Source organism: Melozone crissalis, unplaced genomic scaffold (assembly GCF_028551555.1).
Source record: "Melozone crissalis strain CALT ecotype California unplaced genomic scaffold, PUWL_Pcris_2 ptg000056l_1, whole genome shotgun sequence".
Taxonomy (NCBI): domain Eukaryota; kingdom Metazoa; phylum Chordata; class Aves; order Passeriformes; family Passerellidae; genus Melozone; species Melozone crissalis.
In genome coordinates, this window is record NW_026535834.1 from 2,593,189 (window position 1) to 2,664,722 (window position 71,534).

The window sequence follows — 71,534 nt, forward strand, 5'->3', positions numbered from 1 at the left end:
CAACACACAGGCAACATTTTTTCCCCTCTGCCGACACTCCGCTCATAAAAAGCCTCAGCAGAACAACAAAACCCCAAAAAATACAACAAACCAAAGAAAAGGTTTTACAACTGCAAGTTTCCAAGACAGGTGCTGCAGCTTTCAAAAACAAAGAAAAGTTTTATAATTAAAAAAAAAGAAGGAAAAAATAAAAACAAAATCCAAACCAAAAAGCAATGTGCAAGTGTGAAACTCAGAAGACGATAGCAGGGATCGATCTAGCCCTCGGTCCAGGCTGAAACACAGAACCCAAACTGCCTGATGGAAAACCAGATAAAGCCCAGAGCCCCCAGCACTGGGTGGGTCCCCAGGGCTGTCCCAGCACAGGGTGATGTGTTCTCAGTGCTCTCAGCTTGGCTTCTCAAAGGATGCAGAAATGTTGGCTGAGTGAGTATCCTCCAAAGGTGCTAGAGGTTTTAAGTTTGAAGCGTTTCTTCCCACCAATGCCAGGTATAAAAATGTGTATCTCTTTAAATAATATTGCACATAAAAAAATCATCTTAAAATCTGTAGTGAAAGCAGGGTTGAAGGACAGTGTTTTCCAAAAGAGAATAAAAAGCTACCTGTACATAGTAAATTTTAATTTAAAGAACGCCAAGATTATTCAAAATCTAAGCACATAATACTGACAGAAAAATGTTAAATTGCACAATCTACATATAAATTAATTTGTAAATACTTAAAAGTTTTTAAACATTGAATACCCTTGATTTCACAAATCAGCTAGGTCACTGTCAAAGGATCAACTTAATGAGTTAGAAGTACTTTCCCCCAGAAAGAAACAGAAACAAAAAGATCTGCAGTCTCAGATGAAGCACTGGAAAGAGTTAAAGCATTTCAGCTCAGAGGTAGTGCTAAACACATCCAACTAGAAGTCCATTATATTTGAACTATGATGAAATAACGTAGTAAAATGTAGAAAGACTATAAAATTTACAAAAATAAATAGTTCTGAATGCTTTAGAAAATGCAAGAGACTTTGTTGGTAAGTGTCTTGATCTGCTTTTCTGACCAAAAGAAAGCAAAGCGTGTCTCATTTTTAAAATATACCCATCTCTAAGAACGTGTCTGCAATCCACACAATCTAACTCTGCAACTTGACAGATGCCAGCTTGGCATAGACTCTGATATTAAAAATAAAGTGGAGGCTTTGTAAAAGATCACCTCATATGAAATTTGCTTTGCATGTAAATTCTTCTGTCAAATTAAAAATTGCACATAAAAAAGTTTATTGAAAGAGGCATGAGGGGTGATGAGGGTATGTGCCCATTGTTCCACATACACCCTGGAAGGAAAATGATGATTGCACAGTTCTGATAAATAATTTTTTCTTTTTTAAAATCTGCCACTTTTTTGGTTTATGAGTTTTGGAATTATTTAGAAAATTCTACTATGGACAAATTATTATTTAGTTTGCTTTTAAAAGAATTCTTTACAACTATTCCAGTGGCTTTTATCCTGAAACCAAATGCAAGTGGCAGTCTAAAAGTATCTTTGGGTAAAACAAGTATCAGGATCCAACGAGAATTTCCATGATGTGGTCCAACTCACTCAGATCTGTTCTGCATATCTGAATGTTGTTTGCTGAAGAAGAATTACAAGATGGGAAGGTTTTCAATGGTTCTTCTGTAGCAAGAGATGGTGATCTGGGCGGCATCAGGGGAGGGCAGCAAAAGTCTGAGTCATACATTGAAGTGTCAATATCTTCAAAAATGTCATCTATTGCCAAATCCTTCAAGTAACTGGTTGAATTTGAAATCTCAAAGGAACCAAACACACACTCAGCTCCCTTCAAATCCTGCCTGTCATCTTCTAGTTTCAGACCAGTATTTTCTGGAAACTTTGGCTGGTCGTCTCCAGTAGGAACCAGACAAGTAGGTGGGCTGATATCTTCTACAAAGTCCAAATCCTTCAGAATAGATGAAATAGCAGATGACATGTCATCATCTGACACGATGAGCAGGCTGCTCTCAATGGGGTCCTCCACGGAGCGCAGCTCACAGCAGTGGGACTCCTGCTGACCAACACCTGCGGGCAGCTGCAGGGAGATGCCAGGGGCCTCCATCCCTGGGTAGCTGTGAGCAGCAGGAGCAATGCCAGGGCAGATGCTCACTGGCTGCTGGCTGCTCTCCTGCCTCATCTCCTCCTGGATCTGGCGCACGGTGTTGGCGATGAGCACGGAGCGGTGCAGGTTGGGCTCCACCAGCATTTTGTACGTCTGTAGCTTGGTGAGGCACATGTTGAGCACCAGCTGCCTCTTGAGGGGGTAGGACAGACCTCGGCTGGAGTCAAAGGCACTCGAGAGACCAGCCATGCTCTCCTCATAGTCACTCAGCTTGCGCTTTAGGCCTCTCCCCAACATGAACCTGCAAGACAAAAATCCTGAGTTAACCTTGGGCAGGCCCAACAGACAATTCTGAAAACCCTCTAGTGTACAATGTACTGGTTAGCTGAGACTTTTGATGTCACAGAACATCAAGAGGTAGAAGGAAATCCTACACAATAGTACTTCCACTGAAAAGATGCACTTTCCAGCTATATTGTTTCATGGCAACTTTCTTCCTAAACACAAAACGTGGAAGAAATATACTAACCCTTTTTTTATAAAGCTATATACTTCTAAGTATATCTGACTGTCCACATGAAATAAAATAGATGCTTGTATTAAGGATCAAACTAGAGAATATTTCATAATTTCTATGTTAAAGTTCATTCTTGGGTACAGCAGGTAAGATTTCAAGCTAGTTTTCAACACCCATTTTGATCTCATTAAGCCATTCTAATGTCTTGCTCTAACATCTCTGAGAACATACACAGAACATACATACATACAGAACTATGTAGGGCTGATTCTTCTCTTTTTTTCTTTGGTGACCCAAAATTGTTTTCCAGCAAGACCAACATCAGGGCCTCCCATGGGATCCTTATATCCATTCCACATCTTGATTGTTGGGTTAAATGTGGGAGGAAATCTGGCTGGGCCACTGAGCTCACAGAGACACAATGGGCTCACAACTTGCTACTGACTTCACACTAAGAACATCAGGCAGGAAGAACATCAGAACATCAAACAGCATTTTAAAAGTGACCAATTTTGGGAAGGGAAAAAAATAGAACTTAGTTGCTTTCATTCTGCTTTGTGTGCTCTTGCACTGAAATACAGTAAGTCTAGAACAATGTGGTACAAAACCCTGTACACACAGATCTAAAATCCAAACAAATACCTGCTTGGGTACTTTGCAATTACCATCCCAAGTCTAAAGAGTTTTATTAGGGACAACAAGCCCTATGCAATCACTCATATAAACACAGAAAAGGAGTGTACTCTGCACAGAAAACACTGGTAAAATCTTAGTTACACACATCCTGAAGTGTCCATGAATACAGACACCTTGTTCCTAAACTATTAAAAAAAAATAGGCAATCATAAATTAGACACCAGTGGCAGATTAAGGGCAGATCTTTCATGCACAATGATCCAGACCCTGCATGCTGCCGAGGGCCTCCCAACTTCCTTTCCATGTGAGCACTGGGTGCTGCCAGCAACAGCTCAGCTGATGGCTGCAGCTGCCAGCTGCTCCTCTTGCTGGACTTTTGGGGACAAGGAAAAGGCAGCAGGAGAAAGCCTCTTTTACTTTCAGGGTTTCTCCAGATCTGCAGGGCTCCATGGCCACGTCCATCTGCCCAGACAAGGCTTTGGAGAACTCAGCTCCTCTGGAGGAACAGAAAGCAAGCAAGCCGTGCATCCTCCTCAGCAAGACACACAAGAGACAACAGCTGCTACAGGACTTCAGGTGTCACACTTCTCAATAGTAAACACCTTCTGCTCTTTTAAGGACATATCTGGATAAAATTCAACTTGTCCTAGGACTGCATTTTTACTTAGTAGGGAGTAGCCTGGTCGATCTTCAACACAGTCACTCTTGAAACACCAACAAACTTTAATTACTTGCAATCTTACCACCTCTGCAACTTTTTAACTTTGGAACTCTGATTTTCTCCAAAGTTTTCTGCTGAAGCGCCACAGCACGAGCTGAATCTCTCTGAAAACCAGAAGGTGTCTGGAAGTGGTGTACCTGTTCACCTGGGTCATGATCCCACACTGATCATGTAGCCCTCTCCCACTCCAGCACTCCATTAAGAGCAAACAGACTCAGCCAGTACTGAGCGCTCCATTACAACAAAATCAGAACAAATATGGGTACAAAGTTCAGGCAGAAAATATAAAAGCATTCTGGGGAGGCAATGTGTGTGTGTGAAGGATCCTCAAACTACTGACAACACTGTCAGTAACTGCTAATTTTTGACACAATCTATGGAAAATCACATTTATGTGGTACAAGTAGACTACAGCTAAATATACCGACTGTCGTAGTGGAAACAATTTATGCAAATCATAAACTCACAATAAAATTCAGAACTCTCCATTCAAGTAGCATTTAAATGTTGTGTACTACCTCAAGCATTACCTCACAGCATCACTGTAAGAACAAAAGTTATGCAACAAAACAGCTCTTCATTCACTAAGCACCATCATTCCCATACACTGCACACCAGCGGGGTTTGTTTGTTTTTCTCTCAATTAATTAAACAGACCAAAATTTACACCCATAAGGGAATGAAGATATGACCACACAGGAAACAGCAATTCTGACATATCACACATTCAGAATGCTTGGTTTTGATAATTTACTGCTCTTAATATGTTTTTAAAATACACATTTATACTTTGTTAGACACACAGGACATACTATTCTTATCTCTTCGATTTATAAAAATGATGTTAATTCCTAACATCTCAAAAATGTGCTAGTATTTAAATTCTGTAGGCAAGCTTAAAGAGCAAGCAGACTATGATATGCAAGGATGTATAATTTCACAGAAACAACTTAATATCACGTTTTACTTTTCAATTCAAACAGTAGTCTTGTTAGACTAAATACTTCATGCTCGTATAGGCAGACACCCCCTTTTTAATTCCACAAATTTCCTTCATAAAATTTGTCCCAGAGCATTTTACAAACATGAAACAATGCTTGAGTACAACAGCACTTGACTATGAAAATGAAGTGCAAGAAACACTATTTGCTCCAACTTCAAAATGTTTCTACTTAACATACTCCCCACTCCCAAGATGTGCTTTTAAAATAAACAAACATAGTACTACCTTACATTTTAGAAATTCTGCCTAACACTGATTTATTTCCTAACAGGAAGGATCCTCTACTCTCCCATCCAGGAGCAAGATGACTTCAGAGGTTACACAAAAATTTGTAAAAGGCAAATAAAAACCAGAGTACCATTGGTACAGTGGATTTAAAAATTACTAGTGTCATGGTTGCTACAGGAGACATTAAATTTCAGTTCTTGTCAAACACACTCAGCTGCTGACCTACAAAAGACACAAAGCCCCTTTGTTAGCAGCTAATCTACATTTTATCAGGCCTTTTGCTTTACTTTCTAACACAAGAATTTCTGATGGGATCAGATCCTTAACACACTTCTGTGTATTTTCTAAGTACCGTGTTCTGCTGTAGCACTGCCATTGACACCTCATCCCAAACCCAAAATTCACAAGTCAGGCGCTCTCTTTCACAGCATTACTTTGCAGCAGAAGATGCTGATGGCATTGTTTAATTATGCAATGCTTATCCCACTTCAGTTTTGGTGGTGAGGCAAACAAGCAGCCGTGCACACACAAACCCCCAGGTGCCTGATCAGAGAGGAGCAGTGTCAGCCCTTCCATCAGCTCAGAGCAGCACAATCTGGGCACACCAAAGCAAAGTCTTCAAAAACTGCACTCTCCTCACTCCAGCCTAATTCCAGGAACCTACTCACATCTCAAACAATTGGGTCAACTAACAGGATTTTGGGATGTGCCAATCTGATAACTCTGTGATTTGTAAGTAAATAAACGAAATAAAAATGAAAAGTTTATGCCAACTTCAAATGTAAGGTACTCACATAGCTGTTCAATTATAAAAGCAGCAAGCTCTGAATCACCCTCTTCTTGAAAAAGTTCCACAACAATTTTTTTTTCTGTCGCAACAATTTTTTTTCTCTTCAGATGATCTATTTTAAAATCTTTTGTCATGAAAAACACAGAAACAATAAGGAGCAACACATCTCAACTTTCTTCCTGGCATCCTCTCATCCTCTCCCATTATAGCAATGCAAACTGAGCTACAGCCCGTTTATGGCAGAATGCTTTTTTAATGAAAATAATTTTTCAGATACAGAGAAAAGGAAGCAAAGTGAACTCAGTATTTGGGAGTACCAAACTCTCTATTCACATCACTGAACTACAATGGAGTCTACACAGAAATTCAGCATGTTCCTCAGTTCCTTCCAGTCCTCCATGGAGGACATTTCATTGCAACTCCTCCCTGCTAAGATGGGAAGAAGCATCCAAGCACTGTAATCCTACACCAAACCAGGCTTTGAAAAAACCTGGGAGGGAGGAATCACGTCCCTGGTTGGCAAATCCACACAACACCAAACAAACAGGCCTGGTCAGGGTGCAGCTACTCAGGAGAAACATTCCAGGCTACCAAGAAAAACTCACATTGCAACGTGCTGTGGACAATGCAGGGCCCGTGCCACCATTTCAGCTCCATCTGTCACACGGCCTGACAGTGCAGCTGCCACTGACACATGGCTGAAGTACAGCTGGGAACACGCTCAAGGAATAAAGCAACATGTGAAAACCCTCAATTACTTATAGCTGGGCAAACTACTACTTAAAAACTTTTTTGGAATATGAGGGAGAACTAAAAAGTTGAACAATGTTTAGAACTTAGGACCTCACAGAGCTTTAATTTTCAGTAGGGAAGAGCTTAAAAATGAGAGTATGAAACACAAGTGCCACGGTTAGTATTGTCTGAACACAAACTTCTCATGCACTGTATTAAACTACACAACAGTTATTTATTTACCACTAAATATGTTTAAATAGCAAGATCATCAATAAAGTATCTGGCCTTGTACCTGGCCTTTATGATCCAGGTAAAGATAACTGAATTCATAGTGGTACCTTATGGCTTTTCTTTTTAGAGTATTATTAAATTCAAACTTGCTTGATTCTTTCTCTACAGCCACACTGCTGTATTTTTCAGAACAAGACTGCCTCAAATTTTGAAATACTACTTTTTCTTACAGGACAAAACTACCAGCTTTGCAGGTGTGTAAGCACCTCATGAGTGAAAGCTGCCTGTCCAGTTTGCAGTAATGCAACTTAGGTATTAAAATCAAAATTAAGAGACTCCTTGCTATTGTAATTTGGGCAATTCCCTTTCAAACTCTCCTTTGTCTTGTAACTATAGAAACCATGTAAGGGTAAAGACAGACAGACTCTCTGGGCTGTAGATTTGTGTTAGGGACTGACCAAGGCTGGCTGATAACCTGGTGTTCTGCTCTCCCCTCTCTTCATGGACACATCTCACAAGCACACATCCATCTGCAGAAGTGCAAAGGAAGACAAACGCCCCAACAGTTACAGCTGTTCCCCAGAGTTATTTGATGTAAACCATACATTACTTTTAATGATAATCCTTCCCCTACCTGACACACATTTTTAGGCAACACAACTTCACAAGTAGATTTAATTAAGTGCTGGACCGGCTCTTGGTATTTCACATAGTAGAAAGTGCACAAGGAAATGGAAAGGCTGAAGGTGCAGTTAACAGACACAGCACAAATCCCTTCCTCCCATCCAGGCTTAGTGCTGATCACTTGGACATGCCTTACATAACAGTGTAAGCTGTCAGAGCACACAGAACATCTCTGAGCTGGAGATCCCCACACTACATCTTGCCTGTTACCCTGAGCAATGAGGGAAGGACTAAATGCCTTAGGGAACACCAAATGAAAAAAGTTTAGACCTGAAGATAATTCCAAACATACAGAAGTGTGTTTAAGTCCATTGCCTCCCCATCCCCCTCAGCCCTGCCCCAGTTTAGCCAAGATGAGTAACTGCTGGAGAAGGCACAAGTGACTAAAGTGTGCACACAGGGAGGAGTGCAGTCCTACCAGCTCACTCCCATACCTAAACTCCTATGCAACAGCTTCTCCACAGCAGTCAGAAATCACCAGAAAATGGCTGCTCAAGGAAAGAAGACTTAATGTCAACTTTTTGGTCAACAAATCCTGACCTATAACACACCCACAGTCTGGTACAAAGAACTGGAACACAGGACTAAGATATGCTACTGTTCAGACTCAAGAAACCACAGCAAAAACAACAAACAAACCCAAAACAAACACACACACAACAACTCTGCACACAAAACAGAAAAAACCCCCACACATAAGGATTTCCCCATATTTTGAAAGTAACACTAGCCTGAATAGCATTCATTAGGTACAGGAAAGGAATGAGAGGGAGACTGAGTTTAGTACAGAATTATTCTGGAATTAATAATGTTCCCACTGTCATTGACTATGTGTGGAAGTATAAAATAAACCTGTATCATACACAAATATTTTAGGAGCTGAAATGATGTTCAGGAAGCACTTGGAAAGAAGTTTTACTTTGATTTAGAAGTTAGTCTGAAACCCTCCCAAAACAACCTGTTTATGTTATGTCTACTGGGATCTGGAAAATTCCTGTACTTAAGGACATCTTTCTAAGTTCCTTACTCCCATTTCATTTCACAAAGCACTGATAAGAGCTTTGCTTTACAAACTGTGGCAGCTGAGTTTCAGAGCATGCCACTTCACTCTGGAGAAGGAACTCCTCTGTTAGGATCTGTACCTTACACAGCTAAAACAAGTGGGTTCCTGTGCTCAGTAGAGAGAAACTTCCACCCATAAAAAACCCCAAACTAAACTACTATCACTCTAGTCTGTCACTTGTGTACCTTGTTACACACTTATTAATAAATCTCATATGTAGATTTTCAATGGGAATGTGTTTAGGAAGGTTTTTTCAGGGATTCTGGGTGGATTTATTTTTTTTAGTGGAAGAAGGGCCTGGAATAATTTAAACTAAGAATCAATAGTAGTTGGCAAAAGCTAATACATAATCAAGAGTTACTAAACCTAGAAACTCCCATTGTAAAACTAAACTATAATTAAATGAGAACCTAAGACTCATAAAGGAAACAACAAGAACCAAACCACCATGGTTCCACCAAAGCATTTCACTGGAGAAATAAAGGATCATTCGAGCTGTAAATAAAATGCCAGACGTGTTCACAGCTTGTTCTAGTCAACTAACAGTTCTCAATCCCACATTTGCTTCCAACAGAGACACTAGATGCATTCCCCTACATAACACTGACACACCTTTTAGGGCTACAGTGATCTAAAAGATCTGCTAATAAAGGAAGTTACAGCTTATTAAATGTTAAAAATTGGCATGCTCATACTTTTAACAGAAAAAATTGGACCTAACAGTGAAAGCAAACAAGAAAAAAGCTCTTTTCCTGATAGAGATCTGAGCATTTATTCTTTCTGTAACCAAATCAGAAATCATTGAATTTTCTCTTGTAGTACACAACTTTACTTCAGTATCCAAAGTGCCACCTTCTCACAAGACAGAACTGCAACACTCAATTTTAGCAGCTGAACAGTGGATCTTACCATAAGAGTGACATCTTAGTTAAGTAATTTCCAATAAGAGTGTGATCTTAAACTAATATGTTCTATTGCATTGTAATAATTCCCCCCTTATCAAGGAAAAAATAGTAAAGGAAATTCAGAATACTCAAACCAAAGTTTTTACCTCACTTTATATTATAAATCTCATTTTTAAAAGATATATTTCAGTTTACCATTCTAATCCACATATAACATCTGCAGCCCATTATCAGAACATGTCCTAGGCATAAGATACAATTTCATAAAAACATACAAAGTAGTTACCCTTAGAAAACAGAGAGGAGTCCAGGCAGGAAGATTCTGGATTTTGCATAAAGTGTGGTCATCCAAGAGCCTTGAGCTATCCCAGAGGCCAAGCCATCCACCGAGGTAGGATGAGGCAACTTAAGAGGAAAAACAAAACAAAATCAGAGTATTTAATTACTATGTGGTGGTTTTTATTTTTTTAACCAGAAGCATTAAGTACACAATTCAATACAAATTTTAAAATTATTTGTGGTAAATTCTATTAAAGCAGATCAATGTGGGTTAAACCCCCTAAGATTCACAAATACACTGAAATAAGAGGACCTAACAGTTTTACCTGTGAACACATACAATGTGGAAATTATATTTTGTAAATGAGTATTGCAGAATGCTGATCCTCTGAGCATTAGGCTTTAGGATAAGGACTTGCACTGCTACTTCCTAAGGTTATTGAACACCAATTTACAATTGCAATCATCTCCAAAATTACATAATCAGGAGAGAGAATACCATGCATTGTGAAGAACTACATTTCACAATTATCCCCTAACGCTTACAGGCTGCAAAAGCAGTTAGATTTTTATTTAATTCTCCAACTTTCCTCTTTTTTCAGCATACACAAAACCAGTATGAGGAGGCAGGTGACAAGGTGTCCTGTGATTGTGTCTAATGTTGAGTGTGGCACCAGTTCCATCAAACTCCCTGATATAGCAACATCTGCAGTATGGCCAGAGACCACATGGATTAAACCATGGAATAGCTCAAGGCATAACTGGGAAACGTGAAAAGGCTGAAGTGACAGTAAACTACGGGCTAGGCTGGGAAATGTGGAGGGAATCGCACGATCCATGCTCTTGAGGTCTCACCTCCACCTGGAGCACATCTTTCTAAGTTCCTTACTCCCATTTCATTTCACAAAGCACTGATAAGAGCTTTGCTTTACAAACTGTGGCAGCTGAGTTTCAGAGCATGCCACTTCACTCTGGAGAAGGAACTCCTCTGTTAGGATCTGTACCTTCCACAGCTAAAATCAGTGGGTTCTTGTGCTCAGTAGAGAGAAACTTCCACCCATAAAAAACCCCAAACTAAAAATCAAAACAGTGTACAAATTCCAAGGATGGAAGGCCTTGCAGGGGCTAAGAGCCTGCAGGCAGCAGAGGATGTGACATGTTGGTTTGTGCACATCACACACACAGACACCTGACCCAGCTACGGCAAAGCACAAATCACAAATGCACCGCAGGAGCAAGGATCAGCACTGGCTGCACAACACAGCCCCTGGTGAGCAAAAACCCAGAGTTCACACATTATTGCGCAAATCTTAAAATAATACATAGTGAAAGGCAGTCTTACATTCAGACAGACGGGCAAGTAAACGCCTACAGTTCATCTTACATAGCAACTCATAGCCTGATGCTAGCAAAGGGCTCCTCCGCTTACAGAACCTGGGAACTGTAAAAATGCAGTAAAACAGCAGTAAAACGCCCGTGACCTCAGCGAGCCAAACCTAACCCACAGCAACAAACACATCAGCATCTCCCTCCTCCTCCTCCTCGAAGCTGACTTCTTTCCCAGTATAATGATATCCACGCTATCTGTAAATAATTAGAAAATAAAAAAAGCCCCAAATAAAGAGATAAATGAAGATTCATAACCTATTTGCTCTGAAACAGCAGGACTTCAGGTGGTCACTATTGAGGTTCATTTAAATGTACTTGTTAGGTCACAGGGAGATGCGTGCAGTCACTGCATTTTCTATACACTAAATATAAAAACACATGTTTTAGAGTTTTAGGATTCTTTAATGCTAAAACAACTTCACAACGCCAACAAGCAAGATAAAATCTTGAAAAGTTTTAGATTTCAGCACTTTAGGTAAAAAACCCCAAACCCAACAGAATTAGAAGCACTGGATTAAAAAATATAGTACTGTTACTTGTGGTTTAGAAGTCCAATATTTTGCTAGAAGGAGATGAAGTCAAGAAGTTTTCAAATTTAATTTCTTTATTAGATACTTCAAAGGATTCCTGCAGAAGTAACTGTGGAGGTTTTGACTTTTGCCCTGTATGATTTCTAGGCACACTGGGTTAAGTGTCAGGAAGAAGTACAAAATGTAAGGTTATTAGGTGTAATTTTTACAATCTGTTAGGAAAAAAAACAACCATAGAAGACAGAGTAGCTGCAAATCATTATGAATTATATCTCTAGTGGATTACTTTCTGTCTTCCCTTCCTAGAACGTGTTTAGGGGTCACTTTAGAATTTTGAAATTACAGCATCATTTTAAATGCTAATGGAATTTCCCACATTGCAGTTAACTGCCCGAACTATGGAATTTTAGCCACATCAAAAATAAAGTGGAAAACTACTGCATAAGGCTCCCACCTATGCTTTTAGAAACGAGCATTCCAACGCAGTTCGAAAAATTCCAGGCCTAACTAGGGCAGAAATTATTAACTGCACCTATTCGCGAGCTCAATCTGCAATATGCACAGCTCCTCCAGTCCCATCCACCTGCTCGTAGCCCAGACTAACACACGTTTATTAAGCCCGGCAAAACCTGCTATTAAAAATGCAGCTTATCCATGAGTCGCAAGCACCGAGCGGCAGCGATCAGGAGAGCCAGGATGGAGCGGCCGGGATTCAGGGGGAGCCCTTTCCTGCCGCCCTCCCGCGGCTCCTGCCACCATTTGGCCTTTGTGGAAGGAGCGTCGGTGCTTCCTGCGGCCGTCCCGCCCCCGCCGCGGCCGTGGGCAGCGGTAACCAGAGACAACCTTGGGCTTCCCGAGCTGCGAAAAGTTACACTCCTCCCCCTTCCTCCCTCCGCCCGGCTCGCTCGGACCCCGGCCGGGCTAATTATAACTGCGCGAACAACTTCCACCGCCGCCCGCGCTCCGGCCGCTCCCCCCGCGCCCAGCCCGGCTCCCCGGGGCCGCCGCACCCGCACCCGGCGCCGCTGTGCCCCCGCGCCCAGCCCGGCTCCCCGGGGCCGCCGTCTGTCCGCCCCGCACCGCCCCGGGGCCCGCCGTGCGCTCCACCTGTCCCCGCTGTCCCCTCCTCTCCCTCCGCACCGCCGGCTGCCCCTCCGCCCCTCACCGGCAGGGCCCCCCCCCCGCCCCGTCGGGGCTCCCACCGCCCCCGCCTCGGCCTCCCGCCGTGCCCCGCCGTCACCCCGCGACCGCCGCCGCCCTCCCCCTGCCCGCGGCTGCCAGCCCCGCGCCCTCCCGCCGCCTCCCGCCCGGCGCCCCACCTGGGAGCGGAGGAAGCCCCGTTCGTTCGCGGCCGGCCGCGCTCCCTCCCTTCGGCGGGGCTGGGACTCGGGCCGGGAGTAGGCGGAGGCAGCGCCACCCCCGCCGGGCCCCGGCAGCCTCCGCTCCGCCCTTCCCTCCGCCCGCGACTCCCGCGGAGGGGCGCTGCGTGCGCCGCGCGCGCCAGCTGCCCGCCCTCCCATTGGCCGGCGCCCCTTTCAACCTGCCCGGCAACCATTTTCTGACTGGCCGGGCAGCCGGGAGGGCGGGGCTACGACTGGTCCCGCGGCGGCGTCCAATGAGAGAGCCGGGAGGGCGGGGCCTCGCGGCGGGCTCGGCCAATGGGGGCGCGGGCGCCGCCGAGTCCCGCGTTCCCGGCGCGGCGCTCCGGGGCGGCCCCGCCCGCGCTGCCGGGGATGGCGGAGCGGCCGCGCTGGGCTCGGCTCGGCTCGGCTCGGCTCGGCTCGGCTCGGCTCGCACCGCGCTGCTCCGCCCGCCGCTGCCGCCGTGAAACCACCGCGGAGCCAGCGGCCAGCCCGCACCCAAGCCCACAACCACCCCCGCTCCCTCCCACCCTTTTTTTTTTGTATAAACTCGCAGTGCGTCTCTGACCAAAACTACCCAATTTCAGTGAAAGGCACGCCCAGGGCTTCTACAGAGCGGCGTTCCTACAACGCCCCGGTGCCAGGCCTGTTGGGAAACCAGGCGCACACGTCTCCGACCAGCCCTAGAGCTACGTCAAACATTGCACAATTCTCCCATGAATATTCACTTGATTTTTTTTTTTCCTTCAAAGACGAGGCGGTTTTAGCCGTGCTCAAACCTCATATTTGCTTTTCACGGGCATTTGCGTAATCAAGTTACATTGGCACGAGCGTTTGTACAAACCAGATTTCAAAATCTGACACTGAAGCATTTGTAAAGATTGATTTTGGTCCTTTGTCGAACCCGCCATGAGTTGGTTACCTGATGCATCCCCTGAAAGCTGCTTGATCTAAACCCATCTCTGGAAGAGGCAATCTCCAGGACATTAAAACCAAACTAACTCAAGGACATTTGCACAGACGGGTTCCTACATGGACAGCGAGCACAGACCAAGCTCGCACACCAGCTTCCATGTCGGTCTCATAAATACTGCAGAAACATTTGCAGTTTTCTGGTGGAGATACATTACAACTTCGAGGAAAGATCAGCTGCTTTTTGTAATTATTCAGCAAAGGAGATTTTTTTCTTTTAAACCCTCAGGTGCTACAGATTTTAACCCTTGTGTCTCCTGATGGGCACTCGGGGTAGGAGTGTGCTATGAGGGCGAAGAGTGGAGAGACAGAAAGCCAAGGTGGCCCCCACGGGTGAGGTGTCCCTGGCTGAGGACAGGGACATCATCTCTCCAGGCCACCTCTCTCCTGCAGCATGGTGTCCCCAGTTCCCCAGGCACAGCTGTGCTCTGACCTCGCTGCTGGGGGTCACGGAGCACAGAAGGGGAGCGAGTGCGGCCATGAGGAGCACTAATGAATCCTTTTTGACACGCTGCCGGAGCTGGGGGTGACACCCCGACCCCCGTGGTCCATCTGCTGCACCAAGGGTAAGTGCAGGACCAGTGTCAGCTCTGAGGGGGTGGAGTGGACCAAACACCTCCCCCAGATCCCTTCCTTCCCACCACACACTGTGGCTTAAGTGGAGGAGTAACTCTGAGATGTTCAGGATTCTTCTGGGTGCTGAAGTCAACCAGGGACAGCCAGGAGTGTGGCACCAGGACAGACCCCTGCCATCTGCTGGGGATTATCTCCAAGGAATAGACACAGGACAGGCCTACAAAGGGAGCTGGTGCAGAAAGGATGGATCTGGAATCATTATGTCTAATACAGAATACAAAGGGATAGTTTAACTAGCAGTACCACCAAAGTGTCCCCAGAGCTTGAGCCAAGATTAGGTTTTGTAGACTTGATCCCTATGGCCAAAAGTCTGTGACCTCTGGGCATCCCTGCAGCACCAGGACAGTCCTGGACAATTCTCCCTCTCCAGCTCAGTGCTTGAGCCTCTGGTACAGCAATTCTCCTCCAGTCCAGCAGACCTTCCAGAGAGCACCAACACTGGTCTCCCTGCTGTCCTCACTCTTGCTTGAGTCATTAACCTGAGGTGGTCAGCTGCTCTGTAAGCAGTTTTTGTTCTGTGCAATAGAAAAGGCTGAATGTGCCTTCTACAGTGGGAGTTTCTAGAAAGGTCAGTTGTTTCAAGCATGATCTGACAAGAGCTACAGAAAAAAAGAACCCGGAGTTGTTTCAATGCATGCATCAGAACTTTGGATTCATGGCTTAACACCTGAAGAAGTTAATATAAGTGACATAAAATATGGTGATTATTTGCACAGGGTTTGGTCACTTTTTGCTTGTGTAAACAGTGGGATTCACATAAAAGAACTGGAACCTCGTTTAGCTTGGCAATGTTTAATGTCTCCTGTGCTAGAGGAGCCATGCTTGTCTCACACTGAAAATTCAGAGGGCTGAGCTCACATAAAAGGTCTTTCTTGACAAAAATCTTCCTTTAAAAGGTCCTTACATTCTCAAATGAGGTCATGATCTAGGAGTCTAATGCTCTCCCATTTTGAATTGAACTAAGCTTGAGGCAAACCAAGGATTGTATATGATTTTTAAAGCTTTAAACATGGCCTTTCAGTATGACTATACTCACTACAGCAGGCCAGGACGCCATTCCCACAAGCAGCATATTTCCTTTTGCAGCAAATTTCACATAAACCAGGGAAAAACACAACCCCCAAACCAATCAAGATCTCCATATAACTCATCTGAAAGGAATGCTGGGGGTTTGCTACTTCTTCTTACCTTCATACTCGGCATCTATTCCAAAACACAGTCCAGGAACACAAGAACAAATGAAGTCTGCTTTCCTATGGATTTATGCCTGTGATTAATTACTCTGTGTCTAAGGTATGAGCTCTAATTGAAGCTGGTCTCATGCCTGGAAACGTATCTCTCCCTTATCTGGATTAATGGTTATCAGTACAGAATGCTGTTTTCTTCTGATATCTCCACACTTGGAAACATTCTAAAAATGTAGTGACTGTGAGATCTGATGGATTTGATTGAAATGAAAGAGCTGTTCTAAAGCTGAATGGCAGAATGATCCTGTAATGCCACCCTTCCACAGGGGAGTGAGAAAGGCAGAGCACACTGCACCAAACCCTGGTTAGTTTTACCACCTCTTCTTGGTGTAAAGCCTCTGTGAACAAATTATTCCTACACCTACTCAAGTTTATTAGAAAGGCCATGACACAAGATGCTTATTACAAAACCTAACAACACCTTACTGAATATTTCTCAGATAGAAATTAGCCATTGTTCTCTTTTGTCAAAAGAATCACAATTTACAAGAAAAAGCACTTTCCTCCATACCCTTCAAACAAAGCAGAGGCAAAAAAGCAAATGATGGTACCAAGCTTCAATTTAAATAATTAACCATTCAACAATTTTGTCTTAAACTTCAGTCAGTTCACTGGACACAAAATAATCCAAACATCCAGTGCTTTCCATGTCTAGCCTTTCTCTCAATAATGATTTCTAACACAGAAAAGTGAATTTCTTACAAGCATTGGGTTTTTTTTTTCTTTTACATATTAAACTCTTTTGGGTTTAGAGTTTTTTCATCAACATACCCACTCTTCCCTTTGGGAGTCCTGTTTTGTCAGCTTGCACAACTCCAGGCTGAAGTTACTTTTTCTTGATTTCCTCTCCAAATCTTGTCTGTAAATGGAACATGAAAACTAGTATATACAATTTCCTTTGCTGCAGCATTTTACTATTGCAGTACATCCTTGCACTTCCCACTCCATGGGGAGCTCCATGGGGACTTCCAAACACAGCATACATGGGGACACAATTTCTGTTTAATTCTGGTTTTGCAAGCAGTCATGTAATCACCTGTACCTTCAATTACTCTTCCCTAAAAAGATGCCAGTTGAAATTACTCAAATGTTTCCCTAGCAATGCAAAGCAGCCACTGGCATTGGTTTTCCTGTTGACATGTTTGTCATGCATGGACCTTTACCACAATAATTCTTCAGGTCATAAACCACTCCTTTTGGGGGAATGTTGGCTAAGCAAATGAATAATTATTGTTTTTTTAAGAGCTGCCATACAAACTTAAGAAAATCATGTCAAGTAATGAAATTTTTGTATTTTTCACTAGTTTTTTTTTCAAAACAAAAAAATTTTTACAAATATCTAAAATAAGTCTCTTTCCTGACAAATTATTCGATGGGATTTCATTTCTCCATGAAAATTCCTTGGGAAAAAAGTAGGAAAACTTATCTTAGATGTCAACTTTGCAAGAGACACCAAAAGAAGTTCACACAATCCTTGCAAAACCTTGTATTTAACAAGCCAGATTGACAAAAATGTGCATGTTCCCAAGATGTTTATTTCATTTCTTTGAAACTTGGTGGCTTTGTACTCTTAGTTTTAGTCAGAGTGTGAAATAACACTCATATAAGAACTGATGAGCAAACAAAATTTGTCATCATCAGTCATGGGGGTTTTTTGCATATGGGACTACATCCCAGGCTTGAAACACAAGCATATTTTCACTTTGAACAAAAGTAATTTTTGAAAACATTTTTATTTGTCTTATCATGGATGTCAGAAAGCAAATGTCTTGGGTTTTTTCATTCTAGCTTTTGACAGTTCATTTACCTATAAGGGAATATGGAATAAGCTGCAAGACTGTAAAGCAGTCACACAAATCAATATTCTGAGACACAAAAAAAATCCATGATGGTCTGATAATTACAATATTAAACTATACTCTCAGTCAATTTACAATAATGCCTTTTAAAATGCTTACTAAAGTAGCCCAGACATACCCAAGACTTCAAAAAAGTCTAAGGACAGCTTTGAGAACAGGTAATTCCTGGTGAGTCTGAAGGCTCAGCTCTGTGTGAATCCCTCACCTGCTCCAGGCTGAAACCCTTCACTGCTGTGCCTCCAAGGCAGTCTGCTCAAAAAAGGTTCTTTTTTAATTCAAACACCTGACTCTCTCTTCACTCACCAAGTTTGTCCTTTAGGCAAATACAGCTCTGGTTGTAGAGACAGGTGATGTTTTTTGCTAGGCAAACTTCCAGAGCTGCATAGAGAGAGGGGGTTAAAAGAAACTAACAAACACCACAGGAACAGAGAAGCAATACGCAGACAAGCCATTGTTACAGCAGCCTGGATCCTTGCACTTCTTGTGCCTGATCTCTGATTTTCTGGCAAGGGAAAAGGAGAAATAAAACCCCAGGCACAGAAGAAGGGCACAGATACTCTGCTACCTGCAAAGGAAGCAGATTGGGTATGAGCTGGGTGCCTGACAGTGCTTGCTGTGCTGCAGCTCCACAGCCCAGTGCCATCAGCAGACCAACAGCCCTGTCTGACATGGCACTGATGCTGTGCAAGCTCCACAACTCTTCCCTAGGAGCACGAGAGGAAAAAGGCTGCTGGGAGTGGCAGCAAAATCTGTCAGAAGCCTTTCCTAATTACAGAAGCTATGTCCTTTAAATTTCCCATTTACATGTAGAAATTAAGAAAATCCCCAGCAGCAAGTATCATCTCTCACCATTTGTTGTAACAGCTCACTAAAGAAATGAGAATAGCAGTTAAAAAAATAAAGCTTCTTTTTTCTATTCTTTTTTTTTTTTTTTTTAACCAGGAGAAGCTGAATTAGACTGAGACACATTATTAAAGCAATAGGGAGACAAGCTGATTTTACAGACTGGTCTCTGCAAAGTCAGACCAGTTGCAGGCACCCAGCAGTTCTGCATGGTGACTGTGCAAGTTTCAGCAATACCAATTCTTAACCCTGCTGAGCCAAGATACCAGGCTTGTAAGAGCACATAAGATTTGGCATAAGTTTTAAGAATGTAATAAAACAGGATATATATTTCTATCTAAATGCTTAATCCACAAATGCCTGCTTACCTAACAGCTTTCCTGTTAAGCCAAGTGGACTCTATAAATTGTTTTTAGTAGGCACAGCTTCCTCAGTAAAGGAATGCACCCAGCTAGATGAAGTATAGAGTTATAAATACACACATGTGCACTTAACATACATAGTTTAACAGTTATGAACAAGTTATTCTGATTCCTCTCTGTAACTTGTAGACTGATGCACACTAAGGAGGTGGGGAAGAGCATTTTTAAAATATCTTAACGTGAAACTGCACATTTAATGAAAATGGAGGGTATGGGGACAGAGGGGAACACACACAGTTGCTCAAACTTGTGGGTTTTCAACACAGTTCAGAGCAGTTTTGGAAAAGTTTCCCAGAGGAACAGAAGATATTTAGTTATTCCAATCAATGCTGATGTTCCCTTTATAAAACTGAAATTAGTTTTCTGTTTTACATAAGGCATTTGCTGTCCAGTTCTGTGGTTCACCCACAGAAAAACATCAAGAAAAATTACCTGCAGATTTATAATTTTTGAAAGAATTTCTGATACTACAACAAACACTACCACATAAGCCAGCTTTATTTCACTGTGAGATATGACAGTTTTTATCTATATTTGGATCCTCCTGAATCAGCATTTACTGCTGCAATACCTATAAGAGATCTCTCAGTTAAGGCATGGGCTTCTCTGTGGTCCAGCTGTATCCCACAGACTGAACTTGCAAGTGCCTATTTGCTATTTCTTCCTTTAATATGAAGTTATTAATCAAAGTTTAATTACAGCAACTACAAGTTATCTTATGCCAAATTGAATACAAGGAAACATCTTCCAGTTCACTGAAGACTCACACTAAGTGCATGGTTTCAGAAGATGGAGCCAATACACATTCAACTGTTGAGTTTGCAAAATTTAGCTAAATGATATCTTTCCTCAAAGCAGATGATTCTAGAGCAGGTAAGCTCAGTGGTCTCTTTATTCTTGAAGTGATACCCAAATGTTCTTAATATCCCTTTGGCACCTCCACCTCCAATCTCCTTCCAGGTTTGAGAATGTGCATTGTAGGTGAGGTCACTCATGGCAAGGCAGAGCCTGTCACACACAGCAAGGTTCTCTTTTCTTCTTCAGCAGCTGCCTTGGCTCACATCTACAGAAAACAACTTGTTACTGACAGATGTCTTCCCCTGGCACAGCCATGGCCCACATATTCTAGAAACCAATCCATATTCCCCCCCTTCCCTACACCCTGCTAGCTTGGGGCTTTTCCCCAGTAGCAGCTTCTGATGGGAAACATTTGTTATTTTATAATGAAATCACAGACTATACTCAAATTATCCCTTTCCCCAAAAAAAGTCTCCTAGGAAGAAGATTAGTTAGATACACTCTAAACCAAATGTGCTGGAAGAAAAGACCACCACCCCATGTTGTATTACATTTTTTGTTATTAAAAAAGCCAAGAGGAAACCCTTGGTAAGAGTGGAGCATATTAATTATGACAAGACATCAACCAGTGAGATTAAAAGGCCGCTAATAACGCTTTTTGTAGTAATTAGTGCAAGGTAGTTATCCCATATAAACAAATATTTGATGGTAGACTTCAATGATAAACAATTCACTTGATGACATTTACATATAAATACACATAAATAAAAACCTGCATCATTTAGGTTTGTAGTTAACAAAAAAGTATGGTCTGAAATGAATTAAATGTAATTTTGTCTAGCTAGATCAAAGATCTTCCTATAATGATACTCAAATATGTGGAGTATGAAAAGCATAGATGTACAATTCTCAATTTAGTAAAGTACTACTCTATAAAACAGAATCATGAAAACAGCTCTTACATTTTAATGCAAAGTATAAAACTGCATATTTACATTAACATACACTTTACTGAACTACATTGGGTAGCTCATGGTAAAAAAACATCCCTTTTTGAAAATCTTGCAAAAAATACATCAACTGCAGATATGATCAAAAGTTACTAAGTTAGCAGCTGACACAACATCTGTAGTAAAAAATATATTTTAGGAAAATACCTGGAAAAATCTAAACACCAATAAACACTTTAAAACTATTTTTGAAGTAAAAATTCTAGCAAAACCCAGAAGCAGCTAGCAAGGATAACAAGAACTATTGCATACTGCTCTTTAAGAGCCATGTAGGGACTTAAAACAGAAGCAGCAGGTGTGGTAGGAGTTTTGCCATGTAACAAAATGGAAACTGGAGGGAACAGGAAACCAGTTATCCAACTTCTTGTCTCTTCTGTTTATTACCATTTTTATGGGAGAAGTGTAAGAAGATAAGAGAATCCCTCTCCCAGAGGATATCCTCCATCAAAGGCTAAAACAAATTGGTAAAAGGAACCCAATTTCAAGAGCCTTTGACCCCCAATATAGAAACATTTACCATATGTACTTACAGTTCAGTGGACAATAAATCAGATTATTACACTACAAGTTGCAGGTCAACTGTAAGAGTTAACACTATTTTGCAATATGAAGTGCTTCTTAATATATGTATCTATATAATATATAGATATTTGTAAAATACTCGTGCAGATTTGATAGAACTAACTGTGGAAATTGCTCTCTCCAGTCTTTTCTTCCCATTAACAGATCTTTACCTCCACACAAGGAGCTTCAGGATTCAACAAGGATTTCCACAATATGATCAAGGTCATTAAGATCAGATTTACAATTAGAGTTAGAAGCTGTATTTGTTGGAGAAGAAAATGTTTCAAGACTATCACAGTGTCCCATTTTTGTGTTGCTCATCATGCCAGTTAACATAGTATCAAGATCATAATAAGAATTGTCAACTTCTGAAAACAGATCTTCAACAGTATTAGGACTTTTATTCTCCAGTGTCTCAAATATTTGATCTAAAGATTTTTGAAAGTTTCCTTTATTTTCTTGTGGACTCTCCATTTCCCACACACTGCTCTGCAGGTTTCTTGGTGTTTGCACTGCAGGGGCTGTTGACATAGTTTCTGAATTATCTTGTGCCTGGTCACTCTCAAAGTCTTTATTGAAGGCACCATAGGCTGGCCCATGCTTTCCCTCAGCTTGGTGATCCCTAGATGAACGACAGAGGATATCTGTGGAAACGAGACGATCCAGGGATGCCTGCCCTGTGCTCTGTGTATTTATCATCTGCCAAGTCCCATCTTGAGTCATCTCCTCCTGGATCTGCCGTACCGTGTTGGCGATGAGCACCGAACGACAAAGGTTGGGTTCCACCAGCATGTGACACAGCTGAAGTTTAACCAAGGACATGTCCAGGAGCGACTGCCGCTGCAGATTGTAGGAAGGAATAGCCTTAATACCAGCCAGAGTGCCTTCAATATCTTCTTCACCATCAAAACATTTTCTCTTTAATCCTCGCACAAACATTGTGTCCTGTCATAAAACCCAAACAAATAAAAAAAAAATCATGTACAATATAAACAGTTCAAGAGGGAGGAGGAAAAAAACGGTACTAAAAAAAGAGAACAGCGAACTTTAATCTTTTATTAAAAAGAAACATCAGAATTGTCATACCATGTTCTAGAATGGCCAGTGTGGTACAACAGGGGTCAGGAACTTGTGGACCGGGTCCCAAAGGCGACATCCGGGAACCAGGGGTAAGCAGGTCCACAAGGCATCGGAGAGGGCAGGGGCTCCCAGCTCCCACAAGGCATCAGAGAGGGCAGGGGCTCCCAGCTCCTGGCTCCCACAAGGCATGGCATTGGAGAAAGCTCCCATTGAGCTCCACTCTTGATGCCAGCCAGGAGCTGCTCCCTCGTACAGAAGCAAACATCTCATCGGCTGCATTTCCCCATCTCTATTACAGAGGCAGTTTCTCCTCGTTCCTCTTTGCCAGTAGAGTTTCTACTCTCATTTTGGAAATAAAAATACAACCTGGCACACCATCTTTAAAAGATTTGATCCCTCCACAACATTATTATGCTTAACAGAGTAACATGAAAAAAAACCCCATGGGCAGCACATGTGAAAAGATTAGCTTATTTGGCTACAAAGACAGCAATATCTAGATTTGTTCCTTGAGATGTAACTTGAGACATTGAGCAGAGGTGCCCAAAGCAGTCCTTCTGGTTCCCTTCCTTAGGTGAGTAAGTGAACTGCGTAATTCCAATAAGAATTGGGCAAGTGCAGTAAGGACAGTCCCAGTCATCCTCTGTATGGGCTTCTGTACTCCTTTCCCATTGACTGTAAGACAGGAAAACTCCTGTATTCATAGCTTGGGTTCAACAGCTAAAAATTAAAAATACACAGATGCATGCAGGCTTTTCAGTATTCACACCTAAAATCACTTGCTGAATTACACAAGGGGTACCTCTCAAATACCAGCCTCAGCTCTTCTGAACTGCACTAATTTTGACAACAGTGCCCCATGCAAATATTACAGCTGGTCCCTTGGAATACAAAGTATTTTTTTTATGCAGTATATAGCACCTCTTTAAGTCTTATAAAAATTGGGCTGCAAATGAAAGCTGATACCTGATCTTTACATGTATGCATCTTCTGTCCTTAGAATTCCTGTTTGCCCAATATTTGGGGCTTTTTTTCAAGGTAGTGACCCAAACAAAACAGTTTTTCAACTAAAAGCTGATAAAACCAAAATACTATTGCAGTGTCTTTCTATATAATCTCCCATCTTCCTTGATAAGCCTTAAACTCTGCCTTGCTTTTCTGGTTGCTATGGTACATTCCACATATTTTCATGGAATTTTCTCTCAGCTTTTTCAGAGACACCAAAAATCCACCAAAGGGCAACAACACTGTTCTTTCAAAATACATTACATGCTTATCTACTGTGAAAACCTGGAGATAGCACAGTAGCTAGATAAACACTTGGTCTGACTCTGTACAACACTTGTAACACTGCTGTATATATCCATGAAATAACCTTCAGTGGGATTTGCCAACTCTTAAAAGATTTCTTTCCACTGAAGGTACAAAACTCTTTACAAATCATAATGTGCAGAGACTACAATATAGAATAAACCTGGTCTTGTAGTCATTTTTCATAACTTCTTAAAAGCTATCCATGGATTAGCTATGTATTAAATACCTTGGATGTTGCTTCTGAAATTTTATCCTGAAACCTAACATATTTCAATTACTCCTATTAAATACTTGATGTTGTTGTTGCTCTATAGTTCCTTTTCCAGATTTTTAGACATTCCTTTTAGAACTTCCTATCAGAGGATATCCTATTTAAATTTTCCAACATTTCTATGTACAGTAATTTCTGAACATACCCTTCCTCCCCCTTGTGAAACAACCTCTAGAAACATCTTTTGGGACTGTTTACAAATCATGTATGATTACATCATCAAACATTAAACACTGTGTAGTTTGAAGCTTCTTTTATTTCAACTTACATTCTTGTGAAGAGTAATTAAAACTTCAATTGAATGTTAACCTGGTTTTCATACATCTATAATTTGGCATTTCTAAGGCACACCAAGAGAACAGAGCACAGGAGAAAACTTGAAAATAAGAATAAGAAAGAATACATCACACACACTTCGGCACCTAGAAGCAGAGGAAAAACATTTATCTATTCTTAAAGATAAACCTTTCACAGCATTCACCGATTTTTTTCTAACACTTGTTTCAATTAGTATCTTACATCATAAACCAGTTTTTTGCCATCCTGTTCTTGCACAGAGCACCAGGTCAGGGTTTCATTTAAGAAGCAAAAAGCGACGTACCAGGAATGGTGTCTGATGCAGTCCTTCCTCTTCTCCCATGCTACTGAGCAAGAGTCCATGCAGTACAAGTGACAGCACCACCTGCCAAGCACAGGGAAGCAAGCAGGATGTCAGGCAGGACAAGGCATTTTCCTTCAGTATCTCTGTCCTGTAGGATGTGAGCATCATTCCCACAAACATGAATAGTAGCATTAAAGCCAATGCACAATTAGAGCACAAATGTGATTTGGCCAACAATACCCCCAGAATCTGCAGCAGGAGGAAAATGCCAGTTTAATTCCAGGTCCTAGGCTACTGCCCTGACCTTCGGACCAGCCTTTCCCTTATGCCTACAGCTCTGCCACTTAAAGAGCAAACAAAAATTTTTCATATGAGCATTAAAGTGTACACAAACAAAAGGTAATGAAAGCAAGTCTTCCTTACTTTTATTACAAAACTAGAGTTTTCACCTTTGCTGTACAAACCCATGTATATCTCTGTAGCATCTAGAGAAAATGAGGTGGCACAAACACAAAACTCTAACACAGCAAAACATGAGAGAATTTTCCTTTACCAGCATAGAAACTTTATGACTCATTTTTACTTAGCAAGATGACAGTAATGAAAGTAATGACAGTAATTAAACTGCTTTAACAATAAAGGCTGAGTTTTTAAAACCCATTTAAATCATATTAAGATTTGATATCTCAAATACAAATTCCCATCATATGCAACAATTCCCTGAACTACTGAAATGAAAAAGAATGCTGTTCCAACAGGCTATAAAAACTTTTATAATAAACTATGGAAACAATTCAGATACTTTTCTAGACATGTCTGTGCAGTACAAGACAGTTCTGTGTCTGCAACTGAAATGCATACCTGGAAAAGAAATATTAAGAGGATGCACATGGACATCTGTTCTTATTTTCTGTTTTGTGTAGTGATAAACAATTTTTCAAGATTGCTTGCTCTCAAATGGAGGGAGAAGAAGGTGGATGACAAAGCACTTGGGGGTGGGAGAGCAGAAAACATGTTTTTCCTCAAGAAGCTGCATACTCGTTAAAATACCACAATGGAAAAAAACCCTTTAACATTCTCAAGCCAAAACCTTTTGACTTGATCCCAGATATCCAAACTAAATGATGTTATGTCATGGAAACTGTATTTTGAACAACTCATAGTCTCTTTTTAATGGACTGAGCTCACAGCAGCTAAAGCATTTCAAGGACTCTGAACTACAACTTCAGTCAGACTCCCTATCAAGTCAGTGAACTATCTCTCATTTCTGGCAAACACTTTGTGACACTGTAAAAGTTCAGAAGTTTTTGCTTCCCAGGTACACTTTGAACACATTCTGTAAATGAAAAGTGATCTCTTTGAGAGCCTGTGTCTGGTAACTATTTGAATCCCAAAATTTCTATTTTATTGGAGGGTAGGTGACAAGGGCATAACAAACATCCAACACCAAACATCCTCCCACCCCCCTGCCAAGAAACACAGGTAAAGATGGTGCAGTCATGAGAAAAACAAATTGATATTTGGTACATCTGACAATTTTAGAGGGAGAGGCTGTGGCTGTTTGCCTCCCAAGATATTGGACAATACAGGAGGGGACCGCTGCTGTTGGTGAAAGAGCCATTATCACATCCACAGCCTAAATGACAGGGGATGGTGGCAGACCAGGCCAGTCTGTAGTCTATTATCTATTTACATACTACAGAGGGAAAGTCTTCCCATGCAATATAATAATGTGCAAAACCTGCTGCATGTGATTCCAGGTTCTTCCCTAGGTCAATAACCAAACCACGTGGACCTCTGCTAGTATAATGCATTAGCCATTGTGCAAAACCTTTTTTGGTGCTTCAGAGTCAAGGTGTTCAAAATCCCCTGATAATTTCAAGCAGCATCTTTCTCCATCCAAGAGGCAGCATCTGGATGAGCTACATCATCTCCTTTCTTCCTCTGCTACCTCAGTGTCATGAGCCCAAACTTTGTGTATTCAACTAAACTGCTGTTTGAAACAGCTATGCAAAAAGAAAAGTTGTCAAGGAGACAGAGCTAGCTGCAGCACAGTGCACTCGGGGAAAAGGAGTTTTGTGGGTTTTGTTGTTTTGCTTTTTTTAATAAATAATAGCACAGCATTATGTAATTTATCACAACTTTTGCTTTTAGGATCAACAAATTCCCAGTCTGCTTTACAAAAAAGGTGCTTGAAATTTGATCCAGTTCTTATTAGAGCACCAAATTAAGACATTCCACGTTCACACTCAATTTGGACTCTTAGTGATATGCTGCCAAAGAGATAGTTAAGTACTTAAGGGAAAAAAGCTGCTTCCCACTAACTGGGCTAACAGAGAAGATAGGGAATTTCAGCAGTGCTTATCTTTAGGAGAAAGCAGACAAGACGTACCCAGGCCAGTGCTGGAGGTTCAGTGAAGCACGGTGCTGCTTTTTGTACAGCCCTAAGTACAGTGATGATGGTTAGCACGGGAAAGCAAGAAGGGGCCGTATCTCCCCTCTACTAACACTAATCCTCTCCACTCCAACACTGGCTTTTCTAAGAACCGTGGGAAGGAACCAAAGCTCTGTGTAACAGCGGAGAAAAAGACGGAAACAGAGCTACTCCTCCTCTTTAGCCAAGCACGTGTGCCCATGTGGTGGTGTCGAGGTACAAGGTGGGATGCAGCCACAGCACAGGGATGGTAAGGCCAGAAGCATCGCTATTCACACTGGAACAAAGGCCCCTGTGAAGCACTGGGGTCTGCCCACCCCCGGGGCGTAGGGGGCTGGCAGGCACCTCTCCGGCACTCGAGAGATTTGGGAAGGGGTCCCCGCACCCAGGGAAGGAAGGGCAGGCTGAGCAGATGGGGCAGGAGCTCCGGGACACGCAGGTGGGGGCCGGGAGCGCTGGGCAGGGGGAGCCCGCAGAGCCGGGGGGAGAGGCGGGACCGGGGCGGGGAGCGAGGGGGAGCTCCCCGGCAGTGGGAGGGCAGCGGAGCGCCGGGGAGAGGCGCGGACGCTGAGGGAGCGCGGCTGCGGGAGGGACCGAGCGGAGGAGAAGTGCGGAACGGGCCCCCTGTCCCGCCGCCCCGGCCCCCTCAGCGCTCCCGGCGGTTACTCATCCCCCGCGCTCTCGCCGCCATTTTGAATCGATCCCGTCCCTTCCACGGGTTCCGCCGGCACCGGCTTCCCGCGGATCCGACCCAGCCCAGCCCGACCCAGCCCATCGTACTCACCGCCTTGTCACTGCTGTCGCCGGCGCACGACCGCGCACGATCTCCCGCTCAGCTCCCGCCTCACCGTCCGCTCCGCGCCTGAGGGACGGGCGGGGCCAACCGGCCCCGCCTCCCCCCGCCCGCCATCTTATTGTCAAACCCCACAAAGGGACCCGCGTCCGCCGGGGGCGGGCCTTCCCCGGAGACCGCGCCCACCACTGAGCAGTGGCGGCTGTTATTGGCTGCCGCCCCGCGCTGCAGGCGCCATTCGCCGCTACGATTGGCTACCGCGTCCGCCTGTCCCGCCCTCGGGCTTCGCCCCCGTAGGCTGTGGGGTTGCCATGGCAGCCGGGCCCTGCCCCTCGGCCGTGAGAGGCTGAGGGAGGCGGGGGCGGGGGCGAGGCGGGGCCGCCCCGATTTCAAATCGCAGCCAAGGGCCCGCGGTGCGTCTGGGCTCCCGGCCACGGGCTCCGGCGGGAACAGGTTCAGACCTGGCCGCGCTGCAGCCCGCGGGGAGCCCTGGCGGGGGAGAGGAGAGGAGAACGAGCGTTAGCCGCCCCGGTCCAGGCTCTCCCCGCTGTCAGGCGCCACTTCCCTCAGGGCCAGGGAGCCCCGGAGCTGCGCCCCGCGGGGTGACAGGAGGCCTCAGCACTCCATTAGCAAGGCCTGTGGCATTTCCTGTTCGGGCCCGGCCGCCAGCCCCGGGTCTCGCAGTCGGAGCTAGGAACCCGCGTGCTGGGGGCGGGGTGATGCCTCACAGCCCGCAGGGAGCGGCCGTCTGAGCACGAGTCAGCAGGGAGTGCCCAGATAGGCGAGAAGGCCGGGGGCATTCTGGCCTCTGTCAGGAATCGTGTGGCCACCAGGACCAGGGATCGTCCCCCTGTGCTGAGCACACCTGGAGTGCTGTGCCCAGTTGTGGGCCTCTCAGTTCGGGAAGGCTATTGCGGTGGCTGGAGTGTCAAAGAAGAGACCAGAGCTGGTGAAGGGTCTGGAGCACAAATTTTATGAGAAACAGCTGAGGCAGCTTATGGGTGTTTAGCCTGGAGAAGATGAGGCTCAGGGCGGACTTTATCACTCGACAATTTTTTGACAGGAGGGTGCAGCCAGCTGGGCTTCGGGCTCTGCTCCCAGGGAACGAGTGACAGTGCAAGAGAGAACATGGCCTTAAGCTGTGCTGTAGGGAGTTTAGGCTGCACATTAGGAAGAATTTCCACACAGAAAAGGTGATTAGGCACTGGAGTGGACTGCCCAGGGAGGTGGTGGAGTCACCATCCCTGGAGGTGCTGAAGGAAGACTGGACGTGGCACTTAGTGCCGTGGTCTAGTTGACAAGGTCCTGTTTGACAGGGCTCGATCTCAGAAGTCTTTTCCAACCTAACTCATTCTGTCCTAAAGCTGCCGCCGCCCTGCTGAGCGAAACCCCCTCCCCAAACCCTGCTGGCCGCCGTGACCCCAGCCCGATGCAGCTGCACATCTGCAAGCACTTAGGCCGCCGCAGCGTCTCTCGGTCGCTCTCCCGGCCGAGCCGCTACGTGCCGGCTGCTCCGGAGCAGCCCGGGGGAAGGAGGGGCGGCTGGCCCGGGCTGCCGAGCGCCGCACAGGCGGCGGCTGCTGCCTCCCGCCCCCGGGCGCGGCGAGACGGGGAGGGGAAGGAGCTGGAGAGAGGGTGGGATAGGCAGCCGGAGCTGGAGGATTGCGGCTGAGGTTCTGTAGGAAAGGCTGGGAAACAGCAGAGCTGGAGCGTCATACAGTAAAGCAGGAGGAAATATTTCCTTAGCACAACAAGATCTGCTTTTTGGGAGAAGACTGTGTCATCTCTTTTCACTTCTTCTGGCTCTTCTTTGTAGAAGTAGCCCCAAGTTAATTTGCAATTTCGTAGTTGCTTTCAGTTTGCTCAGAAATGTCAACTCTCTGCTGTGCATTCAGGCCTGCATAGGCCTGAAGCCTCTATGCAGTTTGGCCATCCCCCGACTGGGTGGGCTGTGTTCCCTTTTGTTCTGGCTGCTTGAAACATCCTTTACGTCAGAGACCATCACTGATCTGACCAGGAACACGGTATATCCTTTATTATTGTGGATTGCATTGTTGACCATGGTTGCCTTGGAAAATGTCATAATACTCATCTAAGAAGTTGTCTATAAGTATTCCCTTCTTGCAGCATTGCTCAACAGAGTGCATGCACTACCTGGATATATTTCCATAGCAGCACCTTTGGCATCACACAGATCTGAGTTTTTCATTAATAGCTTGGCTGATTTCTGCACTGTTACACCTCTGGTTTCAAACTCTAACACACAGTTCTCCAGGGTGGTTTTTCCATGATGGACATTTAAAATCCCCTTCACAACTTCATGTGACACTCACTTCAAACTGGAGGTCCTTTTACTGGATTCTGTACAGTCAAGAAAGATGTCTCCTTTCTTTTGTTTTACCACAACATAAAAGGCACAGCCTTTGAGTTCAACTGAATCAGCACTGCAGAACAGGCCCTCTAGAACTCAGTGACCAGGACAGATGATGGCTGTGTCTCCTTCATAACAGGCATTTCCAGCTGTCAGTGGATTATGGTGAAACTGTATTTCTAGGTCTTTACCACAATCAGCTACAAGCCCAGAATCACACCATGTTCTCTGATGTCAGAATGCAGCCTCAGTCAAGGCAAAGTAACACAAAGTAATCCAAGTTACCTTCCTCCCTGGTCCAGTCCTCCACATGAACTGGTGGAAGAGCCTGACGTGCTCTACAGCTTGTACTGTTTGGTAAAACTCTCCTGAGTCATTGTACACAACCCACAGCTCCCACACTGGTATCTGGTGTCCCTTAAGCTTCAAGGAGCTTCTGCTTTCAGAATTGAGTACTCCATACCAGCCACCCCAACAAGAATCTAAAACACATCTGTATGCCAGATCTCCTGCTGTCCACAGGTGCAAAGACTTTGTCCATACACTCAGCTGTGAACTGTGTCACCTCCAAAGTTTTGCAAAGTTAAGGAAGAGTTTTGACCCTGGGTTCTGAGCCAGAATTGGTTTCTTTCAGCTTGAGGTGGTGCCTCTGGAGAAGAATCCCAAACCAAGAAATTCCTGGGCCCTTATATCCCCACAGTCTGTGCACCTGATCTTCCTGCACCCAATGGTGGTTTATGGTCTGGAGTCTTCTAACGCCTCATGGAATTCTTTCTCCATGTCCACGTGGGCAAGCCGTAATTGTTCTTATCTCCCATCCTGGGGCCCTTCAAGATCTCAGCTCTTATCTGAAGATAGCCAGTCTTTCTCTGTTTACTCCCTTGCTTAGCTCTGCATGCTGACAAAGTTCACTTAAAGTTCCTTGACACACGTTTTGAGCAGGACCCACTCATGCTAAACTGTCAGCAAGTTACCATTAAACTTAACCCCAGACAATTAATTTCTAACATTGTAATCCCCAACATGCAGTCAGCCAAGATGTAATCCTGGTAATCTCTAAACTGCTTGTGAAACAAAAGACGGTCAGTGTGAAAAATATCTGGAAAAAGTACATTCCCGTTGGGCAGAGTCTTTCCCAAAGCAGTGCCCGGTTTGTCACGATGATGCCTTAGTCACTCCGGGAGCCATCACGCTCCTGGAGCAGACAGATCCAGGCTCTGCGCCTCGGCGGCTCCCGCAGGGCACCGCCTCCCACAGCTGGCGGCAGCAGGGCCCGACCCTCCTCCCGCGGCCCCCGGCAGCCCCTCCTCGGCAGGAATTCAAATAGGTATTCCCACAACAAATCCTGCAAGAACCTTGGAGCCTCCGTGGAGGCCCCTCTGGAGGCAGTGTGGGGGCTGTTCCCTGAAGGAGCACAGCTTGGAGACTTCATTTGCATTGCTCTTTCTAGTGATAGCATCATCTATGTAGAGTAAGGTACTAAAGTCCCCTCTCCTGATGCTTTTTTCTTTTTTTTCTGTATAGCTACAGTGAGAGGATCACAACATTTTTGTTTATGGTTTTTCCCCACAAATAACCTCTCCAGTGAAACTGGAGGATGTTTTATGGCTTAAGAACTACATAATCTAAGTTTCTGACTAAACCAGTGAAAGAAAAATTGTGAAAGATTCTCCATCTTCGTTAAAAATCTGAGAAACTAGTGATGTCTCCTCATTTGATTATAATCAGCAGAAAGCAACTCTCACATCTCACATATGTGAGAAACAAAACTTGAAAAGTCAAAATGGAAGAATCTGGACAGATCTTTGCAAAACAATGCAGCCTGAAGTATTTACTAGAGAGCTGGAAAGAGATGTCTGCAAAACTACCTGAAATGAAGAAAGTAACTGCATACAAAGAAAAGGAAAAAAGCGAGGGAATCACTGGCCAGGATTGTTAGTGAGAGGAATAGCAGATTTGTCTTTACGAACAAGCTGTGGGTATGCTGGTACATAAAACTAGCTCTGGAAAATAAAAGAACCAATGGGAAGGATTCCACTGATTGATGAATGGAAAAAGATATTTGCTTTTACAAGTAAACTTTAGGTTTGCTGATAAACGAAATTAGACATTGAGAGATGAAAGAAACAATGGGGAAGAAAAACCCCTAAATTCTGTAATAATTAAAAATTCAAAGGGAGGGTTATACATTAAAGGGAAATTTTTGGGGAATCTTCGGTGTCAGGTGTATCGGGGAGTCTGTACCTCTCAAGTACCTCAGCCAATGGGGAAAGAGAGAAGGGAAATGTGGCTGGGAAATTAGGTTAAAAATGATGCTGTGTCCTCCAAAAATTCGAGAGATCCTAGGGGAATGTCCCATGGCCTCTCCCTTTATTTGAATAAAGCCAGAAAGGACTCCTCTGTCTCCTTTTTGGACATAAACCTCTGGTGTTTGTGTGTTAATATTGCTAACATCAGGAGAGCTACTATTACTTCTAACACCAATCACTTATATTTTTCCCCACATAGTCCTACTACAATACATCTTGCACAGCTCTAATTCCTTAAAATATCTAGTCTTTTTACAAGACCATATTTTAAGACTTGTTGAAACTTGTTTGTAGTTCAATCTCTCTCAACAATATAATCTCTATTCTATAGCCTTCCTAAATCAACACACCTTATCTAAGTGTTTACAAATGTATAAGATTGTGTCAACTTTCTATCAGATTTTAAGAATTCTTGACAAATACCTTTCTCACAAGAGCATATACCCAAAGCTTCTAGACAATTGGAAGGCATTGCACCTAGTAAGACACTGCAGAGCAGCCTGCCTGCTGAGGAAGTGAATAACATGGGTGACAGGGACAATGGTGCAAATCAGCTCAGCAGGTCTCTCCTGGGAAGCTGGGTCACCACTGACATGCAGCAAGATCTCCAGAGCGAGTGGAAATTCTGAAGGGATTTAAAAGCACTGGCAGCCTGTATAAAATATGAATGGGATGCTCTCTTTGTCTGAAGCAGGAGGCAGCAGGGCTGGTGTAACAGGAGCAGGCATTGCCTCGATCTTTCCAGCCAGGCCTGAGGTGTAGATCCATCCTCAGCACATGGAGGCAGTGATTTGAGCTGCAGCCTCAGCCTCAGAGCAGGAGGGCCGGCCCGAGCGGAGCTGCTGCCTTGAGCTGCTGCCTTGAGCTGCCTTCCCTTGGCCGGGCAGCGGATGCCTCGTGCTCGGCGGAAGGACGGGCTTGGCTTCAATCCCTGCCTGAGAGCTGCGTGTCTCCAGCCGTGCCGTGCCGTGCCGTGCCGCCTCCCCGAGCGGCGCATCCGCGGTGCGGGAGCTGAGCCACAGCCAGCTCCGGCTCTCCCCACCCCGCAGCAGCTCCGACTCTCCCCATCCCGCACCCGCAGCCAGTCCGGCTCTCCCCGTCTCGCAGCCAGCTCCGGCTCTCCCCATCCCGCACCCGCAGCAGCTCCGACTCTCCCCATCCCGCACCCGCAGCCAGCTCCGGCTCTCCCCGTCCCGCACCCGCACCCGCAGCCAGCTCCGGCTCTCCCCATCCCGCAGCCCGCCCGCAGATCGGGAGCCCTGCCCGCCTCTCCCTCTGGCCGCGGCTGGTACCGGCTGGTGTGACCTGCGTGCCACGGGCGTTGGAAAGCAGCCACTGCTCCCTCCCTCCCTCCCGCCCAGCCCCCTTCCTTCCCGTCTGGAGCAAGCCTGTGCTGGGCTGTGCTTGATGCCTTGGGAGCTTTGCAGCTCCTTTCTCAAAGCTGCTCAGGCCCCTGCTGAGCTGGCCAATCTTTCACACATTGGCTGTGACGGGAAGGCTGTTTAGAGCTGGATAATGTTTATAAAACCGCAGAAATTAACAGAAATGCAGTGTCCAGGAGCACGGCTGACACCACCCTTTTAAAAAGACAAAAAACCCCCAAACCCAACAAAACCAGACATGACTCAGCCCTGAACTGGAAGCTGTGAGCTGTCGCCAGTGCAGTGCTCTGCTCTGGCTGGCGACTCTTTGAGAGACAAGGTGTGTTAGCTCAAGCTCTGTGCATTACCAGCACAACTGCCTGTGATTTGGAAGAGCTTTTTGGCTGTGATCCCACTGGTTCAGAGCGGGGACAGAGCTTGCTTGCCTCTGCCTGCTAAAAACAACGTGGACTTGTTCTGAGTCTGTATTGTTACTCTCATAATTACTGTTTAATTAAAGCATTTAAGATATGTTTGTCTTTTTAATTTTGCTCTAGAGTAGGGCAGGAGGCCCATTCCTAGCACACATAGTTTCCTTTAAGCCCAACCTGGCAAATTCTGATTACTTCTGAGATAGGCAGCATTATGAATCAGTCCTGAGTGCTTCTGCAGACAAGCACATTCCTGCAGCAGAGCTCCCCTAAAAAATCCAGAGGCAGATGGAAAAAGAGCTAAGGAGTAATTAAATGTGGCTGCTCCTCAAGAAACAAGCCTGTAGTAGCAGCTCAGCTGGGCCCCATAAGCCAGGTCCAGGAAACAACTTCACTGTGTTCAGTCTGCAGTCACAGTGCACTGAAATGTGAGAGAAAGTGGTTTTGGGTCGTTGCAGTGTGTTAATGCATGGATCACCAAAGGTGGCTGGAACTTCTCAGCCTTCCGTGAGGGTAGGCTTCTCCTCCACTGCTCTGGGCCTGGCTGTTACTCCTACCTGTAGGAAGGATTAAACAAAGAGCAGTGGGCAACTGGAGCCTGTAAAACAAACCAAAAGGTTTGTAATAAGCGAGTGAACATTTGTGGGCTAACTGTAGCTTGATGTTGGATGATAATGGTGCTGGCATCAAATGTTAGTGGCTTACAAAATGAGAATAGCACAGTCAAGAGCACTCATCACCCCAGCTAATCCATGCAGCAGCTAATACATGTCTTAATATGGCACTATTGGCTCAGCTGGGGCTTAAAAAACTGAGCAGTGGTAGTAGGCAGGTGATGGGAGGGGCGTGTGGCTGTCAGCACAACAATGGCAAAGCATTCTGTTCCTAGGCACAAATCTGTCTGCCTCAGGCCGCCAGCCTCAGGCCTTGGCTTTTATGGCTGTATCTGATCTATCTGCAAGGAGGCCATGGGGATTAGCAGTGGCATGAGCCAAGAAATGAGTTCTTTGTAAGAACTTGTACAGACGAAGATACTCTATGAGCAAAAAGCAGCCCTGCTGTTTTTACCCAAGCCAGCTAGTAGCTTTATGGAACCAATAAGAAATTGCTAAGAAGTATTTGTGTGTTTTGATTGCAGGAAATAGAGTGAAGACAGGACATAGGGAAGCAGTTAGGCTTGCAGTAGTCCACTCACTCTCTTAGCCTGCCTGGCTAAAGTGGTTTGGTTGGAGTTAAAGACCCCTCACAGGCCCTCACTGTTGAAGTCAGTGACTATGAGTTTCCTCTTACAGTGGAAAGGCACTGAAAGAGAGTGCCCTCATTACGGTATTTGTTTAATCTCTTCAGCCAGGACGATGTGACAAAATCAAAGTAAAAATCAGTGTTTTCAGCAGGATCTACAGTTGCCAGCCAATTCAGAGAATGTGTTCTCCATGGCAGGTGAAAAGTGTATTGTAGTGGACATTGGCAGGGAGGAACAAAGCCCATATGATACCAAAGCCCAGATGATACCAAGTTAATGACAATAGGAACCTCTAGGGACAAAGCACCATGCACTAGACCAAACAGCAAAAGTCTCCAAATGTTGCACTAGCAGTCAGCGAAGATGGATTTTTAAAGTCCTAAATGTCCTTTGGTGTTTTATTTTAAGGTAGCTCATTGTGATAGTTCAGGTTTACGTTTGTGAGGGACAAGACTGTTTTCTTGTTGCGAAAGTGCTGCCTTAGAAAGGAATTTTAATAACTAAAAGAACACAACTACTTCTTAACAGGGATTTTTTAAATGTACATTTTAGATACTTGAGTGCCATGTTATCTGGTGCTGCTTAAAAATATGTGTTCTGTATCTAAGCATAAATATCATAGGCTATGACAGTTGCTATAGCAACTAAGCATCTACTATTAAATAGCACCCACAGGCTGAAAAACCATGTGCAGCCTGCCAGTACACAAGGTATTCCTTTCTTTTCAGCCAGCTAAGAACAGTATTTTCATCTCAGGAGCTAGTCTATTTCTGATGAATGTGTTTGTGCTGGTCATGTGAAGATCTTTTCTCCCCCATCAGCTCTACCTTCCTTTGAAACAGCAGATACTGTAAGAACAAAATAGCCTGCAGTGGTTGCAGGCTGAAGAAGTTAATGAATAATTCCTTTTTTTGTATATTTTTGAACATACATTAGAGTGTGGCTTTCAAATCTTTTAGTCCAGATTTGAGCTTGCACCTTTTCTGTTCTGCATCTTTTGATATGACAGTGTTTTGCTCCTGAAACCAGCCTTTCAGGAGGCACCGTGCTGTTCCTACAAGCCGTGTCCTTGAAAATTACAATATCAGTGGGAAACTAATTTCTGCAGTCATGGCAAACTGGAGAGTTATAATTCAAAAGCACAGTTAAAACTAAAAAAAAACTTTTAGGAATATGTGGTGTAGTTATTTATTTTTATGCTTACCTTAAAGTTGGTAAGCATTTGGACCATGAAATCTATGGGGGAAAAGTAGAAAAATAAGAACACTGAGTTTCATATGCAATAATAATTCTGGTGGTTGAGACTTCAGTAACAAGCTGTTGACAATTGTTTTACATTTTCCAAACCAGAAACGCTATTTTCTTTAGACCCATCATAAACAACAAGGAGAATAAAATGAGGCATCAGTAAGAGAAATATGCTGGTTATAGAAATAAATGCTTTATCTGCAAATTAAAATGACCCTCTATGAGCCTTGAAGAGTAGAAAGCAGCTGTGATGGCTTATTGGAGTGTTTGGATTGTTTCCAAATTTTATTTGAGAGTCTGATGAATCAATAAGTTAAAAGGAAAGTATACTGTAGCCACAAATTATTGCTGATGTTGATTTGCTGGTGGCTTAGCAGAATGCCGTAGTCTGTAAAAATATAAATTATAGTAGGAACAAAACAATTACAAATTATTAAGAGTATCAAAAAGTGAGGATAAGCAGTAGGTAAAGTAAGGCATAAAAAGGCATATTAAAAACGTGTTTTTTTTTTCCCAAGAGAATGACTGCTAACACATGTGTGCCTTGTGTTTAAATGGTTAGCCCAATTAGAAGCATGACTATGAACAGAGATAACAGGCTGGGAGCTGGTCTTGTTCCCTGCTCTGGTCCTGCACCTCGATGGGAATGACAGCCTTGACTTTTGTAGCAGTAAAGGAAAGTTAACTCCTGTCTCCTGGTGGCCTGCCAGTAGCCAGTGGTTTCCCAGCAATCATTTCAACATGTCTCATATTAATGGAATAATAAATCTTTAATTGGTGTTACTTACAAGTAGCACCAAATGCCAATAGACTTGGGATAAAGTCACAGGAGCTGTTGTGAGCAGTGGTGCAGGATGATGTGGAGAGAGGTTTGCTGAGGCAGAGAGGCAAAGTGGGGCTCATCAAAGAGTTGTTTAGAATTTGCTGGGTGTTTAGATACTGCATGGAGCTCAGCTGAATGCCTTAGATGGTCTGCCTGCCTCCTGCCACTTACATCCTGTCCAGGGAATCATGGACACATCCTGGCAAGTTCCATCATCCTCCATTTTTTAGATTTAATGCAAGGGAATTGTCTCTTTCTCCCTGTGATTTCCCTGTTTTTCTGTTTGTTTTGGTTTTGTTTTGCTTTCTTCTTGTTTCTCAGCTTGTTTGTAGCCATCCTTTGCAAAAGGTTGTGTTTCTGCCATATTTGGATAAATAGTATAGCCTGATCTTGTGTGTGGCTCAACAGCTATTTGTATGGTGAGGATAAGCACACAGGCACACTCCTCTGTGCAGACTGTTCTACCTAGGAGCAGCACAACCTCTTACAGATTATGTTTACAGGATGTGAACTTTAGGGATATAAGGGGTCCTAATGTTTTTTTCTTTCACTGTGAAGTCCACCACGCTCGGCAGGAGAAATAGGGTAGAGTCTGGTGCCCTCTTGTGACTACATTGAACTACTGGAAAAACATTATACTCTGACTTTAAAGCGGTCAGAGCGTGAACTGCCCTGGAAAACCCAAAGAAATTGATTCTAAACAAAAGCTGGAAGTATCGAAAAGAGTGAATTAACCTCTCAGTATTATTTCTGAGATGAAAATTCTACGTGGTTCACAATAGAGGCAGTAGTCACAACTCAGAGTTGACTGATATACTGAATATTTCAATGACATGTTGCTTTCATAAAAACTTTTCTTCATGCTATTCAACTAGATATGGTACTGAAGGATGGACAAGTCAGAGTTATACATTAATATTGCCCTACATAATGGAAGATTATGTCCAAGCTACATTTCTAAATTAAAAACTTCCAAAATTCTCCAAATTCTGGGAGGTTGAAGTCATGATCTGAAACTATGGTCCAGCAAAAAAAGTTCAGATTCACATTCAATTTTCTGCAGCCTTAAGGGAGGAGGAGGATGGTTATTTTCATGGCTTTGGTTTAATTTCACATTGATTTATTTGGAATGGGTTTTAGTATCTCCAGGGGTAAAAAAAGAAAGAAAAAAATTACTTTCTGGGATTTCTGATTTCTTCTACAGTGTTATTTTTCTGAATTTGACTAAGAACTTTTTCTAGTATCTGAAACTGAAGAAAAACATTTAGCATAATTTCCAGCTTCCCCAGTCTCATGAGAGGGGAATATTTCTGGTCAGAAAAGGCAATGACTCATCCTTTAAGAAATCAAGAAGTGTCCACTCAGCCTCTCTAGGGAAAGCCCCATGCTGAGTTATAAAAACACACACACACCTCTGAATTCTGATTTTGTGTACAGTGAAGTCACCCACTGACCTTTAGTTTCCCATCAAACTTTTCTGACTTTACAATCTGCCTGTATCTGCTTCACGCCACTGTGTACAGAGGAAGATTCTCATTTCTCCTCTTCTTGTTTCTGCTGAAACTTCAGCTTTGTTCTTGATCTAGAATCTCCTAACTTTTGCTGGTGGGCCATTCCCCCACGTCAAGACAGCAAGATTTGGTGATACTCTTTGAGTTCCCTTGCTGTTTAATGTACTTTTTTCCTTCCCTTTTCCATATCACTCCATCCAGTCCTGAGTTTAGTGTGAAACTTGTGGATTTGTCCCCTTTGGGATACAGCTGTACCTGACAGTGATGCAGTGATGCACCATTCCAATGAGAGCCTTATTTTAGGGAGGATTTGAACAAAAGAATTAGAGACAGTTAGAAACCATACATGCAGCTAAACAGAAAATTACAGGATTTTTTATACCTTATCAAATGTCCTGTATCAAACACACTGCCTCATCACCTATACATGTCAAACATACTAGAATGAAAACTAACTGCAGTGGGTAGTGTGAGCCTCATTTTCTTGACTTATTTAAGAAAGGTAACCTCTGCCCCCAGTTAATCAAATTGATAAGTAATAGTTCTGTTGTCTCAAGTGTGTCAGACTCACACTGTCAGAGACTTCATTCCAGAAAATTGGTGCTAAGGAAGTGCTTCCAAACTCATGAAAGTAGTGTCAGGAAGGGAAGAGCTTGAGAGGCAGGGTCCACATGGACAGATCTTCAAGAACTAGGGATTTTAGAGATTATTGCTGGGGGCCTCCTGTGTACAGCACTGCAACAGTGCTGCTGGTGTCTTCAGTCCTGTACCTTGACAGGTACATGAGCCTTGTGAGTGCTTGGCACTGAGTGTTTCCAGTCTGGAAACCAAATCTGCAGATCAGTATCACTCTTATCTTTTGAAAACAACAAGACACCTCCAAACACCAGAATATCACAGTGAGAAAAATCCCAGCAAAATCCCCAAGGGTCTAATGCCCATGTAACCAGAAGGAGACACAAAGTTAAAATGAAAGCCTGTGTATATTTTCTTCTGATGCCTCAGCATAAATAGAAGCAAATAAAGTACTTTGAATCTGACCCTGAAAGTGCTGACTAATTAGAATTTGTGTTTTAATACCTCCTATCTGCCTCCACACTGTTCTCTGCTCCATTGCAGTAAGCTCTGAATATGCATAGACACACCTGCTCACACTTTCTAGGATCTCCTGCAAGGCCTTGTATTTTAAACCAAGAAGCCAGACAATGCTCAAGGGAAAAAATTTCACATTTTACAGATGGGGAACTGTGATACAGGCTGCTGCATTTCTAAGTAGCTTTCTGAACATGGATATTTGCATATTTGTTCAGAACATCTGTGACTTAAGGTTTACAAGGTTTTTAAGGACTTTGTATATCATACAGCACCCACTTCCCACAGTATCTGTCTTCTTTTTGATTCTTCATTGCCCTCAAGAAAATATTTCAAGACAGACCTTTGAACATAGAGGGATGCTCTGTGATCATGGGCTGCAATGCACAGGCCCTGTCACTGACAGAGACTACCAAACAGGATGGATCATTTCATGGTGCAGTGAGAGGTTGCTCTTGCAGACAATATTCATGTGATGCTTTGTAAAATTTTTACCACATCTTATCATATGTCCTCAGCAGACTTTCTGTCTGAAAGGCTGGTTTTTGCTTCATCACCTCTGAGCCTTTCTTACAGGATAGAGTAAGAGTGTAAAGACCTAGAAGTTCTCAGTGATGTGAATTACAGATTAGACATAATGAGTTCAGATCCCTATTCTTTCTTACCAACAGGTCATGATGGCAGCTACTGACAGCTGTTACCAGGGTATTAGTATGAGTCCAGTTTGGGATAACATTTCTCTTTTTGTGCTTCACATTCTTGTCACTCTGAGGCCGTGCTGCATCCCTGCTGCAAGCAGAAGCGCCCTCTCCTGTGCAGAGGTTCATTTTGCAGGGAAGGAGGGAGAGCAATGCCATGCAAACCACCCACTTCCAGCAGGCACCGAAGAGATGGAGAACTGGTGACAACTGGTGTCACATCCTCTAGACCCGGCTGCAGAACACATGCTGGGTGTTCCAGCTCTGGGGATGCTGGCACCTGTATGCTTCCCTGCATGCCGGAGAGGTAAAGAATTATTGCATCTCTTTGATGCAGTCCCCCACTCTTATTTGCTACTGTTAGTTTGTGCTGGTTTGAAAAGAAGATGGGCATTCCAAACTGTCAGGGAACTTTGGCATAATTTCACTGTACAGAGGAAGTTTCCTAGAAGACCAGTCCCACAGTGTGAGCTGTAGAATGACAATATCTTCACTCAGAAAAGCTGTTAAGTTGTGGATGTTTCTGAAAGCCTTGTTCTGAGTTAGATTTCATCACTCACCACCCAGCAGAAATTTGACATTAGGTTGACATGAGTACAACCTAATGTCTGTACATGTACAGTCATGAGGTGACCAACTGCACAAGAAACTTTGTCACACATGGAGAGTCTGAGTTCATGCCTGTGGGGTTTTGCCAGCTTTGTAGCAAAATTGTAGCAATCCTCTTGTGGCAAAATTTAATACAGAACATGAAAGCATTTCTTAGTCAGGAATAGAGTTTTATAAATGAGTTACCCTAAACATTTACTTAAAAAAAAATGCAGTCTTCAGATATAACTTAAAATTGATGAATAAGCAAACAAATCACATATATTGTCTGCAAAAACTAGTCTGGCCAGCTCTAGTTCATAGCCAGAAATTATTCACTTCATGTTTTATAGTCATACTTAAAATAATCAGCAATGAGGTTATCTCCCAGGTACATTATAAGTGTCTGAGACACATGTAAAAATAAAATAATGTTTTATTTATACAGTAGCCCACTCTTCTTTTAGTCAAATGATTGAAGTTATACCTGAGTAAATGCTGAGTACAAAAGAGTGAAATTTTCTAATCCCTTACACTAGTGAGCAGCTAACCCGCTCTGCACCTTATGTATGGAGACCTGGCCATCTAAAGACCAAATTGGGAGGCACAGCCTTGGTTTTGTTTTGTATTCACTCTAACTCATAGCTTGGACTGAGTTGAGGAGGTTGGGAGCCAGATCCATATGGGTACAGATCCAGATGGCTGTGTTGAGAACTGCAGATCTGATGCAGCAGGTGAACCTTTCTTCACAGCATGAAGCAGTCCCTGTGGGCTCACTGGTGGTGCGTCTGCAGGAGGAAAGGATGGAAAGACCCACACAATCAATCCACCCCCAGGTCTGCTCTGAACAGAAGAGTGCCCTTTGCTGTGTATCTCACACTTGTGCCACTGCTGAGACCTTTCCTTTGCCCGAGTGGCACAGTCAGGTACTTCTGACAAAAAATAGATTGTGTGTGTAGTATATAGTAGAGATAATTCATGCTATTAATGTATAAAATATTGTAAAATCCAAATTACGTCTTTTGGCCATCCTGGCCGGGAGCAGTGTCTTATTCATATACATCGAGTTCCCAGCACGTTAAGATAAACATCGGGGTTTTAACGTAAGAATAGAAGTTTCCAGGTCGATAATCACTGGCTTCCCTGGGTCGGGTTGGGTCGCTGGGCCCACCTAAGAGTGATTATCGCCTTGCTGATTACATCTTCCACGATAACCACCCTGATACATGTGAATACATGGCTTCGCCAGAATCGACTGACAACATCGGGACACCTGGACTGAACCTTTGCGCAGCTCTGCACATGTAAAGCCACGGTGATGCATGTGAAGAGACACAAAGAACATTTGGTTATCTCTGCCTCGGGCAGAATAAAGTGTATAAAAACTTGCTGCGAGGCAGCATTCGTGAACTGGGCAGACTCTGACATTCGGAAGTCACATCCGTGTGTTCACCCAGCGCCGATCCCGGGCTCGACACTGACTCTGGTGGTTTCGACAACCGAACTTCAGTCTCGCAGACAAATTAATAAATCTTTGCTAAATTTTCTTATAAGTTTGGCTCACGACTTGGTCATTTATAACAGTGTACTTGAATTACCAGACAAGAAACAGTCACTTTTTCTGGTGGGATATTTTAACAAGATGGAATGTTTCTTGATGCCCTCATTCAGCCATAAAGCTGCTTTTCGGTTTATCCAAAGAACTCAGCATGTGCAGTTTTCCCATGTGGATATGTTGCTTGGTACCAGGCCCCTAACCCCTTCAGTAATCTATCACAGAATATTTTAGTTTGGAAAGCATCTCTGGAGATTATCTAGGTAAATTTTTAAATTAGATCAGGCTGCACAAGTCTGTCACTTCTAAAGCTTTTGTTTCAGAGTGTGGCTGAACAAAGAAACTCCAAGGATTTTCATGAAGAGAAGATGCAGAATGACATAGTAATTTAGAACAGCGTGCACCTTCATTAAGGCAGCAGAACTGTAGCTGTTGCATCAGACCTTTATAATCCCTGGCCCCTGCATCTGTGCCACTGGGTTCTAAGGTTGGTTCACAAAATTGTAGAATATCCTGAGTTGGAAGAGACCTACAAGGATCCTCAAGTCCCAACTCCCGACTCTGTGCAGGGCACCTGAGAGCATTGTCCAAATGCTTCTTGTACTCTCTCAGGGTTGGTGTTGTGACCACTTCCCTGGGGTGCTTGTTCCAGTGCCCAGCCACCCTCTGGGTGAAGAACCTTTTTCTAACATCTGACCTAAGTCCCCTCTGCCTCAGCTTCAGGACATCCCTCAGGTCCTGTCCCTGTCACCAGAGAGAAGACACCAGTGCCTGCTCCCTTGATTCCCACCATGACGAGGTCTCCCCTCAGACTCCATGCTGAACAGACCAAGTGACATCAGACACTCCTCATATCCTCCCCTCCAGAGCTTTGACCATCCTCATGGCCCTCCTTTGGTTATTCTCAAATAGCTTGATGTGGCAGTGTGTTTTATGAGGTCTACAGTTGTTTCAATTGCAACAGTTAGTGGTTCAATGTTAATTAAACAAAATGTTTTCATCCCTGTACCCCCGTTTTATCCCCTTACAATGGTTTCTCCCAAGTTGTTTACCCCTAAGTTTTCCCGCCCTTAGCCGCCACTCACCCTGCCTGTTTCCCTGCTCCTCTCTCCCTTCCTTCCCTGGTGTAGACCTGTCTATCTAAGCTGTGCTGTCCCCTTCCCTTGTCCATCAACCTAGATCCATCCCTTTTGTTCCTGAATGTTTGATGCCCTGGTTCTAACAGTTGATTTGTTTTAGAGGCTTCTCCCTCCCCTATGTTAACCCCATTGGTCTTGTTAGATCCCATGCTCCTCCCTGAGTGTTCTCCCCTTGGTTATGTGATGTTCCCACTCTCTAAAGTAGCCTCCTTTAAAAACCCTAGCCGATCACTGTTCCCTTGTCACTCCTCCCTGACCCATCTTTGAATTAAGCTTCATTGGACTGCATAGAGTGTCCTCTCCTTTGGCTCTTTCCCTTGGGATCCTGGTGTTGTCGTGCTGCGGTGTCACCCACGGCGCTGCACCCACTGCCACCTGAAAGGCCTGGGTGGAAGCTCAGGGGCAGCCTCTCCTGTGTGCCCCTCTGGTCACTCAGGGAGCTTTGCTAGCCAGCATTCCAACACTCTGTGACTGCAGGAGAGCCACAGTTTAATGTCATCTTTATATGGTGGCTCCTAAAACTGCACGCAGGACTTGAGGTGAGGCCGCAGCAGCTCAGCGCAGGGCAGGACAATCCCCTCCCTCAACACTCACTCCTTATCAGAGGAAAATCATCAGAGATATTTAAATTAATCGAGGTCAATAGCTAATGAGTTCAGAAGCCTGTACTTCTGGTTTCTTCTAAATTCACTGCTGCTTTTCATTAAGGTTTGATTTCAGACTATGAAAATCCTGAGGTCGGGTGGTTTGCATGTACATCTTCAGAGATGAGTCACCAGTGCTCTGTCTGGCAGGGGCTGTCAGCAGCCATGTTCTGCTGCTGCTGCAGAATTCTTCAGCAACTGAAAGTTACAGATACTCAGCACCTTGCAGCTCTCTCCATGATTCTCTCTTAGAGAATTTGATCTCTGAGATGCATATAAAAATAGAAATCCAGAATTTTTTAATTAGCACCTCAACAGAATGTCATGTTCTTCCAAGGAACAATCTCCAATTTAGTATTATGTGGACTACTTTTGAGGACAAAGCCATTTCACATATAAATACCAGAGGAGTCATTCAATAATTAAAAAATGAAATATGTAATAAATATAGTAAGTTGAGGATATATAATTTTGGCATAAAGGTTCTTTACAAAAGTGTAAGAATATATAAAAATATAACATACAAAGATATCTATGGCAGTTTTAAGATAAAAAGTATTGCATTTATATTAAGACTGGTTAATATTAATTCAATGCAGAAATGTCAATGTCAATAACAATTTCAAAATGTCACAGGAATACAACACCACAGATTAAATGGAATGATGCTATGAAACACTCTACAAACTCATACTCAAAATGGTTCATGATCTGTCTGTTGAATCACATAAAAATATGAAGAAATTGTTTAGGTAAACATTGCCAGATTTGTATCATTCTTATTTTTTAAATAGTTGCTAGAAGGCACAAGGTACTACCATCAACAAGTTATTCATAATAGAAGTGACAGCAGCAACAGTGGAATTTGCCCCAGCAGGTCTGAGGGAGTTCCAGCTGTGGGGAGGAAGGACTGTGCTCTCCAGACTGCCAACCTTCCATACCATCTGTGAGCCTACCCATAGCTTCTGCACACTCCTGCACAGTAAAAGTGGGATCAATAACAAAAGGGAAGGGTTAGCTTAGTCAGAAATGAAACACGAGTTCAGCAAACATTTGGGGATGGCATAAAAGCAGTCCCCGACTCCACTTGGAAATGTATACATTTTCTGTATATTTCAGTGCATTCTTGGTCTGACTACAAAACAAGTAAAATTTGCTAATTGTAAGCTATCAAGCATTAGAACTGTACATTTTAGGAATTTCAGGGCAGTGCAGAATCTTGACTAATGCAGCAGCAGTACTGTTGGTCTGTGTTATCAGGCATTTTTTTTGCCATCTAATTCTCCTGGAATGTGTGATGTGCCTGAAGTCACATGCTAGCATACGAGGAAAATGTTCACTCATTTTTAATATTTTCCACTGGTTAACCACAAACAGTAACAGCAGAGGGATGTATGAGAACTGGAGCATGTACCTCCTCAAGAAGCAAAAATTTCAACATTAAGAACAGTAAATTGTTCTCCTCTACAATGCTTTTAAAAAAATTTGCTCAGATGTTAAAACTGGTTTTATTTCATATGAGAAAGAGTCAGTCCAAAAAAACCCCAAAAGATCCAAATTTTAGTCCAAGTAAATTACTTCATTTATTTCACATATCCTTAGCAAAGCAGTGTTTTCATCAGTGATACTGGTGGACAGAGTTTATTGTAGGAGACAAACAGAAATGTGAATTATTGCTCCCATAGCATCCTCAAGGAGTTAATGGCCCATGCAGGATATGCAAGATGATGTCAGCATGTAAAAACTTGTGTCCTGCAGCTGGCATTGGGAACTTCTTATTTGTTCCAGCAGCTACCAGCTAGCTGCCACTTTCCTGGTCTCTGCCACTGGTGCAGGCCTTCTGAATGTCAGATGAATCTGTTATTTCTTTGAGTTTTCTTTACTTTGGCCCTCTTCCTCTGATTCTTTTAGCGTTTCCAACTTTATGTTGTCAGTATTGTGATCGGTGGATGAATTTGGCTTGGATGAGTTCCATCTCAATCTTCTCAGGCTCCTATAGCAGTCATTTCTGACGTTTTCACTGACCAGAACGTAGATGATTGGATCAGCAATGCTGTTTGCAGTGGCTAAACACAGAAACGCTGTAAAGGTTGAATATATCTTATTTTCAAATGGACATGGGCAGTCCTGATGAAACATAAAGTATATGGCTCTTACTATGAGAACCAGATGATATGGAGCAAAGCAGATCACGAAAATAGTAATAATGGCAATAGCAACATGCTTCACTTTGGCTTTCTCACGACAAGTCAAGCTGCTGCTTCTTTTTGTAGCTTTGAAAATTTTGCAGTTTGTAAAAATCAGGATCAGGAGGGGTATGAAAAATCCAAACAGGAATCTAGCACAGCTGAAATAAGCCAATAATAAGTCAAGGGGCACTGTCTCAAAGCAGGTTTTCACCTCTGTACAGTTTTGCCCATTTTCCATAAAAAATACCGGCGTGTGGATTCCTGCAACCACAGTAAAGAGAAAACCGACTATTATGATGGCATTTTTCTGTTGTCTTCTTCCCCTTGATTCCAGAGAATGCACCAGTGCCATGTAACGATCCACAGAGATGCAGCACAAAAGCAGAATGCTGATGTAGATACTGCAGAAAAAGATGAATCCTGTTATCCTGCAAGCAGTGTCACCCATGGTCCACTTGTGCCCATTTTGCACATAGATAATCCAGACAGGCAAGGTACATAAATACATCAGGTCACACAATGATAAACTGAAAATGTAGATGGCAACTACTATATTCCTTTTGATTTGTACAAATGTCAGCAGAGACGTTAAGCAATTTGCTGGAAGGCCTATTGCAAAAACAATGCTGTAAACAGCGACCAGAAGTGTCTGACTCTCTTGATAAGGAATTTCTGGGCAAGTGGAGTTACAATTTTCATTTAGACAGCGTTCCATTATTCTTTCTCCAGCTGATATTTCCTAAGAATCAGAAGACAAGGTGGAAAGTTAGCATTGCATCACTTAAAAATATGTCAGTAAAGGTTATGGTCCCATAGGTGCCAACTTGACATGTTTGTGGAGCAAGTGTAATGGAGGATGTTTGAAAGGTTCCTCCTCAGACATGAACTGAGAAAGAGAGGGTCACAAGATCCCTCCACCTCTGAGAGTTGGGCTGGATTCTGGTGGCTATGTGGAAGCTCTCTCAAGGGGGATCTGAAGTTTTGTCCCTGGACATAAAATCAACCATCTCCTTTTTGTCAGTTCCCATTCTAAAATAGTGCTGTAAATGCTAAAACTGCCATCATTCCTCATGCCAAGTGTCACCTGCACCCAAAATGTCACATGGGGATCAGTCTACAGAAATAAGGCAGATGAAGTTGCGGACCAGCTTAGACATATTTGAAAAAAAAGTTGGGTTCAGTATTGTCCCATCTTCAGAATGACAGGAGAGAAGAATCTTCACTGTTGTGTGGAGAAGATGGCACAGTACTCCGACCAGTGACAGGACCTGAGGGAATAGCCTGAAGTGGTGTCAGGAGAGGTTTAGGCTGGCTATTGGGAAAAGGTTCTTAACACAGAGGGTGCTTGAGCTGGCTTTAACTTATGAGCATGGTGGATACAATAAGAGAGGGCTGGTGGTGATGCATTTTTTGCTGCCTCTAAGCATCTGCCACCTTTGGTGGAGGAGGAGTGATGTCTTCTGGGCCACCTACCAATCTGCTGTGTAGTGGGGATAAAAAAGGTGCTTGATTTCAGGGTGAGCAGTGGTTCTCTGCCCAAGCCTCGTCTGTGAACTGACATACAGAGCTTGTCTCTGACTCGAAACATGCCTGGTGGTGTGAGAGCTGCTGTACACTGCACACCACAGAGCTGCTGTACACTGAACACCTCAAAGCTGCTGTACACTGCACACCACAGAGCTGCTGTACACTGAACACCTCAGAGCTGCTGTACACTGCACACCACAGAGCTGCTGTACACTGAACACCACAGAGCTGCTGTATACCTGCACACCACAGAGCTGCTGTACACTGAACACCACAGAGGGCCTTGGAGACCTCCCTTTCTATGGTAAAGCACAACAGGTGAATACAGCTCACAGTCAGGCAGATGGTGACATCCAGGGCAGGGACATGGCACAAGTCACACACCACCTCAGTTACTCATCAGCTTGTCTACCCCACACACCTCAATAAAAACACCTTCAGGAGTGGTTGAGGGTGCTGTCTCCTTCCCTCCTCATGGTTTTACACACTTCTCCTGATCCTGTGCTTGTCTGAATATTCTCATTTCTGTAAGGCTTCCCCCAGAGCAGCCAGTGATGGTGCAGGGCAGCAAACAGTGGAAGAGTTCGGTGGACACATACTCCCAATGCTTGTTTTTCTTGCCTCCTCCTCTCCCACTTTTGCTCCAAGTCTCCTTCCCATGCTCAGCACCCTTGAGGGAGCCTCAGGAAGGAGATGCCTGTGACTTTCTAAGCTACCTGCCTGGAGCAGGCATTTTTCCTTGGTGTTTGGCATATGGACTAAGCCACAGGGCTGGGGCTGAGCTCAAGAGACCTTCTCATGTAAATGGCTGTCAGCGCCAAGCACAACGCCTCAGCTGACAAAGTGCAGCCATGGGCATGGACCTACCCTTCAAAAGAAAATCAGGTGCTGAAGGGCTGTCGTGAAGCTTTGGCCTGTCAGCTTTGGAGCTTTGGAGGAGGAGTGCTCTAACTCAGAGCCCAATATAAGGAAGGAGGAGAGGAGGCCATTTGTTCCACTCCTCACCTCTCCAGGCTCTCAGCCCTGTCCAGGGAAGAGTCTTCTTCCACTGGCCACTGCATCCACCCCCAGTTCAGAGCTTCACTCTCTCCACTCAGTTCTCCACGCCTGCAGAGAGGTTTCTCCACAAAGCAGCACTGAGCAGACAATTTATGACATTTCTCCTGGTGACATTTTCTCTTGTGTTGACACACCCTTAAGGGGAAGGAAGTAACACCACAATTGTCCACCCTGTGACTAAAGTCGACTTCTTTGTGCCTCTACAGCCCTCTTCAACTGAAAGCATATTCCTGTCTTCTCAGACCTTTAGAGTTTAATAGTTTGATGCTTGGCTCAGCCCAGATGATTCCCAGTTTTTCCTCTGGGATGTCGAGGCTAACCTGCATCTCAAATATTAATTCAAATGAAAACCAGTAATAATTACACCAGTGAAAAAAAACAGACACCATTTTCTATTAATATTTGTGATGATCAGCCTTGGTTTGAACACCAGAACTCAAGAGATTTATCACACCCGGCAATTTTCAAGCATTTTTAAAGGGTAAAACGTAGTGATGATGACATGGATGAGCAATATCTAAGAAAGCATTTGTGAGACACAAACTGTTCCAGTGAGTTATGTTTGCTGCCCTGAATCCTTCAGTTGAGCAAGCCTCTCCACAGTAGCTGTTTTCACCTTTTTTGGCCTGTCCTGATCTGGTAGGTCTCACCAATCATAGGTGTTACAGCAGCTGTGCTTTTCATCAGCAGCTCAGTGTATTTTTATCAGCACTCTGAGGCTTCTTGCTCTGTGAGAGTCACTGCACGAGACATACCGCAGTTATCACGTGCACCTTTCTCACCTTCAAGATGTGTGAAACATCTCATCTTCCAGAACAGAGAGATCACGAAGCACCTGAGCAAAAATCACTGGGAGATGGGGTAATCTGCTAAGATTTGCTGCATGCCTGCTCTGTATTTACGCTCTTCCATTTCTAATATTCTCATGTTGTCTCCATGCTGTTAGACAACTGGATAATTACTTTTCGTACTCCTAAAATGCAGTGGCTCCTGCTGCTCATTTGGGCCAGTTGCATTAATCTTTTCTCAAGAAAAGTCTTTTCAGTAACACTGAAGTGAAAAAAAAAAAAAGGAAATGAAAACAAGCAGGAAAGCAAAAGGCTTTACTTTCTTTTTTTTTTGTTGTTTGTGTATGAACTACTCATGTGAAACTGTTTAAGTTTCCAAAGCAGAAGTTGGAGTGATAAAAATAGCCACTATTAGAAAAAGTAAAAAAAGAAAATTACAGTTATGGTTACAAGGCAGAGAAGGATAAGTCAAAAAAAAGCACTGTAGTTTGACAGAGACTGGTTGGAAGTCTTTGGACTAACTCATCTGAGAAACACAGGAACAGGAGAAAAAAAAGGACACAGTAAAATCCATAACATGAGTACAATTACATGAGCAAAGCACATTAATTAATATATATTTACTTTTCTAATATTTTTCTGATCATCCATCGCTTCCAGGCATTATTGTTGGAGATTAAAGTTTTGAGGCATTTATTAGGAACAATGTGAAATAACCTCTATGATGGTTAAAATGAAAACAAACTTTCCCTTCACACTTTCCTTCCTGTCCCCAATATCAGTAGAGGAAAACAACCTGAGTGTCTCAAAGCATAAATCAGCCTTCAGTGAAAGAGGACCTGAGTTTCTCCTGAGGGATTTTGTGTGCTTTCCTGGGTAGAATGTGGTGCTGGAAGGGTTTGACACGAGGGTGCCAGCAGGACGTCAGTTGGACACTCAGATCTATATTGAAACACATCAGTTCCCAGATGTGACATTGTGCCACCTACAGTGCTTGTCACCAGCAGTGTCACTCCTCCAACGTCTCAACCTGGGCTTCTCCTCATGCAGAACTTACAATAATTGTCTGTAAATTATCAACTGATAAACTTTTGTGTCTCTTAACTTGAAACTAAGAAATTGCTGTGCTATTTGCTCTGCTGTTCTTGAAGGAAGGAAAAATGTTTGTGGTGTCTTTGAATGGAAACAGATCATGGCCCATATGCCCAGCAAGTCAGTGAGCTGCTATATTTTTTTTTTCCATTATTAGTTTAAACAAATTAGCAAGTGAAGTCACTCCTATAAGCAAATCTCAGCATAAAAAGGAGAAACCAAGTGCCATGGCTGCACTTGGTTACCCATCAGACAAATCCTTTTTACTGACACACAAAACACAGCGGGATTTGAAGCTGTATAGTTTGAATTTTGAACATAAACCCATTTTCAAGCAACTTGGTTTCAAATTTGAACATAATATATGAATATATAATCTTGGAACAATATAGTTTCAAAACTCTGTTTAGAAAGAAAAAAAAGTCTTTTAAGGCTATCCTGGCAATCCAGCCTGAGCACAACTCTATCCTAAAATATCTTTCTTCCACTGGTGGAGCAGATGATCCCTCTCTTGCCTAGTGCTGGTTAAAACAAGTTTCAGCATTTGTAGCTGAAAGCAGCAATACCCTGGGATTAGCTACACAGCCTTAATATTTAATTCTGTGTTGCAGATATGAGATGTAATGCAGATGTAAGCAGTTATATTGCATCATGTTACAAAGATATTAATATGAAGATAATAATAAATATAAAAATAAAGAAGGTACATGGCAGAAGAGAGAAGTTATTAATCAATTGCCTTTCAGGAAGGGAGGAGCTCAGCAGTCTTTCCTGAGGAGGGAAAGATACTTGATTTACCTCAAGATAACACTGTTCATAGCTGTGAACTCTCAATGACTGTAGATTTTTAAATGCAGGTTTTTACATAAATCCATACATCCACTTCCCCCTTTCCACAATCTAGAAATCCCACAATAGTACTAAACGTGCTAATTTGCTCAAATGAGCAGCTGTGGTATTACTAAGAGGAACTGTCATAATTCAGGTTTGAATTATGAGGCCCAGTTTTAAAAAGTGATCCTTCCTTAATCTGGGTGTCCTAGTGCCTTGTTACATGGAGAGAGACTGCACAGGAGAGAAGAATGTCTGATGGGTGAGGGAGAAATGTTGACAAAAGATCCTTGTACTGGGTTTAAGACCACGTTATTCAATGTACATAAAAGCAGGTAAAACTGCTTAAACATTGTAGGTAGAGGAAGCTCACAGGTTAAAAATAGACCCCAAAATCCACCTGTACCAGGGGACTTCGGTCTCATGATTCAAAGGCTATGAGTTAGGATTTTGTAACTTCAGACCTAGCAAAGTTTCTCAGTCCTCCCTGAGAGCATCAGAGTGCAGCTATTGCAGGGCAGATTTACTCCCTGGTATCCACCAGCTTGTGTGGAAAAGATCCCAGGGCCAGAGGAATGGCTCCATGGCCAGGAGAAGCAACAGGAAGCCCAGAAAGGCTGTAATAAATTTGGGGCTAAAGTGTAAAGTGTGTCAAGTCAAAAGGCTGAGGTAAGTGTAGGTGTTGGAGCAGCAGCAGTGAAAGTGAGCAACTGAGAGCAGCTCTGCTTCACACCTCACCACACCTGAAACCACCAAGCACTCAATGTCTCCCTAAAGCTATTGCAGCGTAATTGGTGGCCTTGACATTGGGGGCTAATTGTATATAGCTTCTGTTAAGGAAGGGGCTCATTTGGAAACCCAGCTGACCAAACTTTCCCTCTGGTTGTGCTGGAACTACAGAGTTTTAGAAAAAGTGGATGAGTGTGGTGATTCCCATTCCTGTCTCCTGTATCAGGGTGCTCAAGGATGCTGAAGCACAGCCAAGTACCAGCAGCTTTGGTACTAAGGGTATAGAAGTGGATGGATACTGCTCTGGATTACTAAAAGAACAGGCTGGGATGTTGGAGAACAGGCTGGGATATTAGGGAACAGGATGTTTTAACAAGGTGAGGAGGTCTGGCTGTGCTGACACACTGTCAGAGATGAATGTGTTTTATTGCCAGGTTTAAGGAAAATTTGACTTCAAGCAGCTGAGCAAAGAAGCACCAAGACCTCTGTCCAAACCCACCAGTGTACCCCTTAAAAAGAGGTGCTTTGTTATCCTTAAGATTTTAGGATTTCCCCAGAACTGCTGATATCATCCTCCTTATTCTTGGCCTCCAGGCCTTCAAGCAGGAGACTCCTGCCAACCTCTGGCACCTGCAGTTAGAAACATGCTAAGAGCCATAGAAAGGCCCAGTCCAGAGCCATGTACCCCCCCAACCTACTGTGACTCAAAATCATCTCTGGGGTAGCAACTGAGCATATTTGTAACCAAACACATCTGTTCAAACTCCCAAATCCACAAGTGTCCCCTCTTTCCTTCACTGCCACCTTCACTGCAATCATTACAGTCACAGGAATCACAGGCTCTTTCTGCATCCCCAAAATGCATTTGTCTCTTTCATCCCTGTTAAATCCCCCAGTCAGAGCATGGCTTAACTGTGCTGCAAAGAGTGAGCACAGATAGGATGGCTTCTTTTTCCAGGAGTAGGAAAATGTGAAAATAATGTTGGGCTTTGACCTTGTGGCAGTAGATTATCTGTCCCTGATGGGAATCTTGCCCCTGCCCTCGTGGGTCTCTATGGAAGCTGCTGTGGTGGCATCATCAGTACTAAAGATGGTGCTGGGGAAAAACAGAGCAGAGTTGCTCAAAATAATTTAATGATCTGTTAAACCTGGGCTCACTGACATAATGACTGGTACTGACCAGTTTAGGTAGCTTCATCTTAAAATTGTTTTACTTTTGTCTAAAGTGGATGTCTCTGAGCAAGTAGGATTTGTAAAGCCTTGCAAAAACCATAGTGCCTTTTTTACTTGAAACAATCCTATTTTTAACAGTGCCTACAAATAGTATTTGTAACAGTGCTCTGAACTTAGACACAAATATTTCCTCCTTCTCCATTTACCATGAAACACAATTTCTTTGTTCCTTTTTGTCCTCTGATTTGCTCTCGGCTAATTGGAGAACTTCCATTTTCCTTTTTGACATCTAGGTCACCTCCTGTAGCTACCTTACCATACCAACAGCAGGGCTTTCCTCTTAAGATTTAGTGATACCAAAAAAAAGGCTCAAAGGTTCCTCTTTGCATGTACACACACCTCTGACATCTCTGTGGGCACACTCACTTCTGCTAATCTGTGGTATTTTGTCTGAGTTGTCATCTCTGATCTCTTCTGGCTCTTTATACACCTACCACAATGAGCAACTTTGTTTGTTGGCACACTTTGGGTATATCCTGGAAGCTGTTAATGTAAAAATCCCAGTAAGGAGACATTTCCCAAAGCATCCTGACACTTGACAGCAAAATTATTTGTATGATCATGGTGAGGCTGTAAGATCAGTGTCTCCCAAGAGGCTTGGGAAATGCTGAACCTGAAAGAGCCATCTGCACTTTCAGGCAGAAATCTGTGCAGAGGGGGTGCCCAATTCAAATTAAATTTCTTTAAATATTCTTTAAATTTCTCTAAATATAGTGTCCTGTGTAGAGAACTTTGGAAAACTTCTCAGAAGAAAATCAGTCTTGCCCATTGTGTGCTAATGAGCACAAGTGGGTTTTTTGGTTTTGTTTTGGTTTTGTTGGGTTTTTCTTTGGTGGGGAGGGAAGTTTTGTTTTTTTTTTTTACTTTCTTTTGGGTTTTTTTTTATTTCTCCCCTACACCCCTCTTCCCCACAACGAAGTTGCTGGAAGTTAAAGAGCTGCTGGTTTAGAGGCAGCAGCAGATCTAAATGGGATTATGAGAAAGACAGGTTTAAAATAAACCCAGATGCTCTTTGGTCTTTGGAAAAGTAGTCAACTCTGAAAATATTTGACAAAAAAAAAGTTAATTTAAACTCCAGTTAGCCTCCACATCCCTGAGTGCCAGATATCAGCAGTGCTGTGGGAATAAAAGTTGGAGAAAAAGAAGGAATGTAGTGTATCCAATTAGTCTTTATAGACCAGCAGGTAAACTTGACATTTAAATGCCTACCTTGGTTTTCCAGCAGAGTAAGGATGAGAGGAAGGGCTGGATGTGAATTCTTCTGAAAAGAAACCCAGCATTCATATTTCTATTATAATTCTGCATTCATGGCTCATGCACTGCAGCAATAGCTAAAGCTCACCTCACAGCAACCTCTATTCTGCCAAAATCCTTCAATTCTAGTAATTATCTATTCCTGACTGGAACTAAAGTTGATTTCTAAGAGAAATATGTTTTTTATAGGAAAGGGAATTCATAAGGAAAACAGGTAGGAGGGGCTGCATCAACTGCAATTAATTATTACAGACCCAGGCACTACATCAGTCACAAGGAGACACAGACTGTGGTGAGGCATCAACACAATCTGCATTGCTTGAGCACACACACACGGCATGGAGAAACAGTGACCAGAACAGAACAAAGGGAAACGCTGCCAAATAGAAGCAATGCCTTGACTCAGAGATGGAACACTTACCTTTTTTTTTCCCTTTTTTTGCCCTGGTTTTCACAGAGGAGACGATGGAGTGCTCCAGCTCGTGCCGTGCTCAGAGGCTGCTCTGAGCTGGAGGAAGTAGCTGACGATACCACGTGCAGTCCTGAGTGCTGTGAGCTAAAAGAGTTTCTGTGGGCACAACTTCATCAGAGTCTCCAAAAGTGTGTCACTTCTAGGGTGTGCACAGAAAGCAGAGGCTGCCCAGTGTCAGCAGAGCACCTAGGAGGAGAAGCAGCCTTAAAAATTGTTTGCTGTCAAATTCTGTCATTTGTACAGAATTGTACAAGCGTGGGAGGTTGGGAGGTTGTACAGAGAGTGGGAGGTTGCTTTGGTGACTGCCAGGCTCTTGTTTGGGCTCCTGTTCTGGATGTGCACCTAACTCACTGCAAACATGCCCCAGAGAGACAAGGGACTGATGAACTGCCCCAGGCCCTTGGCTCCTTGGGGCAGAGCACCTGCAGGGGGTGCTGATTCCTACAGTGGAGGAAATTCCAACTCTGGGAATGAACTCACCTGAATATATGTGAATTGGCTGGGTATTGAAAAATGGGAAACAGTGTTAGAGCCCAATAAATGGTGTGGTGATAGGAGGGAAAGCCTATTCTGGTGCCAGCTGGGATAGAAAAGGCTGAGAATGCTAAAGGAGATTTGATGGTGGTTTAAACACCTTCTAGAAGTAGAACTGAGTTGCTGGAGTTCCTTAATAGCAAAGAGCATTGATGAGAAGGACCATATGATCTTTACCAAGTGCCCTAGTTCAGGCTTTATGTGAGGGAGGAAGAAGACCCCAATATTACAGTGCCAGTATGTGAGACCTGTTGCCTGTGGTTTTGCAGATGCTGTGTGTGACTCAGTCAAAGTTAGTTATGACCTTCAGGCAACTTCTCCATCATCTCCTACCAGTTCCACTTTCAGTGAGGTGCTCACAGGACCCCACGAGGGTCTGTCAGTGCTTGCAGACTGCTAGGGCTAAGGAGGACAGGAAGGAACTGTAGGGTGGCAACCCAAGGTAAGCAGAAAACTGAATTTACTTTTGGTATCTGTCTTGAAAGTGAAACATTTATTCTGAAAATTAAAGAAATGCTTGGTATGTACTTTCATTCTGGCGTAAAAAGGTTACTTTGGTTCTGTTCTGGAGGAGGCTTCTGGAGATGGGTCTTTCTGTAAAGAGCAGTTTATTCTCAGGAACCAGAAGGAATTGGGGAAAAAAGAGACTGAAGCTGGTTTCCATCTGTGGAGGAGAATAAATGAAATTTCTGTTTGTACCAGCTCAGCTTGACTGGACATACTGCTGGAACCTGTCTGTGCACTGCCTCAAATGTGTGACTTCATGTCGTTCCTTCTCTGTGTAGAAATGAAACCTAAAGGAAAACACAATGAAGGAACAATGTTTCTGAGATGACTACAGCTGATTTGTCTCTGTGCCTGTCTTTCATTCAGACATGTGGGATAGAAAAGAGCAGAGTGCTCTGAGACCTGAAGAACTGGAATTCTCACAGAGACCAGGGGCTCCTCTGTGGTATTTGTCATGTACCAGCTCACAGTTCCCATTTGGCTGCAATCAGCTGTGGGGTCAAATACCTGCCTGATTGTTTTCTGATGTTGGGTTTAGGATAGTCAGAGACATATTTGCATTTTCCAAGTGGATTTAATGATGAAACTTTGAAAATTACATGATCCTCTGTAGGGAAATGAAAGATGAGACATCTCTGTGCCCTTGAATCTTCCAGTCAGACTTGAAAAATGTTACTATTTATCTTCTTCGTGCTTCTCTCAGTAGTACAGCCCCAGCTGACCTCACCCACAACCATTGTCTTGCAAGATGAAGACTGGTGCACGATTTCATGTTGGAAGATGCTTTCAAAAACTTTTGATAAGATCTTCTGTGACTGGAGATGAACACTGAGGTAGACCTTCTGTGGGTGGCAAGACCAAAACAAATACGTCAAGTGTACTCTAGTTTTGGTAGAGATAATACAAGCAGTACAGCAATATAAATTTTGGTCTGAGCTGCATTGTACTGATATCTCACCTAGTCAGTAAAAAAAGATCAGATGAAGAACCATTTAAAGCAGAGTACAGAAACTCTCTGCCAAATCCAACTGAAGTAAATGGAAATGTTTCTTTTAACCTCAGTGAGTTCAGATTGGGCATTTTGAGAATATTTCTTTCTGCAATTTAATTTCTGGGTGCTATTTAGTTAGTTGCCTTTAGGTTGTGTGTTCAAGCAAGGTAAGCTGCATTAGTGATGTCTTCTATGCACTCTTCATCATTTTCCTGCCGAGGTACAGTGACTGTTCAAACAATAAGAGAGAAAAAGGTCCAGTCCTGTTTTAACTCAGATCTACATAACACATTTTTTGTTTTGTTTTTTTAATTTTCACAGCACTATGATAGAGAAATTGCTTATGCACCACTGATCAGTTAACAGAAATAACTGTGGAAAGCTGATGGGATCCAATGTGTTTGAAAGACTTTTAGACTTGAGTTTTTCACTCCCCTTTTCTTTAATTTAGAAACTATCAAGAGAAAAACAGGTAAGATATTTCTCTGTTCCACTGCATATGAAAATGCTCTATGTTAATGTCATCTTCCCCTGGTTGTGACCAACAGGAACCTATAAATGGAGGAAATGTCAGATCATCTGCCCCTCCTTTCTCCACCTGCAGCTGAATACAGGGTTGTGTCATATATTGCAAAAGATTACCCAGGAAGACAATTTTGTACAGTCGTGCATCTTTTGTGTAGGTAACCAATGTTCTTTTTTTTTTTTTTTTTCTTTTTGGAAAATGAGAGAATGTGGCTTTAAATTTGCAGCATGGGAAGTGAGGAAATGAAAACAGTATCTTCAAGTACAGGTCTTAGGATACAGCCAAATGTGTGTCCCTTTGCCTGTTACCAGGGAGTGCACTGAATGGGAACAGAGCTGTAACCTGTCCGGGGAGTGCAGCATATACAGGATGGCAAAAAGGACTTTCTTAATCATGAGCAAGGCAGGAAAGTGCCCAAGAGTCTCTAGGACAGCAGGGTCCAGGGGCTAGGAAGCACTGAGCACTGAATTCTGCTCTGTGCTGCTGTGGCCAAAGCACTGCATGAGTGCCCCTGCACTGGTGTGATCCACAGCTGTGCCTGGCAAAGAATCTCAGTAGCCTGGGCTGTCTGTGACACTGGCTGTGATGCTGTTGGCTTGGCACAGGGACAAAAGCTGGCCATGGTGCTTTTTTTCTATATCAGTCTATATCAGGATCAGCCACAGGATGTGTTAAACTCTGCTAAAACTGAAGCTCAGCTTCCTCACAGTCATTTCCTACCTGCAGAGTGTTTCTCTTACACACGAGGCGCAGGCATGTACCACCCTGGCAGCCAGGCCAGCTGAGTGGCAAAACCATTGAGCTGAGACAGCACAGAGCTTACAAGGATTTCTGTCTGACCATGCACACCCAATCCTTAGCATGCAGTCTGCGGGGAATGCAGACAAGTCCTGCTGCTGGAAATTAACAACATGGGGCTGTCAGTTGCTAAGATTTTTGGTTCAGTGGCTTTCCTGCATGTGATGGGTGGGATGACACAGTCAGATTTCTGCTGCTTAGTCAATCTGCATAAATCCTTGCATTTCATATCTGTGTTGGAAAGCCCTCCTGCTTTAAATTTGCCTAGTTTTGTGAGTGGTGTGTAGAAATTTGGCAGCTCTCCTTTTTCACCGGTGTAGTGATGTACTGTGTGCCTCAGGGGTGGAAATCCACTAAGTTGAATGTGACTGATCATGCCCTCATCAAGGAAAGGTCTCTCACTCTGAAGAGAAAATCTCTATCTGTGTTTGACAGTCCTACCCTGTCCCATGCTGGGATTGACGTGGTCCCTGTCAGGAGCTCTCTGGCAGAGCACAGCTGGTTGTCACACAGAGCTTCTGAGAGACCTTTGGCACCACTGACTTCTCTGGGGCAACAACAGCTTTATCCTCTGATGGTAAGAGTGGAGAGGTGCCAAAATGTACCTTAGGGTCCTTGGGATGAGGTGGGGTTATATCTGACAGCTTTTTTGGGTCACTCTGCTGCCAGTGGTGTGGCTGAAGCTGAGACACGAGTGTGCTGCTGCAGCTCAGGGAGTTTGACTCCAAACTTTGAATTCAGTCTCTGGACATGTGTGCTCCCAAGCATCCCAGCCCATCCACTTTGTCCTTTTGTTCAGCTCCAGCTGTCAGAATAAAAGGAAACTGAAAACACGATGAGTTAGCAGGAACCCATCACTACCTGCCACGCCGGGCTCGGCTCCGCCGCTCACGCCGCACGTGCAGCCCTGTGACAGATTTGTCTGGCTTTCCTTCTTATACTGAGAAATTCTTCTCTTATACTGAGAAACCCTAACACCCCCACAGGGGTAGAAAGGTTACAGTTGTTAGCACATGGGGAGGAAAAGGGTGCGGTTCAGAGAATACTCAATTAGAATTTTTTTTACAGACTCAAAGCAGTGGCAGTGCTGGGCCAAGATCTGAAATCGGTTTAACTCTCACAGATCAGAGAGGAGTTCAAGCTGGTTTTGCATCTTGTGCAAACAGCTAATATGGCTACCCCGAGCTCTGTGCTGCTGCAGGGCTCTTATATTTTTGGATATTAAATGTTGAGTTAATGCAAAAACTGTGTCAACCATGGAAGCAAAGTCATAAAATTCATCCTCCCATTCCAAATCCCGAGGGAGCGGAGTGGCTGAAGGACAAGGAATTGACACACACAGCAGTGCCTTGGAAAAACCTGGGGTTCAGATAAACCAAGTTTCACTCAAACACTCTGCCATAAATCTAAATATTTTTGACCATTGTTCTCGCCTTAGGCTCTGTAAGAAGGCTCCTGTGATAGGAGAGGGGAATAACAAGCCACGTGATATAACATAAACGATTCAGTGCAATATAGACTACTCAGTGCAAATCTGAGTAGTCTTTATATTGCACTCAGTGCAAAACAACAACTAAATAAACTATTTAGTGCAATACAGCAGTTTGCTGGGCAGCCAGGCTGGGCCTGGCTGAAGCAGCAGGGATTCAAAGGGATTTGGTGTTTGCGTTGCATCAGCTCCTCCTGCTGTGGTCAGGGACCCTGGCTGCCAGCTCTCCAAGGCAGAGATCCCAGCTGCCCACCCTGCAGAGCTGCACCAAAGCCCCACAGGTGGGTGGCTTTAGGAAGCTGGTACCCTGCAGGATGTCACAGGGCTGGCAGGTGCCTGTGGGTGACCCCAGCACGGCTGTGCTGGGGCTCAGCACCGAGGGCCACCTCAGAGAAAAGCCGCAGACAGGAAAGCAGGAAATGTTTTGCAGAACAGAGATAACATAGAAATAATGCTCTGTAAATGGTTTGATTTACAGATTTACATGTGCAGGGGCTGCCATGTAAGCACACAGGAAAAGGAAATGGAACGGAGGAGGAGGGGGAGGAAAAAGGCAAGAGGACAACAAAAAGGGCTGGCAGGTTTCATTGGGAACAGGACTTGATGTGCTGGGTTTTCTCCTGAGCATAGTGTGTTGTGGAAACCTGCAGTCACACATGGACACTCAGGATTGTGAGCCCTTTGGTTCAAAAGGGTATCTGTCTTTATAAAAATGGGCAACTTACATCATCTTGGGGTCCTTCTGCACTGAGAATTCCCTGCTGTGTACAGCTGGAATCACCCTGGGCACGCCAGACCTTATCAATTCCTGAGCCACTGATCTGAACTTCAGCTGTGTGATGGAGGAGTCACAGAGGGTAGAGTTGTGAGCCCTGTGCTCTGTTGCTCAGATTTTCTCAAGAAAAGAAGACTTCAAAGGTCTCAGTGGCTTCCTTTGGGGTGAGCCCTCCCTTGGCATTAGCCTCAGCCAGCAGTGGGATGCACACTCCTGCCAGCAGCAGCTCTGTCTGCAGAACCCTGTGCACAAGTGATTTGTGTGAGCCTTTGCCAGACTTTTTGTGATCCACCTGACTGCACCTCAGTGGGGAAGCTCACAGACCTGGGCAGGTATTGTGGTATTGTATTTGCAGGGTGCCTCGTGGCAGGAAGGAATGATGAATCTGACTCCATGTTCTTAGAAGGCTAATTTATTATTTTATGATACTGTATTATATTAAATACTAAACTAAGCTATACTAAAGAATACAGAAAGGATACTTATAGAAGGCTAAAAAGATACTAAAAAAACCTCATGACTCCTTTCAGTGTCTTGACACAGCTTGACCCTGATTGGCCAATAAGTCAAAACAATTCACAATGAAACCAATGAAACAATCACCTGTTGGATAAACAATCTCCAAACACATTCCGCATGTGAGCACAACACAGGAGAAGCAGATGAGATAAGAATTTGTTTTCCTTTTTCTCTGAGGTTTCTCAACTTCCCAGGAGAAAATCCTGAGTGAAGGGATTTTTCAGAAAATATGACTGTGACAGGCAGGCTCTACTTTACAATTGTTTGCTTCTTAATTTGATCACTTCCTTTGTGTCACTGACCTCCAGTGGGGAAACTGAGGCTCATATGTGGGTGGTGAGCTGGGTGATGATTCCACTCTGCAGTGGCCAGGCCCTGGAACCATCTCCTGCAGTTGGATGGTTCCCTCTGATGTCTTTTTTGAGGCATCTCCTTTGAGTCTTGGGGGGTGCTGGTGGGTGTGAAAGACTCTGCTGGAATCATAGAATAGAATCAGTTAGGTTGGAAAAGACCTCTAAGATCATCCAGTCCAACTGTTAACCCAGCACTGCCAACTTTGCCACCAAACCATGTCCCTAAGTTCCACAATCACACATTTTGTCCCTAAGTTCCACAATCACACATTTTTTGAGCACCTTCAGTGAAGAGTTCAAAAAATGTATTATTATAAGCAACTTAATGTTTTGAAGAAAGGAAATTACCTGATGAAGGCATGATATTAGGCCTCCAACTAAATTGAAAGATTTAGTGGGGCATATTTGGGGATATATGCTTCACTTTTGCTCAGATAAATTCCCTGATACAGTCTGAAAAAGGAAGTATGGTCTTCCTTGAAATTTCTAGGTATGTATACACACCCCAAGGAGAAAGAAAATGCAAGCTTTTCCCCCTCCTTTCCCACCAGTTTTTCAGATCCTCTTACCCCATCATAATAACAGAACAGACAACAGAAAAATCTACTGGAAATCACCCTTGAAAACACTGACTTTTGAGCTCTGGCACATTTTTTTTCAATATAAATATATCTTGCTATAAATTGGTCTTCCTATAGCCACCTGAGATTTTGTTCTGTGTTTAGCAGTTTGGTTTCACTTAAACAATGAATTTACAGCCTCATTTTCCAAGCACAATTTCCATGCCTTCCTTAGTGCTGGGAATCTACTTTTTGAAGATTCATTTGTGAAGCAACCATATAAATTGGAAACATTCTCTGACATTAAAAATCATCCCTTCCATTCTATTTTCTCCTGCCACTAGCAGCTTCAATCATTTTGTAAATAAAATTCCTCATGGAAAGACAGATGGTGAAGCTTCACCTGGTGCTGGGGTGGCACAGGCACATTTTAACACGTGACACTGGGGATGGGAAGTCTTGTCTGTCTGTCTGTCTATGGTGTGTGAGAATGATTTCTGTGGCAGCTTTTCTGGAGTGACTTTGCAGAGTGGAAGCAGGTGGACCTTGACAGCACAGCTGTCTGTGCACTCCAGGCTACCCAGATGTGGGATATTTTTGCATGAAACCTCTGCTCAGCCAAACCTGCAGGTTTCAGCATTTTACAAAATGCAAATATTTTATAATTCTCTGCCAGCTTTGATAGTGTGTGCTGTCAAATAATGGGAAGAAAACAGATACAGCTCAGTTCTGGACTCATCTTGTGGTCTCTTTTCATTAATTTCATCTCTGTCTGAGTTTTAGCTTTCTCTGTTTAGAAGATATCTGTGAATTCTTTTAAAGACTTCCTCTGCAGATATTTTGAGATGAAGTGGCAAAAAGATACTTTGAGAGACACAGTTATTATCATAAATTAAAAAAAAAACAACAACAACAAACCAACCAATTATAGATATCTATATATAATGAGACATGGAAATCCTGGAATTTTCCAGAACCAAATGCCAGTGCTCCCACTGACCTGACTGAATGGAAGTGTCTGAGCATCACTGCTCAGGTCCCAGGCAAACAGAGTCACTGGCAGGAATCATCCTGGAGCTGCAGCTTATGGAATACACACAGCAAATACATGGGTGAAAATAAAGGGTGTCTTGTTATACCACCATGCACTGAAAACCACAAAAATGCAAGCACACCCATAAAAAACGTCTCCCATTTCCAAGAGACACAAGTGTCCAGGAAATGTCTTCCTGTCTGAGGTGCCTGATCAGCTTGGGTGACATCCTGGCACTTTCAGGAACAGGAGGGATTCGAGGACAGAAGAAGAAAGAAGATGGTGCAGAAAGAATGCAGTGTCTTTTCTCTGCTTGGTTTCAGGATGTTTGAGATACAACATCAAGGGGGCTCTGGGCAATGATAAACAAGCTCATGTCTGCAGCAGAGAGATGGATGTGAATGTCTGCAGGTAGCTGCAGGAACAGCCACTGCTATCCTGCACCTGGTTTGGGGTGGCCTGGAGAAACCTGACACTGCACAGCCAGGCAGTCCCTTTGCTCAGGACTTCTTTAAAGACCAGGAAAACAGATTGCTCAGAGCCCCATCCAGCCTGGCCTTGAACACTCCCAGGGATGGGGCAGCCACAGCTGCTCTGGGCACCCTGTGCCAGGGCCTCAGCAGCATCACAGGGAAGAATTTCTTCTCAGCACCTAAACCTGCCCTCTGACAGTTTGAATCCATTATCCCTTGTCCTGTCACTCCTTGTAAAAAGTCTCTCTCCAGCTCTGTTGTAGCCCCTTCAGGCACTGCAAGGTGTCCCTGGAACCTTCTTTACTCCAGGCCAAACATCTACGACTTTCTCCAGTCTGCCTTCATAGCAGAGATGCTCCAGCACCCTGAGCATCTTCATGGCCTCCTCTGGGCCTGCTCAAAGAGATCCACATCCCTCTGGTGTTGGGACACCCAGAGTTAGATGTCCAACAAGTGGGACAGAACCCCCTACCTTGACCTGCTGCTGAGGACATGGGTGGCTTTCTGCACCCCAAAGTCCTTTTTAGCAGGTCTCTTAATCCTTCCTGATTCTGTCTGCTGGCTGGTGGAATGACAGCCAGGGATATGTCAGCTAATCTTTTTGCCTTGAATTTTTACTTAAAAAAATTATTAATAAAATGGACACAGTGGATACCAGGCCTCTTTCCCTAAAAAGCTTCTTAGCAATCCAAAGCAAGAAAAGCAGGAGGAGTAATGAAAGCTGCTGTACTGTTTATAAAAAGGCATCTTCTGGTGTTCTTTGCTACTGTTCTATGGTTCCCTTATAGTGGTTTGTTGTAAAAAAAATTCTGAGCCTATCATGGTAATCTAAGATTTGTGCCCTTTCTCCTAGCAATGACATTTCTGTTAGGGCACCATCTTGTGTCTCATGCTAGAGGGGGTCTTAGTAGAAACATCAGTGATAGGACAACAAAACAAGAAATAATCTGTTATGATGTCAAAATCCTTTTGAAAAATGGCAATTACATGCTGGTATTTGCTCTTCAAAGTATTATCCATTATTTGGGAATGAAGGAGCAACCTCTTTTAGTTAAAAACCTTATCAAGCTCAATCATAAAATCAAATGAAAAGCTGTATTCAAATGTAACCTTATTTATAAAGTGAATTATTACTTTATTGAATAAGAAATTTAAACAATCTAACATGAAAAATCAGATTCTATCAGCTCTTGATCTTTCTTTGGTAACCACCAGATTACAAGTAGTCCCTAATTCTATGTCTGCTACTGAATTTCAGTTCACTTTATTTTAGCATATTTGAAGGGAGTTTGTTTATGGTACAACTGATGGGAAATTCCAGACGGAAAGGAGTTAGCACATAGAAAGACAGACCTGAGCTTTTCTTCTAAGCCTTGTTTTTTTTCTGAGAAGGAAAGAACAAAACAGCACCACCCTTTCACCAGTGCTTTTTCATCTGGCTGTGTGGGTGGTATGTTGAAATAATAGTTTGGTGGAGATTAAAGAAAAGAGTGGCTGCTGTGTAGCTGCTATCAGAAGGGGGAATCCCAGCCCTTTAAAGAGTGTGCACAGCCAGACCTGAGCAGAGTTATTATAGGGTTCAAAAGAAAAACCAGCCCAAACAATCCCCCTCTCACCAAAGCTCCCCTGGATTTCTGTGTGTGCAGCAGGTCTGGGACTGGGAGATCCCTGCCAGCATGTGCCTGCTGAGTGCGGGCTCTGTGCTGGGTCTGGGTTGAAGCATCTCCTGCAGAGATGGGCAGCCTTGCTCTGGAGGTGCAAAGGATGCAGACCCAACCAGTCCCCCGATGTGTTTGGTGTTTTGTCCCAGTTATCAAAGAGCACTGGTGAAATCTCTCCTTTCTTCCAGTCTGGACCCAGCAAACAACACTGTGTTGTTGATATGAAAGAAATACACCTGCTTAATACATAAGGAGCACACCTATTTCAGCCTTCCCACCTAAAGCAAAGCAGTCTTTAGTTCCTGGTGTTTTCTTCCGTGTCAATTCAAGGTGCAAAAAAAAGGCAGCCATTCCTCCCAGAAGCCATTCTTAGCAGACACTTACCATGAACCCCCCCTTTTCTAGACCACATTTAAACCACAGTCTGCTTCCTCTTTAGCAATCACACATTTTGTTTTCTGTGGCCCTGAGATACCTACAGGTGAATTTTCCTACGAGCCAGTGCTGAGCAGTAAAGCACCTCAGCAGTCTCACTTTAGTGCCTGGTAAGATTATGGAGGTTGATCTGTGAGTTACTGAAAAACACTTGGAAGACAAGGCAGATACCAGTCACAGCCAACACAGGTTCATGAAGGAAAGTCCTGCTTGACAAACTTAATTTCTTTTTATGACAAGGTAGCCAGTCATAATAATAATCCTTGAGCAAGGGAAGGCAGTTGATGTAATCATTTTGGATTCCAGTAAAGCTTCTGACACTGTCTCTCACAGGATCCTTTGGGACAAAATGTCCAGCAAACAGCTGGATGAATACAGATCTATGATTCCATAGACATGGCTCCCCAGCCAATGTCAGGTTCCTGTGGGTTCCTCCAGGATCTGGGTTGCTCTGGAGAAAGGGCATGATGAAGAGAGGAGGGCTGGAAGAGGGTGAGGGCTGTACCTCTCCCACTGAAAGCAGGCCAGGTATGTGGAAAATACATCGATGTTTCAGAAGGGAAGCAGCGGGGAGCTGACTGTGGCTGGGGAGCTCAGCTCTCAGAAGGAAGTCCCAGTCTCTGATGCTGAGTTTATTTTTATCTTTTAACCAACAACTGTAATGGATCAAATGGAAAACCAGCCCTGACAGCTGGGTCTGAAACATGCCTGCTGCCCATGCACCCTGCCAAAGGTCATGCTCAACTGTGCTGGCACAGTTAGGAGCCTGTGGTGATAGTTAGGAACTCAAGATACTAGTGGTGTATTGTGGAAATATTTGTGCAGTTAAGCCTACATACAGTCACAGTAGACTGAGAAGAGATTTAATGTGATGGATAAAGCAAATAAAAGACCAAAGAGCAGAGTGAGTCCTGAACCTCACACAGGGTGGTGTTTGCTCTGGTGTTTGCAGGTCGCTATTGCAGGTAGTTCATGGTTTCCTCTTTTTAGAGTCCTTTGAAAACGGCACACATGGAAAGTGTGCAGACAACAGAAGGCAGCAACGGTGGTGTTCCTGGGCAACCAAAGGTTTGCCTGGTTCAAAATCCAGCCTCCAGTGGTGGCTCAAAGCAGCTCCTGGGGAAAAGCAGTGCAAGGGGGGCAGCTCCCAGTGTCCCCTCCCCAGAGCTGCTCCCTCACTCCATGGGTCTGCACGTCAGGGACTGTTTCAGCAGTGATCTTTCTCCTGCTATGCATGAGTGTGGAAATAATGTCCCTACATCCCTGCCTACACTAACAGGTATACTCATGCCTCCTTTATTCCCTTTTCTCATAGTGCTGTACTGGGACCCTGTGCTGTGACCATTCATTAGTATTTGCAATCTCTCACTTCTCCACCCCTCACATTAATTATGGTATAACTTTTAGTGTTTTACAGGTCACAACATTGTTGCCTGGTACAGCCTTGGAAAACCCCGAATCTGTCATGTCTGGGCCAAACTCATCAAAACTGTAGCTCAGTTTGGCAAGTAATTCTTGTTCTTTGAAAGATGCCAATTACAATTTCTTATTAATTTCTGTTTGATTGTACTTACTCCATTCATGCTCTTTACCCATTTGGAGTATTGATACACTACGAGCACTTCTTCAAATGGAAGTGGGAGAGAGATCATGTCATCTCTTTTGGGAATGCTAATTAGCCATGGGGCTTATTTAAAATATTTTTTCCCTAGTAGATCTTGCTTATGAGACTCTTGATGTAACTGAGCAAAAATGTTCATCAACAACCCTGTGTTATACATGTACATGGTCCCACTTCTTTCTGAATACAGACAAATATCTGTTTAGTACCTTTCTTTTTTGCATTGCCATTCATTTTACTACCCCTCTCTAGTAATATTCCTGCACTATTTTTAAGCTCCTTTTGTTCTTACTAGAAGAAAAAAGACTTTCTTTGCTCTGTTCTTAGGTGTTTCTATACAGTTCTAATTTTACTTACTAATTTCTCTCACTTAGTTACTTCTATTTTATGGTAACTGGCAGCTGTTTCCCCCTTTCACAGCTGTGATTGCTTTTGTGATTGATTCCTTCACTTTGCTGCTGAACCAGGATGAGATTTTTAGTGTGATCTGTTTGCACTCTTGACTTGGAAATCCCGACTTTTTGACCATCTGATAAACCCTTCATCAAAGGCCTGAACTTTCATCTGGGTTCTTCTACCCACATTTTGTCTAGCCATGAACCTGGATAGTAATTTTCCTTTGAGCTAGAGAATGCACCTTTTTAAAGCTGAGTGTTTAGGGCAGGTAAATAATCAGGTCACAATCAGGTCACAATGATGCCTGGCATTCAGAGGTCAACAAACTTTCCACCCAGAATTTGGTTCACCACGTTATGTTGCAATGAACACTCTCGCTGTGGGTGTGACCCTCTTGGGTTAGAGAATTCACCTGCACCACCCAAATGCTGTTTTTCTATTGGCTACTTGCATCTCTAGCATGTGTCTCCCACGTGAAGCTCTCTGTGCGTACAGAACTGTTCTGTCCACAAATTGGATGAGGGTTAAATGAATAATGGGTTTAAAGAACAATCATGCTGCTTTTTGACTCAGTGACTTTGTCTGGTGGTCTGTAGCAGATTGTTCTGCAGATACTCTCCCCCCTGTTCTGCTGAGCATCTTGTCAATCTGACCCAGCAGCTCACAAATCCACAGTGGTGCTGAACAGAACCACCCCCAGCCTGCCCTTCCTAATCAACAGTTTTATTTCAGTATCAGAGCAGTCATCTCACCAGGCTTCCGTGACATCAGCTGCGTCAAATTCCATCACAAGTGACTTTCTGTTCCTCTCATTTCTTACTGGCCCTTCTAGCACCTATATAATCAACCACAAGTTCTCTTTTTTCGTCATTCAGTGCTTTCATCATTCAGTCAGCAAGCTGCTGTGTGTGTGGAGTTGCATGACACACGCTTTCTTGGCAGTGTTTATTGATTGTTGCTGCTCTAACCAGCCCTCTATGGCCCTCTCTGAAAATCTGGGCAACCCACATGTGACAGTATTTTTTTTCTTGTTTCTGATGTTACCTCTCTTCCTCAAAGACAGGAGACAAGCAAAAACAAACCTGTTTCCCTCATACCCATTGTGCTTGCCATTCACAGTTTATTCACGAGTTGTCCTGCTGTGCTTTGGTACACCAAAATTCAGTCAAATACAAATATTTTTTTGTGTGTGTTCAGGCTATTATTTTGTGTCAACTCTAGAAGGATGAAAACAGGAAAGACCTGAATGCTCATGAGAAAAATCTTCAGTTTTAGGATGTTTCAAGAACGATTTTGCTGATCCGTTGATACACATGAATATTGACAACTGAAACTGCTCCTGAGTCACATTGCTGTTACAGCAATGAAAAATGAAACATCATCTGTATTATTTGGGTTGAGGGAAAGTGATTGTGAAACAAGCTGTAGTGGTGGGAATGTCTTTCCAGAAGGAGGAAATGAGGAGAGTAAAAGACAATAACAGTGAATGTGTATGGGGGAAAGTGAGAACCACCCTGGGCCAGAGAGCTGTGGAGCTGCTGCAGAACATGGCAGGGCAGTGTCCAGCAGCACCTGGACATCCCAGCTGCTGTTTCTCAGCTCCCACCCCATTGCAGGGCAGCCAAATCCACTCAGGACCCACCCAGGTGATGTCCTTGCTTCTGGCTGCAGAGCCTGGAATGGGCTGGGGGAAAATAATGGGAATCTTGAGCCAGGTGAAAGCATCTGGCAGGGAGCTGCTGAGGCAGAGAGAGACCAGACCCCATGGATGCTGCATTAGGAGGTGTGGAGAGGGTCAGAGAGAGCAGCAAGAAATGTAAAAATGGAGAAGAGTCATCATTGTGCCATGTCTAGAAAGTCAGGACAAAACCTGTAGGCATTACAGCCAGAGTAGGCACAAAATTAAAAGGCAGGAAGAGTGGGCAGGTGCATGGAGGTAAAGGGAGTTTCTACAGCCATGGCATTTGGGATGGGAAGATGGGGGAGAAGAATTTTGAGCTGCTGAAGGTGGGAATGGTGAAGGAGGTGTGGGCAGGATGTATTAGTGTGGGCAAGATGAGAAAAGTCCCAGAATGGTGATGCTATAGGCAAAGGTAGGAGTTACTGAGTCTGACTGCAAGGAGAAGTTAAGGAGACAGGAGAAGAAAAGGAGAGTGAATGTGTCATGAAAGTGAAAGAAGGCATTAACAGGAATGGCAATGGGTCTAAAAGAAAGGTTTGTGTAGGAAGAACAGGCTTTGAGCTGCTTTTCCTGCAAGAACTTGCAAGGGCCATGCAAGAGCTCACAGTTACAGACAGGTCAGAATAGCAGTGCAGATGAAAATGCCCTTCTCAGTGAAGTGGTTACTGTGATGGGAAATTGGGATCAGTCTGTCAGAGAAGGGAGAGGCAAATGGTGGGGGCACCTTCACTGGCAAGGCCTGCAGAGCTGATGTGAGGGACAGACACCAAGCCCAGCTCCTGGAGCAGACTGGGCTGAAGGTTCACCAGGGAGGATCTGTATGGAGTCACCACTGGATTTGCTAGCTTCTCCTCAGAGATGAAAATGGTAAGGAGGAGCTTGGAAATAGATACTGGGCAGGTGGACAGGCAGTATCAACTGTCCTGGGGGGTGAAACATCAAGCCACCAGTTTTTGGAAATGAAATGTGGCTACA

At 43.7% G+C, this 71,534-nt stretch overlaps 3 protein-coding genes and 1 pseudogene across 6 annotated transcripts; all 4 read right to left on the reverse strand.

Annotated features, from left to right (window-relative positions):
* Positions 1-351: 351 nt before the first annotated feature.
* LOC128943949 (SERTA domain-containing protein 2-like) lies at positions 352-13,227 on the reverse strand. 4 transcript variants are annotated; one of them, XM_054286942.1, is made up of 4 exons: positions 13,135-13,206; positions 11,239-11,337; positions 9,904-10,022; positions 352-2,405 (listed from the first exon to the last, which is right to left on the reverse strand). In XM_054286942.1, the coding sequence occupies exon 4, from the start codon at positions 2,399-2,401 to the stop codon at positions 1,550-1,552; it is 852 nt and encodes a 283-aa protein (XP_054142917.1). In that variant the 5' UTR covers positions 2,402-2,405; positions 9,904-10,022; positions 11,239-11,337; positions 13,135-13,206; the 3' UTR covers positions 352-1,549. The 4 variants fall into 4 exon arrangements, with proteins under 4 accessions (XP_054142917.1, XP_054142913.1, XP_054142914.1 ...); XM_054286938.1 differs by having other exon boundaries at positions 11,239-11,647; positions 13,135-13,166; XM_054286939.1 differs by lacking the exon at positions 13,135-13,206 and adding an exon at positions 11,541-12,374.
* Positions 13,228-20,574: 7,347 nt separating this feature from the next.
* CDCA4 (cell division cycle associated 4) lies at positions 20,575-28,115 on the reverse strand. The gene is made up of 3 exons (XM_054286943.1): positions 28,012-28,115; positions 24,794-24,874; positions 20,575-22,472 (listed from the first exon to the last, which is right to left on the reverse strand). The coding sequence occupies exons 2-3, from the start codon at positions 24,830-24,832 to the stop codon at positions 21,714-21,716; spliced, it is 798 nt and encodes a 265-aa protein (XP_054142918.1). The 5' UTR covers positions 24,833-24,874; positions 28,012-28,115; the 3' UTR covers positions 20,575-21,713.
* Positions 28,116-29,810: 1,695 nt separating this feature from the next.
* LOC128943778 (SHC SH2 domain-binding protein 1-like) lies at positions 29,811-30,703 on the reverse strand (annotated as a pseudogene).
* Positions 30,704-46,893: 16,190 nt separating this feature from the next.
* Positions 46,894-47,937, reverse strand: GPR132 (G protein-coupled receptor 132). The gene has a single exon (XM_054286936.1). The coding sequence runs from the start codon at positions 47,935-47,937 to the stop codon at positions 46,894-46,896; it is 1,044 nt and encodes a 347-aa protein (XP_054142911.1).
* Between the last annotated feature and the right edge of the window lie 23,597 nt (positions 47,938-71,534).

Bases quoted from the DNA above. Each gene is read 5' to 3' on its own strand.
- LOC128943949 (XM_054286941.1), bottom strand. From the start codon at position 2,401: ATGTTGGGGAGAGGCCTAAAGCGCAAGCTGAGTGACTATGAGGAGAGC.
- CDCA4 (XM_054286943.1), bottom strand. From the start codon at position 24,832: ATGGGAGAAGAGGAAGGACTGCATCAGACACCATTCCTG. The intron at 22,473-24,793 runs GTACGTCGCTTT...GTTTTATGACAG, and splicing joins TGCATCAGACACCATTCCTG to GACACAATGTTTGTGCGAGG.
- GPR132 (XM_054286936.1), bottom strand. From the start codon at position 47,937: ATGGAACGCTGTCTAAATGAAAATTGTAACTCCACTTGCCCAGAAATT.